Raw genomic sequence first — 72,089 nt, 5'->3', positions numbered from 1 at the left:
AGATTGTTTTACAGTCCGCACATATAGCGGTCTTTACGGAAGTTTACGTCAAATAACAATATGGATCCTAGCACCCATAAGGTCCCTTTTCTCCAGGTGGGTCACATTTTATGTTCAGATTGAATGAAATAAGGTACATACATATTCAATGGGTTCGGCATTAATATTATCTGCTTGATAATAGAACCAGTTTCCGCATTACGAAAAAGGCTGTACGGAATACGTTTCGCATATCATGCTAAACAAATACCAACAGTAAATTAACTGTGAAAGTAAGAAGGCACGAAAGCAAGTTTGTCTTGAGCGTCATGCTTTTTAAAACCTGCAGTAGACCTAAATGCAAAAACATGGGGGATATGTATATATATTTTTTTTTCATACAATGGTTGGGTTTCTCAGGAGGATAACGCATACGGATAAAAACGATATCCGTTGGGGTTATATGCGGATAGATATACAAATACCAATTGTCAAGTAGGTACTAGTTTCACTGTTTAGAAACAAACATGGCGTCGTCCTTGTCATTCGGCGATCAAGTCAAAATTAACCATCGAGAATCTTGAGAAACTATCGTAATCGTTATCAAAAGAATAGTTCCAATACACTGAAAACCAGTGACGTAGCTAAGGCATTTTACAAGTTTGGGCAACTTTGGGGGTATAAATTGCGAAACAACTTTGCGAGGATCACTTTTCATATCAGTGCTTATAGGCCTCTACGGCTTGGACCTTCTTCACAAAATAAAACAGTTTGATTTGGCCGAAATATGTTACCTTGTTTCGTTTTGTCGCTGTCTGTACATCTGATTACATTTCCTAACGTTATGACAGGACAGGCCGTCTGCTAGGGTGAGAGTAGCTTCCCTTTGATAAAGGGCAATTACTCTTTCCGTTAGACCGATGGATTGCCGCGAAAGGCAACTTAAAACAATATGTGTGTCCGACTGACACATCACTTACCCCCTGGCGTAATATATATTAATGCGCACACTCCAGTTGCAACGTTTATGTAATGCTTGTGAGAGATGGAAAGCGATTTTCGAGCACAGCATTGATGAATGACATTGTATGATAAAGAAGTTATCACGCTTGTGTGTTTGGGGATGGTTAATATACTGTATTGGGAATCATTGTATTCATAAATACATAGTGTTTATTTCTAATACAGGATATTTACTCGCGTGATAACCTCTGTATATGTCACTTTGGAAAAAGCAAATGAACTTCCTCTCTGACATGGTCAGTAAATGTGGTTATATTTTTCTGGTCATGCTTTCATCAGAATTGTACAATTTATTTATTTATTATGGTTATCGAAAGACCCATAGATTTCTTATATGAACGTACTGTCGCAAATAATTGAAAATGACGTCATCCATTGTTCGTGACGGATTAATGTGATGTTGTTCAAAAAGAAGAGTACACATGTATCTTAGCTGATGTTTCCGTATGACATCAGAAAACTCACATTTTCACATTTTCTCGATGTACCAATTTTCAATAATCTGTTGGTTAATGCATGTCATCGTGTCCCAAATGCGTCGAACGATGCTCATAATGTCAATCACTGATTGTCTGGTCCATACTCGATTATATACATACCGCCGTCATATAGCTGGAATATTACTGAGCGCCGCGTTAAATAACAAACAAACAAACCAAACCAAATCACATCCAACTGTAAGGATTTTCCCTTAGATGCTGCTGGATGTGTTTGTCGTGATGCGAAGTAGGCAGCCGATTAATGTCATTGTTGGAATCATCAAAACGCAGCAACGACCAAACGCTTTATAGCCGATAATAACAATACAGAAAATGATATCACACGGGTACATCTGCACAACGTCATCGAACGAGTGTCAGGAGAACACCGTAGTCTCTGGATTAAGATATCGCTACAAACAGCGTAGAACGTCACGTAACCGGCCCAGGTCTGATTGACTGTTACAATAGTTGTCCAGGGCAGCTTCAAACGGCACCAGAGGTCTATAACAACAACAATTCTAGGATGGTGAAGGATGTATGACCAGGAACTGCCTTTGTGAATCAGGCCACACAGACGGACAGCCTGCCAGACAACAACATCGTCAACTGCGATAGTCCAATTTCTAATGGAGAAATTAACAATTTCAGCGACCAGTGTGTACCATAACGTAGGAACTTGAAGGGCAAATTTTGCCTTGGCAACATAATGATGTGGGCGGATACACTGGCAGAACAATTTGATGAAAGGCTCGACAGTGATAGATCGCATACAGCAGATGTAACAGCAACATTGCTATTGAACGACAATGTAAGGTCCTCATGTCGCCCTCAAATTCGGCAGTGGTCCATACTCTCATGGGCAGGAAATGTCAGAGAGAAGACACTACCGAGATATGGAGTTCTCAGGACCTTGACCTTAATCATTGCTCGTGTTATGTCTTCATATTGGACCCTTATCCGCTGGTTACAACAGTTCCAACTGATATTTGGAATTCCCTAGAAAGTTCTGATCCTTTCACTCGTCGGTCAGACAAAATTCTTCCGGTTGGGTGTCATCTGAAGGCTTTCTATAACAGCAATGGTTTCCGGTTGGGTGGCTTCTGAAGGCCTGCCTGACCTTGGGTCATCGTCTATGGACTCCCTACCCCTTTTAAACTGTAGAGACCAACGTCAAACTGTGGAATAGGCAGGAGCATCCTCACCCATCACTTTACACATGCGACCGTGGATTTCTTTTGCTTTGCATCCTACCTTGGTAAGGAACTTTATTATAGTGTGTTGTTCATGTTTGAGAGAATCGATGAGTGTGACCACCATTAGGTGAATGAAGCCATCACATCTAACTTAATGTTGTGTCTGGAACTTGCTATGACACGTGTCAACCTGATGTTATGACTAGTGTCACACCTGCCACAAGTTGACATAGTTTGTGTAAACACAAATGCCCAAGTTGCAAAACCTATTGAACGCCCCTCGTATGTTGACCAAATTTTGCGTCCTGTCCTTGATCCTTTCGGTAAAATTATCGGCCAAAATTTTGAAGTGCAAGATGACAATGACAGTCCACATTGTTTCTAGGTCGACAGCGATTATACCCCACGAGAAGGCATTCGGACATTGGACTTGTCAGATACGTCACCTGCCATGACCCTAACAGAACATAAGTGGGAAGTTCTCGGGCGGAGAATTCACACCCGATACCCAGCAACCACCAACATGACACAGCTTGGGTTATCTCTTCAGGTGGAATGACGAGCAATGCCAAAGGCCAAGAGCATTGTATTTGAAAGAAATACCTGAAAGAATAAGAAAACATCAGGTTACCTTATAGTGAAACAATACAGCAGTCATGGTACAAAAGGATTTGATAACAGCAGGCTGGAGAGACCATGTGCAGCTTGCAGAATACTATACTAATTGTAACATTGAACACCCTTTCATCACCTGCCCTGGTGGCTCACTGAGAAAACAGTGGGTTACAATTATACTAGACATGATATTTTAGGTTGCAGGTTAACCAGTCAAAAATCAGTATTAGATCCAAATTAAGAGCCAGTTTGTGACGGGTGTCACCTTAGGCGCAGAATGCGAACACCTAGTATCACAACTATTTGATGGTGATTCATAAACGCATGCTCATGATATAGTTGGAACGTTAGAATCGACTTTTAGCAGAGATTTCGTATGAATGTGGAAAGGATTTATTTATTTATTTATTTATATACAATTCAACAGGGAAACCTCCAAGCAGGTCTTATACTTGAAATATAACACCTCTCAACAGGTCTCGCTTGATAGTAGTACCTCTCACATGAGAGTGAGTGAGTGATTGAGTATGATTTTACGTCGCTCTTAGCAATATTCCAGCAATATCACGGGAGGTGACGCCAAAAACATGCGTGACGAGCGAACGCCTTAAACACTAGGCTACCCAAAACGCTCCCTCTCACGTGATAGATAGCAAGATACATGCAATACTATCAGCAAATGTTGCAATAGATTTATAATGGAACCTACACGTCTTCACACAGGCTGTCAATCGTCTCAAACAACACGCATTCTGACCACAACAGAACCGTCCACAATAGAACATCATGGTCATCACTAAGACATATCTTGAGTATGTAATCTAAAATACTTATTGATTGCTCTGAATAGTTAAATAGGACACATAGCTTAGTTGTTCCAGAGTGCTGGTTTTCTTTGATAGGCCTGGAATACGAACAGTCAGAAATGGGCACGCGTTGATCTCGGCTCTTTGATACGTCAGCAAATGCTTCATTTTACGTAGGAAATTTCAAATGTCTGTAATCGTAATAAAAGTTAGTGACGTGCAGCATTTGAAGTGAGGCACCAATGCCCTAGAAGCATTTACTTTTTGTTGCATTTGTGGCCCACATATTGTTACAGCAGTTGTAATTATATTTGTATAGAAGACTCTTAAAGTAGGCGTTCTGTCATGTTTTATTAGTATAGTTTAAAATTCAGTCTTACCTCCAATGGGAAAACGGTGGTAAGAGTGACAGGCAACACCAAGCAAATTAGTTTGATACTGCAATCACTCCGAAGATTAACATAAGCTTCCACCGACCTGATGTAAAGCATATACGTGAAGTTTTTGCTTCACGGATACACATTGTGCCATTTTGAAGACCACACGCGAAATATGACCCTTAATGCAAGTATATAGGCACTCGTGAAGAGCAACCTCCCCGTGGTGAGTGCTGGATAACGCTAATAGCTCTTCCCCCGTGAGGACCCGGGGTAGAATATGTCCAAAGCACCCCATTGCTGGTCGTAAAAAGCGACCGAATTGGGGAACCTGTTTGTCGTAGGTTGCGGCCCTGTGTGGGTGGAGGACGGAATTCTGGTGGTTGAGGGCACTGGAGCCAGGAACAGTGTTCCTTTGCCCAACACACCACTTTGACCCTTACTTCAACTAGACGGGTGGTAGAATTGGCCCGGTTCAAATCAATCGGCTGGTCATGTCATGACCTGTGTATGGAAAACATTCATGTTAAGTATGTTCTGTATGTTTGAATGCTGTAAATGAATGTTCTCATTAAAAATTATGTGTACAAAATTGCATGTCCCATGCCAGAGGGCGGTGGCTCATGGGCCAATCTGGTAATGTTGACCTCCAAACTCAATATGTATTCAATTTCTTGTCATGGGCAGAACCAGCCTGGCACTTATTTTGATATACAGATTTTGCTGTTTGTGTCATATTTTCTGGAGTATAACAACCCTGTAGCCCTGGTGTTTGCACCTTGGAGATCCGGTGCATTACAACACTGTCTATTATGATACTCCATGGTGGGTGGGGAGCAGGGTTGCTGAATCACTTCAACATAATCATGGCTAACTCACACTCTGGTTCAAAAAGACGTCAGTAAGACTCAAGTTCTTCTGATGAAGCTGATACTCTTCCTCCTGATTCCTGGGCCCGATTGCTTGTGATCGGAGCCACAGATCATGAACCGCTAAAGTTGAATCCCTTTGCTATATCCAAAGCCATTCATGGATATTGTGGAGAAGTAAAAAATGTCACACGATTGCGCACTGGATCTCTTCTGGTGGAATGTTCGAGGAAACAACAATCTCTCAATTTATTATCTATCAAACACTTTGCTAATATTGAGGTTACTGTTTCTAAGCATAGGACGTTGAACTCTTGTCGTGGCATTGTTCGTGACAGGACACGTTCCCTTTCAGACATGACGGAAGATGAAATTGTTTCTGAACTCAAGGAGTACAAGCCGTCAAAAGTTTCACCCGAAAGGATGACAAATCAAATATTGTCCTAACGAACACATATTTGTTCACTTTTGCTCGGCCATCGGTTCCAAACTCAATTAGAGCAGGTTATGTCAACATCGGAGTGGAGGTGTATGTCCCCAATCCACTCCGATGCACTAAATGTCAAAAGTTTGGTCACGGTTCGAAAACCTGTAGACGCCCTGTTGTTTGTCATGGTTGTGGTGACAACCATGAGAGTGCGGATTGTACTCAAGATCTCAAATGTGCCAACTGTGAAGGCCAACACATGGCCTCTTCCAAATCCTGCCCAGTATTTCAAACCGAGACCAAAATACTGAAACTAAAATGTGAAAAAAACATCTCTTTTGCAGACGCTAGGAAGCTTGTTGCCAGTCAATTAACAACTCCTTCAACACTAAATTATTCTGCTGCAGTGACCAAATCTGCTAAAAACTTTTCATCGGTTCTGTGTCAAACCGATATAACATGGGTCAATTCTGACCGACCTGTTGCAAGTGCTTCTGTCATTGATCTTCCAGTCTCTGACAGTAAATCCGCATCACCACCATGTTGTGTTCAGGATGAGACTTCATCTCAGGCATCTCCTGAAGAACCATCTGTTCAGGAACGTAAATTGTCAAAAAGGCAAAGGCATTGGGTTAAATAGGAAACAATCACCTAGCACCATGCAGGTAGCAAAAGTACTGTAAGTCCCCATGGACCCTAGCATGGTGGTCTACCTTCAGCTGCTGGCGATCTATAGCCTGTTTGTATCTTGTATCGTTATGTATAGTGCTATTCTCTGTTATAATTCCGTACTAGTTCTATATATTTTTCTGCGATGAATTTAGTAATTTTACTGTCCTTTGTTGACAGGTTTTTATACAAGTTTCAATATATGTATTATGTTTAACTATTAATAGTCACAATATGGCTGAAATATTGCCGATGTGACTTAAAAATTTAACTCACTCACTCACTAATGCAAGTATACGTATGAATATTTGTAGAATTCACCACTGCATCAATTTAGCTAATTACCAAAGTAATCAGAGCATCTATGCAATTCACACACAATAACCACACACAGTAGCCCAACGGTAGCCATATGAACGTATGAAGCGTTACCAAGAGGACGTTTCAATGGATGTCATAAACAAAACACTTTTTAATAACAGAAAAAAATCATTGGATGGGAATGAAAAATCAAAACAATTGATACGACATTATTAGAATTCATTATAACTGTTCCATTTCGGGCACTTCAACGCGCAGTTGATTATTCATGTTGCATAATGGTATTGTGATGTAGATTCATTTATTTTCAAACTTTTATTATCAATTCTGACCGACCTGTTGCAAGTGCTTCTGTCATTGATCTTCCAATCTCTGACAGTAAATCTGCATCACCACCATGTTGTGTTCAGGCTGAGACTCAGAACTCATCTGAGGCATCTCCTGAACAAGCATCTGTTCAGGAACGTAAATTATCAAAAAAGCAAAGACAAAGGTTAAACAGGAAACAATCACCTAGCACCCCCTCTTCTTCGGAAGTATCTCTTCACAACTCCTTTAGTGCTTTAGACATGGAGGTAACTCTATCGTCAGGCAGTAGCGATAGGAGTTCATCTTACTCATGTTAACGTGAGAGATCACCAATTGAACCACCATGACTCACTCATCAAATTTAATTCAATGGAACTGTAGAGGACTTAGGAATAATTATTATGAGTTACAACTCTTAATTCAGGATTTTAAGACATCTGCCATATGTTTACAGGAAACATATTAAAAGGATACTGACAAATTTGATAATAGAGGTTATACCTCCAACAAAGTCTTTTCACCTCCTGGTGCTAAAGCCACTGGAGGTCCTTCAATTCTAATGAAACACGGCGTCATCCATAGCCCCGTTCAACTTACTACTCCCCTTCAGGCTGTTTCAATCCGTGTTTACTTTGCACATTGTTTTTACATTGTGCTTGCTTTATATCCCACCATCTTCTTCTCTCCGACAGTCTGAACTTCAAGCTCTCTATGATCAACTTCCAAAGACCTGTATCATTATTGGTGATCTAAATGGGCACAATCCGATTTGGGGAAGTGTTCAGACAAATAATAAGGGGAAACTTTAGGAAGATTTCATTTCCAACAATGACTTATGTATCTATAACGATGGCTCAAACACATATCTACATCCCGGCACAGGTACCTACTCTGCTCTGGATTAATCACTCACTCACTCTGATTTATTATACGAATTTGAATGGTCCGTCAATGCTTGCATCCAATAAATTAAAACCTGATCTATTTATTGACGCAACTGATCCTGTACAATTATTTTCAGATGAATTAAACAAAATAGCAGATGAATGTATTCCTAAGACTGCAAACAAGCTAGGAAGGCATGGGAAAAGACTGAACACTATTTCCGTCGCCATCCCATGGTCCATAATTTGAATAAATATAAAATCTTAAATGCTAAAGCCAGGCGTACGTTTAAACAAAATAAACGCCAATCTTGGCAACATTATGTTTCCAAGATAAACTCACGAACGCCCATGTCCAAGGTATGGAACATGATACAGAAAATTAAAGGTAAGGGTTCTAAATGTAGCGTTAACCATCTTAAGAATGGGGATGAACTATTAACTAATAAATTGGTTATTGCAATTAAACTAGGTGAAACGTTAGCTAAACATTCTTCTTCCTCAAATTATGTCCCTGAATTCCCAAAAATTAAAAAACAGCAGGAAAAGAAAACTTTGAATTTAAATCAGATAATGGGGAAGATTATAATGAAATATTTTTGATCCATGAACTTCATGCAGCTCTTGGACAAGCTCATGATACTGCTACATGAGCTGATAATGTACACTATCAACTCCTGAAGCACTTACCAGAACCGTGTTTAGAAACCCTTTTGTTAATTTTTGATGATATATGGACATCAGGTAAGTTTCCTTCTTCCTGGCGTGATGCCATAGTTATACCCATACCGAAACCTGGACGGGATCACAGTGATCCATCAAATTATAGACCAATTTCATTCACCAGTTGCGTTGCAAAACCATGGAACGCATGGTCAACAATTGATTAACATAGTACTTGGAATCAAATAATTTAATTACAAATATTCAGTGTGGCTTTCTAAAGAATCGCAGTACCGTTGACAGTTTAGTACGGTTAGAATCATTTGTGAAAATTGCAATCATTAATAACCAGCTTGCAGTGTCTATCTTTTTCGATTTAGAAAAAGCGTATGACACAACGTGGAAACACGGTATTTTCAAGTATTTACATGGTTTTGGATTGAGAGGCCGTTTTGCCTGAATTTATATCCAAGTGTTTAACAGACAGACAATTTCAGATCCGCATGGTTTCTACCCTGTCTGATCATTATCATCATGATCAGGATGTCCTAAAAAGGCAGTATTTAGTCTGTCACTTTATTTAGTATAAAAATAAATAGTCTTTCAAAGGTTTTAAGTGATTCAGTAGATGGATCACTTTTCGTGGATGATTTTAATGTTTCTTGTCGTGGAAAAAATATGCATACAATAGAGAGGCAGTTACAAATCTGTCTTTGAAAACGGGTTTAAATTTTCGAAATCAAAAACCAACTGTATACATTTCTGCAGAAAATATAAGCCGCATAAGGACCCTGAACTATATTTAGATGGCACCCCTATCAAAATTGTAAAAGAGGCCAAGTTCTTGGGCCTTATTTTTTATAGTCATTTAACTTTCCTTCCGCATATTAATTACCTTAAAGCTTAATGCCTGAAGGCACTCGATTTGTTGAAAGTAGTTTCTAATTCTAAGTGGGAAGGGGATCAAACAACCCTCTTACACTTGAACAGGTCATTGATCCGTTCAAAACTCGATTATGGCTCCATCGTCTATGGTGGAGCCTGCAAAAGTAACTTACAAAAACTGGATACTATCCATCATCAGGGCCTGAGGCTTTGCCATGGAGCCTTTAGGACGTCTCCAATTCACAGTCTGTATGTAGAAGCGGATGAACCTCCTCTTAAACAACGCCGTCTGAAATTATCGTTACAATATGTCACTAAATGATATTCTAATCCGTCAAATCCAGCTTTTAATTGCGTCTTTAATCCTCTTTACCAAGATATTTATAATAAAAAATCGTCGCTTGTTCCACCACTTGGAATCGAAATCCAGTCTGCCATGTCTGCCGCTAATATTAAACTGCAAGATATTTTCATCACCTCCTTGGCAAATGGTAAGGCCAGAGGTCGATCTCGCATTAACCAAATTAAAAAAATCTGAAACAAATCAACTAATTTATCAACAACAATATAATGAATTAAGGAACACTTATGATACTTACAAGTCCATATTCACAGATGGATCCAAGGATGGTGGCGCTGTTGCCAGCACCACTGTCATTGGATCCAGAACCGTTATCATCAAGATTACCGAATGACGGTTCCATTTTTTCAGAAGAATCACAGGCAATATTAACTGCTCTAAAATATATAAATACTCAATCTAAACTGTAATAAATTGATAAGTACTATATTACCCGACGTGCCCTAGAACTATGTACTGTGAGAGTAACGCGTTTGAATACCTCACGTGCCTGTGAAGGTAGTCCGCACGTGCTGTCACTCGGCTATGACGTATGGACCGGCCATGTGGCTGGAAAATAAAAGTCTCTCCCCAACGCCTCTGGTTTTGTCTTTAGTCTGAGGGCTAGGCGACGAGGTATAAACCTGAAGTTTTGCGAAGTTTGGAAGCGCAGTCGAGATAGCATCGTCTGTATACGGGAATCTTGGCGAGTTTAACGAAACAGTCGAAGATTGGAGCCAGTATGCGGAGCGAGCCGAGATCTTTTTCGAGGCGAATTCCATAACTGAACGCAAAAGTCAGACCTCCCAGTTCCGTGGGAGGTAAAACTTATGGATTAATAAGAGACTTACTTCGCCCCGAAAAGCCTGACGTCAAAAAGTTTTGAGGAACTTGTTGAAAGACCATTACAACCCTCAACCTTCGAAGATTGTGCACCGCTACAACTTCAACACGAGAGTACGGAAGCCCAACGAGACCATCAGTGAGTTTGTTGCTGTATTGAGAAAACTGACTGAATTTTGTGATTATGAAGCATTCCTTGACGACATGCTGAGGGACAGATTCGTTTGCGGTATAAACAAACAGAAAATGTTATCCAGGTTACTGTCAGAAGATGATTTGACATTCATCAAAGCCGTTGCCATAGCAACATCAATGGAAGCGGCTGACAAAAATTCTGTTGATCTTCAGAAACAAACTGCAATATCCAGTGACACTGGTATCATCAACTTTATTACGAAGAAACCAACCAGGGGAGGTAACTACAGTTCTTCATGTTTTCGTTGTGGCGGAAGACATGACCCTTCAACATGCCGTTTTAAAGATCAGGAGTGTTACTCTTGTGGACTTGTTGGACATTTATCACAGAATGTCTCAACAGGAGGGGAAATGGTCAGAGGAGAGCTTCACATCGTGGTGGGAGACAGAGTCGAGGTCGCCGAGGTAGACATCACAGACAGTACGGAAATAGAGCGAACTACATTCAAGAACAAGATTCACAGGAGGATTCTGAGGGATTTGTGGATGTGAGTGAAGCATATGAGATGTTCATGGTTTCTGGTTCAGTGAACAAACCAGTTTATGTACCAGTACAAGTCAACGGTCAAGAGTTGAAGATGGAATTTGACACTGGGGCTGCGGTATCCATTGTGAGTGAAAAGACTTTGTCACATCTTCAACAGTGTGTAGAGAACTTGACTGTGACACCTACGACTAAATTATACCTTGGCTACACCGGAAATAAGCTTGATCTTGCGGGACAGGTGATGGTGGAGGTTGGTTTTCAAGGAGTGACTGCGAGTCTGCCCCTATTAGTTGCCTGAGGGAACCGTGCTAGTCTGTTTGGACGTAACTGGATTGATGTGTTTGATGTTCATTGGAATATAATCAAACATGTGACTGCTAAGGATTCGCAAAGCAGTTTGAGAACTGTGTTGGATAAGCATCCTGAAGTGTTCAAGGATGGTTTGGGTACGTTCAAAGGAACGAAAGCAAAGATATATGTTGACAAGAATGCCCAACCGATCTTCCATAAAGCAAGACCAGTCCCATATACATTGAAGTAGAAGATTGAACAGGAGCTTGATCGCCTACAGAGTAATGGTACAATAGAAGCTGTAGAGTTTTCTGAATGGGCAGCACCAATAGTACCTGTGTTGAAGTCCCATTCGAGTATTAGAATCTGTGGTGACTATAAAGTGACTGTGAACAAAGTGTCCAAAGACAGATGACCTGTTCGCAACATTAGGAGGAGAAAAGTTCTATTCTAAGTTGGACCTAAGTCAAGCTTACCAGCAGGTCTTGTTGGAAGAACATTCCAAGCAGTACGTCACAATAAATAAACATAAAGGACTCTTTCGGTATAACCGTCTGCCATTTGGTGTGTCATCAGCTCCTGGTATATTTCAGCGCATCATGGAGAATACCCTACAATGTCTTGAACAAGTTCTGGTCAGGATTGATGATATTCTGATTGGTGGCCGTTCGAGGCATTAACACTTGACACTCTTAGATGAAGTTCTGAGGAGACTAGCGGCAGCAGGTCTGAGAGTTCGTAAGGAAAAAAAGTGCAGCTTCATGGCAAAAGAAGTTGTGTATCTTGGATACCGTCTGGATAGAGAGGGCACCCAACCAGTCACTGAAAAGGTCGAGGTCATCAAGGAAGCGTCACCTCCGCGGAATGTGACAGAACTGAAAAGCTATTTGGGTATGCTGAACTATTATGGAAGGTTCATGCCAAACCTTTCCACTGCTCTGGCACCGTTACACAAACTGTTACAGAAAGAAGTACCAAGGAAGTGGACAAGCCAACAACAGTCAGCTTTTGAGAAATCCAAGTCACTGCTATGTTCTGATAAAGTTCTCGTTCATTATGATGCGAAGAAGGAACTCATTCTCTGTTGTGATGCATCGCCCTACTGAGTTGGTGCGGTACTGTCTCATCGTACTGAAGAGGGAGGCGATCGTCCAATTGGATATTCATCACGCTCCCTAAACTCCGCTGAAAAAAACTATTCACAACTGGAAAAGGAAGGCTTAGCAATGCTGTTTGGTGTGAAGAAATTTCATCAGTACCTGGCAGAAAATCATTTCACTATAGAGACTGATCACAAACCGTTGTTGGGATTATTTGCTGAGACCAAAGCGATACCAATGATGGCATCAGCACGGATTCAGAGGTGGGCACTAACATTGCCTGCTTATGAGTATGAACTTGTCTACAGACCAGGATCACAGATCGCCAATGCGGATTGTCTGAGCCGACTTCCTGCGAAAGAAAAACCAAGTATTCAAGAAACACCTGTACCTCCGGAATACATCATGCTTCTGGAACTGATGGATACTTCACCTGTGACCTCCAAACATATTCGTTCATGGACGCGCCAGGATCCTGTGTTGTCAACAGTGTTGAGATATGTGCAGTGGGGATGGCCTAATTTCTGTGAAAACCCAGAAATGAAGTCATACTACTGTCGCCGTGATGAGCTGACAGTACAGGATGGCTGTGTGTTGTGGGGTAACCGTGTAGTGATTCCCCCGCCAGGTCGGGGTAGAGTTTTCACAACCCATGGATTACCCGAGATGTTAGTGAGTGACAACGGTACCTGTTTCACTAGTGAGGAATTCAAAGCATTCATGGAAAAGAATTGTATTCACCATGTGCAGACAGCTCTATATCAACCATCGTCCAATGGTCTCGCTGAAAGGTCAGTAAGGACATTCAAGGAGGGGATAAAGAAGTTACAAGGTCCGGATATTCAGACTCGTCTCGACAGATTCTTGTTCCTCTATAGAACAACACCCCAGACAACTACTGGACAAACACCAGCCGAACTTCTGGTGAACTGGAGACTACGAACACATCTAGACTTGACTCATCCTTCTGTACAGCAGACAGTAAAGAAGAGTCAATGGAGACAGAATATTCAACATGACCTACATGTGAAGGACAGAAGTATGAAGGAACAAGACACTGTGTATGTTAAGAACTTTGGAAATTGACTGAAATGGTTACCTGGTTCAGTCTCGAACAGGACAGGTCAAGTATCGTTTGAGGTAGAACTGTCTGATGGTCGAAATGTGAGGCGCCATCAGGATCATGTGCGTACTCGAGAAACGCAAGTACCCGGAGGCAATACTGACTCTCATTCAGATCAACAGGTAGAATCTGCTCTACCAGAGACGCGCGATGTCGAGATACCTGCTATCAATGACTATCCAGAGAAGGATCACGTGTCAGAGAGGATACAAGATCCTGCTTCAGAGATTGTACTATCAACAGACAATAGCAATGTTAAATCTCCCGTTCTGAGTAGATCTTCTAAGAGGACTCGACGTGAACCAAGATATTTTGAGGACTTTGTTAGGAAGTAATTGGTTAATGAGATTGAAGTGAACTCATATGTTATTTTGGGTTAAGGTAAAGTTTACTTGAACAGTAGATGTTAACATATTTCTCTTATGGCAGATACCTACTAAATCTAGAGAATGATTTTTGTAGATAGCTTTCTTTGTGTACAAATGTTGAGAAGCACCTTGGCACCTTTAATGTAGATATGTTTTGTTTAGAACTGTTTCCATCTAAAGAGGGAGGAATGTAATATCTTGATAAGTACTATATTACCTGACGTAGCCTAGAACTATGTACTGTGAGAGTAACGCGTATGAATACCTCACGTGCCTATGAAGGTAATCCGCACGTGCTGTCACTCGGCTATGACGTATGGACCGGCCATGTGGCTGGAAAATAAAAGTCTGTCCCCAACGCCTCTGGTTTTGTCTCTAGTCTGAGGGCTAGGTTATAACATTAACATAAATGGTTCATTAACTTTTCTGATTCACTTTCCTGTCTTCAGGCAATTAAAAATATATTTTGTAAACATTCACTTTTACGTGAAATAATAGAACTACATAATGATCTTGCCTCTGGCCAGTATGATATCGTCTTTTGTTGGTTACCAAGCCATGTCGGTATCACTGGTAACGCAATGGCCGATGCTGCTGCTAAGGCAGCTCTCACCAAATCTGTGACACCACTTCTTATCCCATACAGTGATTATAAAACTATAATTTGATCTTTCATCCGTGATGTGATTCAAAAGAAGTGGGACACCCAAGTAGATATCAATAAATTACATGAAATTAAACCAAATATTAGTTACACCTACTTGGGCTGTCAGTCCAGATTTGAAGAGGTCATTTTACAACGATGTCGTTATTGGCCATAGTCGATATAATCACGAATATTTGTTGAAAGGTGAAGATCCTCCATTTTGTATCCCTTGTGATGAAAGAATCACCGTCAAGCATGTCCTGCTTGATTGTGTTGATTTTTCCATCACAAGGGATAAATATTTCAAAGTTTCATCCTTAAAGGATCTTTTTTAATATCAGTGCTCATTTAATTATTGACTTTTTAAAAGAAATTGAATTGTTACTTAAATTTTGATTGATATGTTTTGTATATAATATAGTTTTTTATAATTGGTAAAATAAATTTGATAACTGAGATTGTTAGTGGCTGTATCCTCGAAGGGGGTTGAAGTAGTGTAAAATTATTGCCCCCCTGAGAGGGTATGTAAGACCACGTCTTTCAAAGTATATTTATTTTGGCCACGTTTTTAATAGTAGTATATATGGCTAAATGTGTCATAATCGCCAATAGCTGAAGGGTGATGTACATCCGGCTGGGGTCCATGCAGGTAGCAAAAGTACTGTAAGTCCCCTAGGATGGTGGTCTACCTTCAGCTGCTGGCGATCTATAGCCTGTTTGTATCTTGTATCATTATGTATAGTGCTATTCTCTGTTATAATTCCGTACTAGTTCTATATATTTTTCTCCGATGAATCTAGTAATTTTACTGTCCTTCGTTGACAGGTTTTTATACAAGTTTCAATATATGTATTATGTTTAACTATTGATAGTCACGATATGGCTGAAACATTGCCGATGTGACTTAAAAATTTAACTCACTCACCCACTTATGCAAGTATATGTATGTATATTTGTAGAATTCACCACTGCATCGATTTATCTAATTACCAAAGTAATCAGAGCATCTATGCAATTCACACACAATAACCACACACAGTAGCTCGACGGTAGCCATATGAACGTATGAAGCGTTACCAAGAGGACGTTTCAATGGATGTCATAAACAAAACACTTTTTATTAACAGAAAAAAATCATTGGATGGGAATGAAAAAACAAAACAATTGATACGACATTATTAGAATTCATTATAACTGTTCCATTTTTTGGCACCTGAACACGCAGTTGATTATTCATGTTACATAACGGTACTTTTATTACCAAATATCATTGATATTGCATGTTTGTTTGCAAGAAATATCCAATACCTGCTTGTATAGTCCGGCGACGTCTAAGTATCAACAGCATCCGTAAATGATGTGACCCTCATTAAACATCTTTCGAGCAAGATTTGTATGACACTCTTTCAAAAGAGCATGATTGATTATACCTCAACTGTTGTGACATTTAGACACCAAAGACTGGTGCTCCTGTAACAGTGTTCGACACAAAGAGGAGACAAGTCATCCCTCTAGTCATAGATACTTGGGGTTACTATTTGTCAGTTAGAATCTTGTTATGCATAGGTCAAAATATCCTGTTTGTTTCTCGGCTCTATGACGTCGGTGATGAGGAAACTGGTTCTAGTATAAGTGGGTAAATCTTTGAAAGGGAAATGCCTATTTGGCCATTACTGAACCAAATCAGGTCATCAAAATGCCCGAATTTAATATTCTCGTGTTTTGATTTTTCCAACCCGACGCCAAGTCAGATTCATATGCAAACCGAAACTGATCACCAAAGTGGGGAACAGAAATGTTACCCATGGGAGCGTCTAAAATTTTCACATTGATGTTATGATGGAGGATGTCCAGCGTTTCACATATTGAGTTTCCTAACAGAATCTTTTTCAGATTTGCTTTCAAATTGACCTGAACATTTGAAGACGGATACAAGTATATCTGCTGTTTTCACAACGTGTCATGACAAATGCCCAATCGACCAAGGAATGAAGTCGTAGTGCGATAGTGGTGTACAAAATTGAAAAATTAAATGTTTCGTCAGAATTGAACTGGATTCCTTTATAAGACTGCATAAATGCAAGCAAATCCTTGTTTGAGAATCCACCCTGTATTAATTACACTTTAATTTGGTGGTACATTTGGTGGTAACAGCGTATGTATGTGTGTGTATACATTTTGTATGATTTCTCAACAATACATTTTCGATTATTTACAGACTACAGATATATAGTTGAAATATTGCTGAGAGCAGCTTTAAACAACAAAACAAAGAAAACTGGGGCAACGTACAGACGAACGTTAGGTCAAAACCAACAGCACAATGTGTTCATAATGTTTATGAAAGATACAGGCAGCCGTCATATACCAGTAGCTGGATTGTTGCTGATTGTGGCGTTAAACGATGAACAAACTGAGGAGAACTTGCAACAGAATTCGATTATACACAGGTCCTGGCGTGTGGCTTTAGGCAACAAACTAACAAACCAAACTTTCGCAATCTTGGAAAAAGGTTCTTGTTCTCTTGATTCTTGATTTATGCCTAAAATCAGCACAAACATTTCGGCTGCAAATAGTTATAATTAAGATGCAGCAAAACATATCAGAAATTGATCCGTAAATGTACATATACAACTTGCAATAAGGCATGTTCCCGGCACACAGAATGACAAGTACATAGCGACTTTAAAGCTTATTCTCGAATTCCTTTCAGATTATCGGTTTTTGGAGTATTCTTACTCAACACTGTGTATGAAAAGTGTTAATTAAAGCTTAACAGGGTGTACAATCCGGTAAATGATGCATTCATTTCAATTAATAAGGTTGGTTTAACACTGTATTAATTATAGGAAAACTGTAACATTCGCCCAAGGACGCACGATTCTACCTACAATCTCCAAGGATTCATTAAAATACAGTTCTTGCAATGTAAGTTCCAGAATTTGAATTTAGGATAAAATGATAATGTAGAGTAATGCATCCATAATTAGCTCTGGTGAGCTTATGTTGTCGCCTGCTTGTGATCCGAAAAGAACTAACTTCTCCTGAGAAAACGCAGGACCATTGAAACATGTACTTCACATGCTTGCTCTCTGATGTCCAAAATGGCCGCCATTTTAAGTTCTCTTAAAATGCATCCCTTTGCTCTGTAAATGTTCACCTTTGAAGATGATACACAAATGAAGCTGCAATTCTGCATGAGTGTTAATATTGAACGATGCCATGATTCAAATGTAGCTTGTTCATCTGACATTGTGATTCTATTGACATTCAACAAAAAAACTCAACTTTCATTCATATTCCTCTTTTCCACAAAAGCATCTCACCTTAGTAAACAGGTTTGTTTGTTTGTTTGATGTTTAACGCCGCACTCAGCAATGTTCCAGTTATAGGACGGCGGTATGTAAATAATCGAGTCTGGACCAGACACTCAAGTGATTGATACCATGCGCATCGATCCCGCAATTTGGATACGATGACAGAAACATTGTGCGTATGAATGACAATTAGGAGATTCAAGATGGTGCAGCAACAACCCGTATGGATCCGATCTCTCCGTTACAGAATCACTTGAATTAATATTTAAATTAAAACAATGAATTTGATTTTTTTAATGCATCATTCGTTTCAGACGAAAAAATAGAAACCAAGATAAATAGTTTCATGTGACTTCTTAACTTAGATTTATATGGTTCAATCTAATCAAAATAACATCCTTTGCTCCAATTCGATACATCTCTGTCAAAATCTAACACACTCTCCATGTGGGATGTGGTTTCTCATATATCACATTTCTAAATTATCTGTAGACCGTCCGAAGCATTCGGAGCATCGTATCTGATTTCTGTGTCTCGAGAACAAATTACCCAACATGTCCTGAGCCCCGTTCCACAAAGCGATCTTAGTGCTAAGTTGGTCGTAACTCCCATACTTTATCATTGGCTTACGATCAACGTAGCACTAAGATCGCTTTGTGGAACGGGGCCCTGAAGTTCACCAGAAAAAAATGAAGGTCTGCTGATCTTGTCACATCTTCCATTACCATTCAGCATTTGTCTTCTAGTTCTTCTACCTACATTTTCGAATCCATGTTCAAAACTGGTAGGGGCGGTGGGGTAGCCTAGTAGTTTAATCGTTCGCTTTTCACGCCGAAGACCAAACAACAATCGTTTATTAACCACATGTTGTGAGACAATAAATTCGTACAAAATATATGTGGTACAGGGTTGAATGGATAAAGGTCATCCCGCTAGGGATATCCACGAAATAAGTTTTACCATGTATATAAAACAACGAGAATTCATTTTGATTTTATAAACCAAACTAAAACCTCACATACGTAAAGAAAGGATGGATAATCATTTTACAATTACAAAAATGATTACAGAATCCTCCATTATAATTGGCCCTCAAGCGAGACCAAGCTTTATGTTCCTGGTCCAATCCTCCGTCTCACCTGGTGATATTTTCTCTGTAACCAAATTATTGACATTTCTGTTTTCATAATAGATATATATGCCTTGACCACATTCCCTTTGTGGAACATTCCGCGATATATTTGAGGACGATTGAACTGTAGACAAACCTAACCCTCAAAACAAATAATGTTATGTTAAGCAAGGGTTGGTGGGGTAGCCTATTGCTTTAGCGTTCGTGAGTCATGCCGAAGACCCGGGTTCGATTCTCCACATGTGTACAATTCGTGAAGCCCATTTCTGGCGGCCCCTGCCATAATATTGCTGGAATACTGCTAGAAGCGGCGGAAAAGCATACAATTGTTCACCTGAAAAAAAACACGGGTTAAAAAAGGGAATTGCATCGGACATAATTTTTGTCAAAATTAGAAATGTCATCCACATGTCTTCCATTAAACGTTTTGAAAGCTTTACCGAGGCCTTGACTGTTGTAACCTTGATCAAACAACTTTTGAGGAAGAGTCGTGTGACGCCTTATGAACACAGGACATATACATGTAACTGAGGACTATGATTAATGTTCTAAACATATTCAACATATTTATTTAAATAGAAAACGTGTAAGATAATGTATAAAGCAATCATTTCTATAAGCTGAAACACGAGTACAGCTAGGAAAGACCTGCATAGAACAAACGGAAATGTACATTGTCGTTGTTAATTATAAATTAATTTTGTTTCTCAGCAGAATGAACATAATTACGCTCTAATGATTCCATTAACCATATCCATTGTATCATTACTCATGCAATGATATTCCCGAACATTGCTTATTGTTTTATGCTCCGGCTGTCAGTGTATTATTCCCATTTGAGGGGCATCAAGAGCATTACATGACAACATGTTGCAATATAATGGTGCTGTATTTCCTATAGCATATTGTGATATCCCAACAATGATGTGCCAGTTATCGTTTTCAACTAATTAATACGTCCTACAACGTCCATTGGAGATATTGATTCTTGAAGTTTGGCGACTGGGGCTATGATTCTATAACAGACAAAGTGACATTTTACAACTGTCTCGGGAACTTATGTCCAGGTAAAATATGTATACGTAGAAATATCTTATATTGCAACTGGAAGTGAAGCGCAAGCAGATAGAACTATGATATGGTTGTATGCTAGCCTATTTGCCTTGGGTTTTAAGCGCAACAAGGTAAGATTTGTTTTGTGCATATTTTCTTTGTTGTTATGTGGAGTCGAGAAATCTTATCTGTTAGCAAGGGATCTAGCTGAAATTTTACGCTGTAACTTTCAATAACCGTATCCCTATGCATGATTTATGTCAGGTTTGCTGTGTTGAAAACCCGGGTACTCTCCCATTGTCAGTCAACAGATTGGGAGGAACCAAACCTAAGGAACCGAAAACAATGGGCCGTCGGACAACTGGGTATTTGGAATGCAAGCGTGACATTTCGAAAACGATGTCTGCATATTTGCCATGTTTTTTCCTGAATCTTGTCAATCACATTAGTGTCAAACGGGACAGAAACTTCAATGGTACAAATGATTTCATTGGATTTATTAAAAAAAGGACAAGATCAGGTTTGTAGGCCTGGATAGGTCTGATGCTCTGTGCGGGACTATTCCAAAGACGTTTGTATTTATTGTTGTAATTGTTATTATTATTATTATTATTATTATATCAATACTGAGCATATGATAATACGAGGCTGTTCGCGGTTATGTCCGTACCAATTCTGTGAACCACAGAATGTTTCCAGTGTCTCTGCTGAATGTTGTAAGCATGTCTGACCTTTATTGATTCGAGGTTTAAACGTTGAGCTGAGACAACTCCTTGCATAACTGAAAACATTTAAACACGCTGTTGTTACATGGACATCGCCACATCCGACACAGAACATCAAGGATCAGGGTTTAAGCATCGCCTGTAACCCGGGTTGAAATTCCATGTCCAAATTAATTGGTGCAATGCCCATTCCGGGTTTGAAGTCTGTAAAGAGTGGCCTAAAACCTACTCATTGCCTCGACGATTATGACAACGGCTACGGCCTGCCTGTAGCAAGAGTATCAATAAAGAACATAAATTTGAGTCCTCAGCTATATTCCCTGATTATACATTATTTTAAACACAAAACATCAATCATTATTTTCTATCAAATTCATTCTAAAGCTTTTTATTTTGTAACGAATGCCACAAACTCCGAGTGATACAATCTACCAATCTTTTGGAACGTTTAATACCAAACAATACATTTTGTTGCCATTCAGATACGAACAATTACAAATCTAGGAGAGTAACTGGAGACGAGCCATGGAAGTGACAGGCTCCACCAAATCAGATGGACAAGCTCTTTTGCCAAAAGGGGATGCGATGGAGAGTATCAAGAAGAAGTTTATTATCTCCGCGATGGTCATATCAAACTTTATTGCATGGACAAGTTTATCGTTGATGGACCCATTTTTTCCAATCGAGGTATGTATAGAACTGAACAGGCGAGTCAGATGAGCTTACACTGCAGCCCACTATTTCGTCAAATTCCCTCTTGGGCATCGTAGAACTCCATAGTTATTTTTGTGTGGCATATTTGCGTCCCAAACAACCCCGAATGAGGGTAATAAAACATTACATTAAGTTATGCAGGAATACGCGGGTTATTCGCACCCAGTCGTATTCGTACTTTAAAGGCAAACCACGATAATCTTCTGCGTTGTAGTGAGACATGGTGATTACATACGAATAATCTGAGATTTGAGCGTACCACGCGGCTTACTGGCACGTCAAAGATATGTTTCTCTCCACTAATGCACCTGTATATTACTGACCACGTGGGTATTCCGGATCAGTGAATGCACAAATCAACCCATGCATGTTATGGGAGGTCAGAGGGGGCACAGGTGGCCCAGTCGTCTAAGGCGCCGCGATTCGCTGTGCAGAGTTGCGTCCCTTGGACACGCCAGAAACCTATGATTGTGGGTTCGAATCCCGGTTCACCCCGATTATGTTTCTAGGTTTGTCAGCACCATACCCGTGCTCGGGGGTTTCACCGAAGTGGTAAACGTCTGAGACCTGTATCACTTCGGGCTTTCCTCCCACATTAAGCTGACACGCCGTGATATAACTGGAATAATGTTAAAAGCGGCGTTAAACCCAACTCACTCACTCACTCACTCACTCACTATGGGAGGTCACTTGACGATCAGAGGGTCAGCCACGGTGACTTTGTCAGTAGCGTGTCATCGTAGAGCGGGGGTCGATGCTCATAATGTCAATCACTGGATTACCTGGTCCCGACTGGATTATTTACATGCCAAACTCAGCTAAAATATTTTTGAGTGCGGCGTTTAATATAAAAGAAAACCTCATATAGCTTGACTATTGCTGAGTGCGGCGTTAAACAACAAACAAACGTAGAAACAAACAAAAAATAGAACAATGACATATCATGAATAAGCACATACATGCAATTATCCGTCGGATAATGACGATTAGTCTTTTAGGAGCTGTATTTATATATATATATCATGTCATCGTTTTTTCATAACATTTATGAAGTCTGACTTTTAGCTTCTCAAGCTGGTTCTGAAACCTGTGCAAAATCTGTAACATGGAGAATAACACCATTGCCATCTCTCCAAGACATCGGTAGTATTTATACACAGCAAAAGTTAATAAAGTAAATAAACTTTTAAGCTTATCTCGCATGTTTTATATTCGGAGTATCAACTTCTTCCTTCTGGCCGCCGAATACGAATGCCGATGTTGACAACAAACAGGGCCCGGAATTCATTCATACCAGCTGGTATCAGGTTTCATAATGGGTTTTGTGATAAATCATTGTTTAGCATTTGTTTGCTTGTGCCAGATTTAATGTTGATTACGTTTGTGTGCTCTTATTTATTTGTATACTGAACAACAAAAGTTCCTGTGACATTGAATAAGATTAAATGTTTTTTACCAAATCTGAAACAGTTTCGGTTTGCAACAGATAAAAGACTTCTGTAAGTCTTCAAATGGTTTAATTTGCCATACTGACTTCAGAAAATGAGTGATTTCATATAAAAAAACATGAACATGCCAAAATGTCAATTTGCAAATCAATCGCGTGTGTGTCCACCTCTGGTTGCGATGCAAGCAACCCATCTTCGTCTCATGGAATGGACCAGGCGTCCCATAAAGTCCTGTGGGATATCTGTCCATATCTGCTGGAGCATGTTTCGAAGTTCCTGGAGTGTCTGTGGATCACGTGGTTGACGTCAAAGGCGCCGATCCATCTTCTCCCACATGTGCTCGATTGGTGTGGGTTCAGGGGAGCGAGCCGGCCAGGCCTAGGGGATGACATTCACGTTTTTGAAGAGAAGCCCGACAAGTCGAGCAATATGAGGCCGGGCGTTGTCATGTTGAAAGGTAATGCCTGGGCCAGGAGGACACAAAAACGGAAGAAAAACAGGGCTGATGATCTCGTCGCGGTAGCACTGTCCATTGAGATTTCCCTCTAACACTTTCAAAAGTCCTCTGTCTTGCTGTAATCCCACCCCATGCCATAACGCTGCCGCCCCTGAACCGATCTTCTTCCATGACACAATGATTGACGTAACGTTCACCTTGACGTCAGTACACTCGAACCGGTCCATCGCTGTGGCTGAGGTGAGTGAATAGAACTTGTCCCCATTGCATGGCCGACCAGCGTAGAGGCTGTCTGCACCACTGTAGACGTGCTTGACGGTAGTTGACGGTAAAATGGGACGTCTGGCGGGTCTTCTGGCGACAATCCCTGCACATCTGAGGCGACGACGTACGATTTGTGAAGATATTCTTCGAAGGCCATGGAGGCTTCTTGCAGTCACTGTTGCTGGCTGGAATCGATTTCGTAGGTGTGTTGTTGGAATCCAGTTGTCTTGTCGATTATTGGTTAAGCGTGGCCTGCCACTCAGAGGATGGTCTCCGACTGCATTCGTCTGTTGCCAACGTTGCCATAAACACCAACTGGTGTTTCTGTGGACGTTATATTGTCTTGCAACATCACGTTGACCCGATCCTGCTTCAAGCATACCAATGGCTCGCAGACGCTCATTTTCGGACAGGCGTGGCTTTTCATAATGTTGAATAACTGCGTAATTTTGTTGTTTTTCTGAGTGGTTGTTGTCAGCACGATGCTAAACAATGCATAGGGAATCCCGTTAACGCACATGTTTTTATACCCATTCTTGGGTAGTGAAATGCATGGGGCTTGCATAAAAGTCAACTTTTGTATGGAATGCATGCTGTTCTGTAGCAGGTGCGTTGTTGTGACTTGATTCCATACATGTACTACAATATTGAAAACCAAACTTTACTTGTTTGAAAAGTACACTAAAATATTGGTGTCACAGGAACTGTTGTTGTTGAGTATATGTGTGCTCATTAATAAGCTGAGATCTTGTAACCCAAATTTCCCTCGGGATAATAACTTGTCATCTTGTCTTATGGTAAACTACCTGTTTCTTTCCAGGCAAAAAAGAAAGGATTGGGGGAAACCCTCATTGGGTTAATCTACAGTAGCTCAGAATTAGTGATCTTCTTGGTGTCCCCGCTATTTGGAATTTTGGTAAGTCAAATGTCTTACAGTTTAGTAACTATCTAGATTAGGCTGCTCAATAACGATGATAGATCGACTTTAATAACCTTCTGCTACTGGATTTTTGTGCGTCTGATGACCCTCTCCGAAATTTTCTTTTTACAACAAACATTCACCTCGGCACGTAAGACCTTATTCTCGTAATGCTACAAACAGAAGATTCTTCAGATAGATCGGGTTCATCCTCTTTGACATGGTTGCCCTATGAATATTAAACCACGCATAAAAAAGCATTACAGACTGCCTACATTATATTGGCAGAGTATAAAATACTCTCTATTCGTCTTTGCTCAAGGATCTAATTGGAATAAAAAGACAATAATGAGATGAAGGGGGCTTTCTGCAAGTGTCATTCAATTCGTTCATGAACCACTTTGGTTATCTGCTAGCTCACACTTATATTGTATACCAATCTAACATTGAATGGTATGCTGCCTTGAAATGTGTTCACATTAAATGCACAAATAGGAGCAGACCCATCCACATTTGACCTTGCCACATCAGGTGACTCTTCGCTATATGGCCGAAATAATGCCGATACGACCCCACATAGCCCCAAATGCAGAACATCTTTGAAAGAAAAAGCCCATGCTTCTAGATAATTTGATGACCACTTCCGGCTTACACACCACACTGACGGTTTGGGTAAGAACATGCTATAGTACATACATTGTCATATGGCTAAAATATGTATCACTGTTTATCGCCCGCCAGCACAGGTAGTTCGATTAGTAGTAAGCAATTCCTGAAGTCAAATTGATGTGGCACCGCTGTTACTGATAACAGTAGTGAGTAGGTGGGTAAGGTTATATGCCACTTTTATCAATATTCCAGCAATATCACGGCGGGAGACACCAGCAATTTGCTTCACACATTGTACTCTTGTGGGGAATCGAACCCGGGTATTCGGCGTGAGGAGCGAACGCTGTAACCACTAGGCTACTCCACCGTCCCGTAACTGATATGATCTGCCTGACAAAAAATATAAACGTTATCAAAACGTTACAAGACTGAAAACGTTACGCTTAAAGTCCAAAACAGAACCAGTTAGTTTGGAAGATGCAAGTGCAGCTGCGAAAACTCACCAAATTCCTTTTTCCGGTACCCTTAAAACTGTACGTGCAGAAATGGTACAAAATGCAATAGTTCACTGCCAAACCATCACAGGTTATATAAATGCACAAACAATATGTCACCTAAAGCTGCACAACACAGAGAGAGGGCGTGTTTGAAATGAGCAAAAATGAGCAGAATGGTGCCAAGCACCACCAATTGCACGAAACTCTAATTGTTCATGTGTAGCCTTGTTCCATCGTCATAATAACACACAGACGGTTACACCACACATGACGACGTCACATGATGCCAGGTACCTCAACACATTGCGCAACAGTTTCGTCACAAAAGCAGAAACGGCAGCAACAGCGTTAGAACACCGCATCAGACGACGCTCTGTGCTAAGACATCTCCGAGTCGCAGAAACTGGAGTCTACCGCCTCATACGTGGAATATGGCCTTGACCACTGAACATTGACGTCGAAAAGGGTCGGCATTCGGTGAGGTTAGAACAACGCCGGCAGATCCGTGACTAACAGAGAGTGTTATTACTGACAAAAGAAGCTTCTGCTTATTCAATAATGATGGCCGTATTCGGGCTTTTCGGCGCAAGGGGAATGCCAGGATGCATTCAGGAAGTGCATGTACATGTAGCAGAGGGGTGATGGTTTGGGTAGAAAATATGTGGTAACCAACGGACGGTACTTATTGTCCGTGGCAACATCAACGACCAGATATGTAGGAATGTCGTTCTTCAACCCTTGGTGTTACCATTGAGAACGCTCTGTCTCTCGGTAATCTTGCCTTAAAATAGAATATATGAATGGATAAATGATGACATCAGAGTTCCAAGATTGATTCAGATGCAATGTGCTAAACAATCAATAACCAAGAAACATTTTAATGTAATTAATTACATAAACATATGAATACTCATAAATTACATTATTGCAGATGATTTGGTTTCAAGACATTACTATATTTTTGATGAGCTGAATAGAATAATGTTTTGAACATTATATATTTATACAGAAATAATTTCAAACTGGAACTTGTTTTAACCTTAAAACGATACAAAAACAAAATAATTTCAAATTCACAATGACCCGTCAGCTTGAAATGATGCAACATTTATGATGGACATATTTAAAGACGAATTACGGTAGTACAGGTTTGCGGATTATCGTAGTTTTCTAAAACAAGTTACCAACTTTTGTCTACCTATAAGCGGATTAGGGTACTTAAAAAACAAAGGCTGACGTTTAGTAGCGCCAACAGCATATCAGTTTGACCTCCGACGGTCAACTTGGCAATCTGGAAATGACATGCAGCCGGTGACTGCAACGCAAACAGGCATCTATTGTCTAATTCATGTCTGGTGACATGTCGTTACAGCCTAAATGTCAGATATGTCAGATATCCGAGAATTCACTGCAAAGATGCATGTGTGAACTTTATAAACTGTGATTTTTATGTTCATATTTGACATGAAGTTTTAAGCAAATGTTAGCACTATCACACCATGATTCATTCTCAAACATGTACATCAACCGGGACCAGTTCTTCAGTGGCCAGCTCGTACCCCATAGTTAACCGACTTGTGGGATCATCTTGATGGTCTGATCAGAAGAAGTCCTAGCTAATCCACCACAGTACAGCCAACAGCTGACAGCCGCACCGAGGGGCGAATGTCTGCGGATTTCCAATGACGTCAACAGGCAGCTGACGACATCGATGGGACGACAAGCGTGCATTGGTGCTTGTGCTCGTCATATTCGCGATTGAGAATGTCTGGTATCTGTGACCAACCTCAAACTGATCATGACAAAACCTGCTTTACTCTGCACATATTGTGCCCATGTCCAATTCGGCGTTATGTGCACGTCACCTGTTGTGAGATACCAGCTGATGTAATCTTCACATCATCATTGAATATCCATTTCTTGTTTGTTTCATGTTTAGCCACGGGAGTCTTTTGCCAGGTAGTATATTACTTGACTTTTGCGCATTTGCATCATCTCAGACATGTATAAGTAACGGTGGAAGTTCTAAACATTGTTTGTTATTTCAGATATCTACAGCCAGTCCACGTTTCTTCTACATTACCGGAATATTGATAATTGGTTCGACAACGATTCTCTTTGGGTGAGACGCCTTAACGCCTTAATCAATAGGCTACCCCTTTTATCCGGCTATGGAGGCCAATAATATACAAGAGGGCATTGATGTAGTGTAGTGTTGAAAAGCTCTTACATTGACTATATGCGGGGCTAGAGACATTCCTGCTGAATTCCAGCGTTTTTTATGTGATACATGGAAAATTCTACCTTACTGTATATATGAAATATGAAGGCATAAAACAGTAATCAACCGCACTAACAAGTAATAAAAATGTACACATTAACGTCAAACTGATATAGTTGTAAGAATTACACGGCATAACATATTATGCAACTGTGGAATGCGTTTTCACTGTCAACGTTTCAGGCTTTTCGTTGATTCATATCATGATGTCAGGGGCTGTGGGGTAGTCTAGTGGTTAAAGCGTTCTCTCGTTTAGCCGAAGGACGGGTTTAATTCCCCACATAGGTACGATATGTGAAGCCCATTTCTGGTGTCCCCCGCCGTGATATTGGTGGAATATTGCTAAATTCGGCGTAAAACCATACTCACTCACGTACTCATAACATAAAGTCGTAACAGTGAACGTGCAGTTTCTAACTTCGACGTCACAAACTAAACTGTATTTCGACTGATAGTTACGTAGTGTACTGTATGTAGTGGTCGTAAAAGTAATGATTGTCACAAAACTATTGGGATCAACATTATACATGCTGATTAGGTTCTAATGAGATAATATACGTAAAACGCCAGAGAATAACCACCCACGATTATCTGCCAAAACATATCCCACAGGGTGTAAAAGGCAAATTAAAGTTGAAAATTGTATGAATGGATCACTAAAAATCAGTGATGACATCAGGTGTTTGCGAAAAGAGTATAGTTCTAGTTAAGACTCCATGTGGAGCATATTTATGTACTGTTGCCTTTTTGAACTTCAGGACTTTGGACATGTCTTCGCCTGGCCTTCCCTTCATCGTTACCTGCTTTGCTGTCAGGATGATCGAAGCAACGGGAGTATCTTCATTGATATCTTCATCCTTCCTGATCGCCAGCCAAAACTATCCAGATAACATAGGGTCGATATATGTAAGACTTCCTAAATAGTATCAGAGACAAATCTTTTGATTTACTGTGAAACTGTTGATATGGTGAATATGTACGACAAGTTTAGTACATGTATGACGTATGCTTTATTATTACCGCTGAAATAAAATTTGTGCATACATTTCGTATATTTGCAGGGTTAGCGCATATCACTTCTCTGTCATGCTTGGCATTCGATTGTGAACCTTGACCTTTATGAGACCGCTTTCCTTACAGTCATTTCAGGATATTTCGATCTGCGTTTTTCACGCTGGAAATGAAAACTGAAACGACCATAGTACCTTCGGTGTTTTGTTACGGGCCGACCATTAAAAAAAATAAATTGTCCCAGAACATTCTTGAAGAAATAGTTATGCTTCATATTGTTGGAATAAAATATACGGTTTTGCAGCTGTAGCTGACCATATATCTTTTCTAATACCAATTCCCTGCCCTCAATAACAGACTCCACATTTTCAACAAACTCTCTCGGTGACCTCCAAATAAAGTTGAGTTGAGTATCAATATTTCAATGAACCATGCCATCAACGACTTCCGTTGTGGTTATGTCCAGGAACATTTTAGCTTTGACCTACAACTATAATTAGACTTTAAAGACAGAAACAAATATTTCACTTGGGGCATGAATATAATTTGATATTGATATTTGTGTATCGTCTAGCAACTACCTCTGTTTCAGGGTATTTTTGAGACGGCGGTTGGCTTGGGCTTTATGGCAGGGCCTGCGATAGGCGGTGGATTGTATCAGGTAATAAATAATATAACGAAGTATATGCATTATCAGTTCCATGCATCAGGACGCAAATGCATGGCAAACACAATATCCACTTTTAATGACGAGGTATTATGTTATATACGGGACCCTAAAGGTCCAGTAGTTTAGCCAGATTTATAATTATGGACTTGAGAAAGCCGTGTTTACCTGTAACAATTATCAAGTGTAAAGTGAATATCAAATATATGTCGATAGATTTGAGAGTTTAAGGATGTGCCTTCTAACATGTGAATGTGAGCCTTTTACCGAAGCTAAAATATCATTTCATACACAGTACAAGCAGTGTCAACAGTTCATTTTAGATCAAAGACTATCCCAAAGTAAAGCATTTTCAGGCATTATAGTACTCAACGGGTACTTGACAATGTTATCAGATGACAAGTTAGACTATAGCCGGTTAACTAGAATATAAGGTCAGTTATCTGTCAAACGATCCCACATACGCTCTAAGCATCATGATTAATCTAGAGCGAGATATTATTTTCACAAACTTGCACTGCAAAAAAAATCCATCTATACAAGCTTGTATATGCTTTGGAATGATGATATTTCCAAAGCATATACAAGATTGGAATGATGATATATACAAAAATATACAAGTTTGTATATATGACATATACAAAAATATAAAATTGTGTATATATAATGTATCCAAATCTGTTTTCTTTGTATATATTGGTAAAGGGAGATAATTGTTACGTATTCGTGTATAATTGTTATATATGTGCAAAATGAAGTGTTTCTTTGTGTATGTTGGTAAAGGGGGGACAATTGCTATGTATTGTTCTATAATTGCTTTGTATGTGTAAACTAGTATGAGCAAGTTCCAAAAAAATGATATAGTGGCGTGTAACATTACTGGAATGTTTAATTAGTACTCCACACTCTTAGCGGGAGTACATACTCTCCCTGCAATGATATTGATGGGTAAGCGATTGAGGCGTCTGCTACTTTTCCTGGCGCGGTGCTTGGTATGTGAGTAGACGTTATGATCAAATGCACTGAGAGGATTAGCTGTTGGGGGTGATTGCATTGGCGGTGACTTCTATGTTGAAAGTGTTGAAATCGATTTGTGCTGAGCTTGGATTCGTTTGTACGGGGAGGCCGCGATGTGATTTGTAACATGCTCTCGTGCACATAGCAGATTAGCCAACAGAGTGGATTACAAAGAGGATGAAAACTATTTCATTTTATCATTACTTAAAAGTGTTGAATTTAGTTTGTTTTTAACTGTCGGTTTAATTGTAGGGTATACATTGTTATAATGTCAAATGTCGGCGGAACGCGGAAAATCACGTTTTTAAAAAAGGGCAGTCCTTGGAAAGTTCCTCCAGTCTTCAAAATATAATCAAAGATTTTTTTAAAGATACTCCGAAAATAGCGTGTTGCCGGACAACCGTGGCGGATTGTCCTCTTTTCGATCAGAGCCCGCTATCAGTGCTACCCAAACTCTAACTGGACAAGTCCACTTTAGTGGAATAATGCCGATAGGCGACAAAAGACAGAAAATTGTATGAAGTCACTTTTTATTTCACATTGCCATAACACTAACAGTAATAATTTATGATTTCTGCATCATTGCATTAGTTCTTATAGTATACACCAGCAGATATTTGATGATTTCAAGGAAATCATATATTGGAGGAGTTCATTCCTAGCATGGGTATGTTTTTTTCATTGTGTAGGCATTATTCCACACTGCTTTATTTTTTTTGTAGGCAATAGTGACTGTAGGCAAAAGTGGACGTAGGCATTAGTGTCTGGAACCCATGTGGCCGGGTGCGCGGAAGCTGTCCCCGATTTTTTAAAAGTACTAATTTAACTCTCACATTTTAATGCATCCGCCATCTTTGTTTATTTGACTTTTGCCACTGTTAGATTTGTTGTTATGAATATTGTCCAAACGGTACGAAATTGCTTAAAATGCAATCAAATGTTTAAAACATTTCTGGGGTCTCAGCCTAATATCGTTAGCAAAGTCAGAAACAAACTACGACAGTAAATGTAATGTACAACAGGCGCAAGAAAATTAAAAAAATTCTTACTAATACAAATGAATACTTATACCTGTACTTTTTAGAACAAGAAATTGACGCAATCTCGTATTCAGATTAAATTGATATTTTCTTTACTTATGTCAATGTAAATGGTAAAAAAATATTCAACAGTGAGATACTTTGGCTATTGCGCTCAGAATCCAGTCCCAATGAAAGTGAACAGCATGCCGATGTTTTACAAAGCAATCATATATATAGCAGCTCATAGTTCTTCACAATCAGGCAATCAACATAATGACGGTATCAGTGGGCACATCGTGGTATTTGAAGATAAAAAATGATAACACATGTCAGCAGTCTAGGAGGTTATACACGGCATCTTGACAATGAACAAAAAGAAGAAGAAAAGTTTTTTAAAGTGTCACTATTTAAACATCCAACCATTTTGGCTTACGAGACAAAATACACATCACACCCGCATAGAAGTACCACGAACACCCACATCCGCAAATTCAGTCACTAACCGGTATCTTCCCAAAACGTAGACCTGCCAAAACGCAGACCCGTTAAAACAACACTCGTTATGGCTGGTTGCATCAGTATTTAGTACCCTGTAACCTTAAGTAAAATGGTATCACCCATGTAACAAGAAAGAAAGCTGGGTAGAGTTCACAATTTTTTATTCAAATGTTATTTCATTGTCATTTATGATTATCAGTCATTTTCACTTGTTTATCATCAGTGGACCAACTGCATCCAGGTACTGAAGGGGTGTCTTTTCACGGCGATGAAGCTGTTCCTTGAGTTAGACAAGGCGATGTTCTTTTTCTCTGTAGACAACCTTCCTGGGTGGCGGTGCTGCTCCAAATTGAATCTGCGCTAGTTTCGCTCTCTTCGAAATTTCTACCTTCTGGATCAGTTCGATAAATCTGAAGATGTTTGGATGCTTGTGCTGGAGGGCTTGCCGATTCTGGAGTGGAAACCTTCTAGGTTGTTGTTTGTATGGGGCCCTTGTTCGCTGCATAGGTGTTTGTCTCTTCCCTGGCCCTCTTCCTTATGGCGTTGACAAATCTCACTGCTCCCTCATCACTAGGTGGATGGTTGTGTTCTGACGTGTCGCAAACGTAGTCTCTCATTAATTAGGTGTGACCAGCATGGCCCAATTAATTAGTGAGCTAATTTTAACTGCTTTTTGGGAGGTCTGCATTTTGGAGATCTACGTTATGGGAGGGAACCTCCCACCCACATATAAATTACCTACCTACCATCTCACCTGGCCAATTGCTGTGAAAACATTGTCATCTAATTAAGTTTACATAAATGCCTATTCAGTAAACATCTAATTAGTTTTAAAACATGCATATCCTGTTATTAAAATTGAGAAGACAAAGGTTTGACACCAGATCATGTAACCGGATCCTTCAATGAATGTGCCTTTGAGATGATATGACTTTAAAGCGCTATTTGGTACATTACAAAGAGTTGTGAAATGCTTTCAAAAGCTCACAAAATGGAGTAGAAGGGAACATGGCAAACTTCATAGAGAGCTTCCCGCAAGACAGGTCGCTATCAGTTAAAATAGGGAATAATCGATCTGATCCTATGGCACTGGATAATGGCACGCGACAAGGCAGTATTATAAGCCCAACCCTGTTCAATATCATGATCAACGATCTTTTTGACCATGTCAACTCTCCTACCCAAACTTCTAAATTCGCTGATGACGGAGCAATATGGGTAAAGCACAGAGATATTTCTCAAATCAGAAAAAAACTCCAGTCAGCCCGGGACGGAGTAGATCAATGGTGCAATAAATGGGGATTCACCCTTTCAAGTGAAAAAACTGTTGAAGTTCTATTCAAACGCCGGGGGAAAGATGCTATGATACCCCATGTCTCCATAAAAGGCGAACCTATCAAATTCGAAAAATCTACAATATTTCTTGGGGTGATCCTTGATCAACACCTCACTTGGCGCAAACATATAGAATATGTGGAAAACAGATGTCATAAAGACCTGAACGTATTACGGGCAATTTCAGGCACATCTTGGGGCACATCAAGGGACACTCATTTGGACCTCTACAAATCTCTTATCAGATCAAAAATTGACTATGGTTGTGAGGCCTTTCATTCAGCATCAAATACTGTCTTGAGGCGCCTAGATAGAATACAATACAAAGCCCTAATGCTAGCCACAGGCGCAGCAACAGGCACCTCACTAGAAGCACTACAAGTAGAAACGGGATAACTCCCATTGAAACTAAGAAGAGAGCAGGCAATATTATCGTTCTGGGGACGAACATCAAACCCTTTGGTTAAAAAGATATGGCAAGACAAAAACACTCGAGATGAAGCCCTAGCTCGAAAAAATCCCTCACTAAAGCCATCTGGGATATTAGTACGTGAACTCATTCGAAGTCACAATTGTGATGACATTCAGCCTCCAGAAAGTCACTACAAAGGGTTACACCCTCCCTGGACTTTAAAAACTCCCAAAGTTGACACTGCTTTAACATCAGAAGTCACTAAAAAAGAAAACCCAACCCTACTACGATCAGTAGCTATCACTAAAATTCAAACTACCTGGGACAGCTGGGCCTATATATACACTGATGGGTCCAAGAATCCTATCAACAACAGTGCTGGTTATGGGATCCATATCCACAGCTCCAAACCCCAAGCACATTCAGTTCGCTGGTCTGATGGTCAGTCAGTATTCACGGCTGAATTGGAGGCAATTCATCATGTACTCGAACTCATTCCGGAACTTCCGGAAGCAAAGGCAGTCGTCCTATCAGACTCGCTAAGAGCACTTCAGGCCATCAGTGGCAGAAACTCAAACTCCAGACCAAACACAGTCAACAATATTCTATACGAATATACAAAACTATCGGACCAAGGGCAACAGGTGGAGCTGTGATGGATCCCCTCTCACATAGATATTCATGGAAATGAAAAAGCAGATTCACTGGCGAAGCTAGCTCTAGACAAAGCGGATAAACAGCCTATTCCCTTTAGTAAACTAGAGATAAAAGCAAAATCAAGGCCTCCAAAGCAGAAAGATGGCAAGCCCAATGGGACGCAAGTAAGATCGGCAGATGGCTATACAAAATTCAACCCAAGATCCAACAAAAGCCAAACTCATACTCAAATGAAAGGAAAATTGAAATTGCTATCTCACGCCTCAGACTCGGTCACAAAAAGCATCATGACAAGGTTTGTTCATCTTGCAATCAGGCTGAAACCATTGATCACGCGTTACTAGAATGTCAAGACCATGCCCCAGCCCGGGCTAGGTTAAAACAAGAATTGCAGTTAGATCCGCTATCTGTCATAAATCTCCTAAAGCCAAGAGATGCAATAGCGAAGGCCAAACTAACTCTATTTCTGAGAGATGGACCGCTACTCGAACGTATATAAACAGAGCAGCCAAGGATAGAAATGAAATCATATCAATATAAGAAAATAGAAATCATATCAATACAAAAACAGAAATTATGTGAACACCAAACTCACAATAGATAGGTGTACCCTACTCACACACAGGAGTCCCAAAGAGGGACAGGTCAGCCGAAATTGCCTAGGCAGAAGGCGACCTCCTAAACACTTAACGCAACAACAACATTCAAAAGCGACTGTCGTCAACTACACGGAGACATGCCACGCCGACAGCAACCGATCCACGGCAACAGCGTCTAGACTCACACTGATATTAGATTTTTGTGAACGAGCCTTTATATGTTGAATGAGGTTTTTGTATTTTCTATGCGTCCTTACAGTCTCAGTCTCCTCTTATATTAAATCTCAGTAGGTATCTGTTTCCCCGATATTTCAAGGACACGGGAACGTTGTCACTTGTTGTTCCAAGACATGATATATATGTAATGGAGCGTAGGAAGAATGGTCTTATACTTTGGTAAGTTAAGCAAGAACTTTAGACATGGCAATTAACACATAATCTATGTGTCATAATCTCTAGGCTCCAACTAAAACAAAACACATATAGCTCATAGGAGCTGAATACATTTTCCCCATTCAACTACTGCAGTGTCTGTCTTGATACAGAGCTCAGTGTCTTAGTGAATCACGATAGACTCACAATGGGAATTTTGCCTTGTGAAAACCACCCTGACTAGATCTGTGCATGATAGCGTACGTGACATACTACTGGGGAATTACGGGGAAATAATTCATTCATTAAGACCTCATCTTAATGACGAATACATACACATCCACTCGATAATTAATTCGTGTCAATGTATGTGACATAATTATATTCTCAGTTAGTACTGACCGTTATTCATTATCAAACAAATATAGGTTGTGATATTTAAAGTTTAAATTTGTCATTCAAAGTAGGCATGGAGCATTATTTGTACAGGTGCGTTGGTTATTCAAACTCAGTATGGAGCATTAGTCATTACCAACATATCATAAGGTGTGTTATATTCGTTCTAAAAACCTATTGGGTGTAATTTTCCAAGTTTCTGCCCATGAATTTACATTGCCTATACTTGTTATGCTGCATCATAAGAACATGTGGCCCTGTGCGTCTGCCGCCTAATACATTGATATATGCCACATACGTTAAAACCTTAAAGTGCTTAATTATTGATTATATTCCGTATAGTCATAGTGTTACATAAGGAGAAAACATTTCCCGCGCGTCGGTCACGATATTTGTCCCACACAGGAGACACCGTCCCTAAACGGTACCTTATGCAGTAGCCTTACATAACAGTCATGCCTTTGCACTGGTAGAGCGGTATGCTAATACATGTAACCTAACGCCACTATTTAACGAATTGTTCTTACTTCTTACTTACATTGGAGATTTTCTCGACTTCTAGCGTATTTCACACACGGGCCAGGCCGGGTCATCTAGTGTATTTCTCCTTTTGCTGGCTAACAGTGGAGACTGCGCTGGTTTGGGAGGCTTTTGCTGGGTGAGAGTGGCTTGATGGCTGGAGCGCTTGGATGGCTTGGTAGGCTGGAGAGGTGTTGCTAGCTTGGAGTACAAACTGCAGATGACGAATTGTTCTGCTATATTATACTTTCAGACTTTATACCGGGCACAAGAAACGGTTCTCATGAACGGCACATATGGACATGTTAGTTCAGGTTCGAGCGGGAAGACTCGCTATTAAGATAATTACAATGCCAAGACAAACTGCGGAGGTCCAAGAAACGGTTCTCACGACCTGCATGTATGATCTTGTTATTTCTGGTTCAAGTATAATGTGACTGGATAAATGTTTCATGTTATAATGCGACTGTAAAGTCAGTAGGACTACCGTTAAGATTTGTATATTTTTTGCCTTTACAAGTGGGCAGAGATGAAAAGCAGGGTGTGGTTTGGAAATGGCAATTCATTTAACAAGATCTTCTTTAAAAGACATTTTTTCTGGACAAAGTGACGTCTTTATATTAGTCATGGGCATGTAACAGTCCCAAAAGAAAATCAAATTCGTTTGTATCTAAAGCTTTGACACCAGATCATGTAACCGGATGCTTCAGCGAATGTGCCTTTGATATCATATGACTTTAAAGTGCTATTTGGTACATTACAAAGAGTTATGAAATGCTTTCAAAAGCTTTCAACTACACGGAGACATGCCACGCCGACACCAACCGATCCACGGCAACAGCGCCTAGACTCACACTGATATTAGATTTTTGTGAATGAGCCTTTATATGTTGAAAGAGGTTTTTGTTTTTGCTACCAAACATAGTTATAACGAAAACTAAATAAAATGAAGACACTAATACAAATATCGAAGGTTTTATAATTAGACCAAAAGACAATGGACTGAAAATTGGAGAAACCAACTAAATATATTTTTGCCATTGAGAGAAAAACGTTTTTTAACAAAGCACTGTTGATACTTGAAACCAAAAACGGAACAACTGTATCAAAAACAAATTAAATTCATCAACCAAGTACAAATGTATTAAGGTATTACCAATATCAGGAGGATTTCGAACATTTGGTACACCTAATATAAGCCTAATACAGATTAACATAATAGCATAGAGGGAGAACTAACCCATAATGAAGTACCAAACGCCCTCAAACATAAAGGAAATGAAAATGTCCCGCACCATCGGGTTATACTGTCGAATTTTAAATATTCTCTTGGAAAGACGTTAAAATTTACTTTAGCATAACAAAAACAGGGACATATTACATCTTTGCCTCAAAGCGTTGAACTAAAACACTTTCTCAAAAATTGGTAATCATTCACAATTCAGGGTTGTAGTCAACAAACAAATTCTTACTATTTCATGCAAATTGAGTGAGTGTTGGGTGCTACCGGGGAACAGTACATGCTCATCCTTTTCCGCCAACTCTTAGTGCCATTCATATATATTTCACATATAATTCACCGCTTTATTGCTTTTTACGCCAAATAATTTCTTTGTTTGTTTGTTGTTTAACGCCGCACTCAGCAATATCCCAGCTATATGACGGTCTGTAAATAATCAAGTCTGGACCAGACAATCCAGTGATTGATATCAAGCGCATCAATCCAAGCAGTTGGGACTGATGACATGCATCAACCAAGTCAGCGAGCCTGACCACCTGATCCCCTTGGTCGCATCTAACGACAAGCATAGTCGCCTTTTACGACAAAAATGGCTTGCTGAAGACCTATTCTAACTCTTTACGACAATGGAATCTGTTTCGGCGGATAAGCGAGACGGGTTATTCTCCGGCGTTGACCTTTGTATAACCATGAATAATTAACTTCGATCTTCGACATCCTGTTGGAGGTCTCACTTTTGAGATCATAACAACGCCAATACATGCCGGTGTAAGGTGCCAAAATCTACCCCCCTTCAGAGTATACCCGGGTAAATTCTAGGAGGTCCAAGAATCTACCCCGGGTTATAACTATAATCTAGGAGCTCCAAGATTGTTTGATTTAATCATTTTTATTTCATGAATGTACATGAAGTTTTCTTTTGGGGGATGCACCTAACTCAGTCTTGATCTATTTATCTTTATTTATTTATTTCTTTAAAAATTACCTACCTATATTACGTTACACCACACCGCACCGCACCGCTCCACACCGCATCTAAGAGATTCCATACTCGGTATTCACCCAGGACAGATCCTTCTTCATGTCAGGGAATGTTTTTTGGATGGTGGTCAGCGGACACGTCTTGCCTTAGGGAAAGCTGCTGTACTGTCCAGCTTCTTCATGTATGTCTCATCTGCGAGCCTCTTCGCCATCTGCAGTTCCGTCGACTCGCAGTTCTTTGGTCGTACTGTAAAAAAATCTTTATGCCGTCTTCGTCATAGTTACTTTCCTCGGAGGACATCAACTGAGCTATCTTTAATGCGTCCTCGTACCTCTGTTTCTTCTGGACGGGAAGGCCGCGATGGCGTATCCCGAGGACTCGGCCACGACTCTTCTGAAGAAAAAACAACAATTGCATTTCAAATTTATAATGCATATGCATGTATATCCATGTATATGCTCACGAGCAAAGGAGGAAAATATGTGAAAATCAAATTCAAATTTATTCCAATAACCCTTAAGCAACGTGTCAGTATTATAGCTTGATGTATTAGAACAACACTATACGTGAATGGCAGGTGCTACCGGTAGTGTTGGGTATGCTTACCCTTTTTGAAGATTCACTCTTTGTAATTCGACATCAAACAGATTACATCACACTCTAAGTAAACAATCTCATTTAACCCAAGATAGACACAATTTTTATGTATAATAACTTCTTTAATACTATGAATACTGTAAAAAAGCGACGTTGCGATATAGATCCTTAGTCTTGCTTGACAACGGTATAAGGATCTATACCGAAACGTCGCTTCTTCACAGTATTAAAGAAGTTGTTATCTATAAAAATTGTGTCTATCTTGTTATCCGTCAACTTCTAAGTAATGCCTATCAAACAACTCATTTAACCCTTAATTAGTTAATTAATCTAGTTAACTTGCAGTATACTGTATCACTTTGTACTGCCTAAACGAGGACTAATCCCTTGTCAGTTGTTGATGAGTGATCAATTAATGTCTGGAGAAAAGGATTAGCCTTAGTCACAATAAATTAACATTCCACACTGCAACACAAGAGATTATTGATCATTATGCCTTTATAAGAAAGTGAGAAAGATAAAGATTGAATGATATATAACGGGCCGTGCCTGCATTTTATAGCCTGCAAGAATCGTCACTGTAAACTAATAGAGGATTAATTTCAATTATACAGAATATTCAACTGCTAAGTACATGTATATGATAAAGTGTTGAAGTAGCATTAGATATGTTTGAGATTACAGTTTTCAGTCAACTGTATAATGTACCTTGCTTTCTTTGAGAGAGTCAGTGTCTGTAGAGCTGGCTTGGTTTATTTGGTATTCACTCCCTGGGACACAAATATTGGTTACTAGCATTGTATTGTGAGCAGCCGGATGCGTAAATAATATGTAATATATTTCCGTATTATACTTTATAGTACTTGTTTTAATATTGTCAACAGAGAGAACGAAGATTTTTTTGAAAAACCACAACAGCATGCATATGTTCTAGCAAAAGGAAACTTGATAAATATTCATTTAGTTTAGTTTCTACTTTGGAAAACTTAGTTGACGCTCTGAAAGCTTGACGCTGTATTATTTAGCACGCGCATGGTTGGATGCAAACCAAATCTTTAATTCTCGCAAATTAAGACACCAGCGGCGGTATAGGAGCATATATCTAATGTCATTCAATTAAGAATTGACCTTCACTTTGTGTGAGTTCATTGGAGTATGAACCTTCATAAAGTGAGGGAAGTCAATTCAAAAAGTTTAAGTAAATTCTTATAATTTTTTCATCACAATTTCTTACCTCAAAGGATGTAGGCCAACATCTAAACACAATTTCATTTAGTACGTGTGACTTCATTTTTACACTGACAGCCATACAACAACCAGCTATATCGCGGAGTAAAATAGTTCCTCAAAAAGAGAGGTGACATAGGCGTATGGATGCACAGCTTGCTCTTCAGAAACATCTTAAGCAGCACATGTGTTCAAATTATATCCTCATTATATGAGAAGGGTCTGTAAAGAACTACCTCAGTAAGTCAGTCACAATGACAGCGCGTCGTAATACATTTACATCAAGTACAAGACGTCAAAATGGCCGACACGATAATATCGCCAAGCACCAATACCCAGTATGCTCATGAAGTAAGTATCAGAAACCCGAATAATATCCTGTCTACATGGTCACACCCGGTGATTGTTAAGACATTCAGACAATATGGCAGTCTGTATTCATTTCTTATATCCTAAAAGTCCCCACCAAGCTTCCTATATACAAATTGTATTAAATAGTACATATAAAAATTAAAACAGAACACAAACGATTGGTCAATAGTTTGGTGCGGTCGATGGACAGGTGTTCAATTACTAAGAAAAGCTATTTAACTGTTTAATACTTAATACGTGTCTTAAAATATGAATTAAGTTATAACATTAGTGCAAATTCACCCGAACGTAGGATGTACATGGACTGATTTCAAAATGGCTAAATTGACAAATTGTTTCCCATAAACCACTGAATATAAACTCACTTAACCTTTAGAATAGAAAGGCGAATCGTTTCTTAATATATTGTCTTTTAAGCCGATGGAAGTTTAAATCACTACAACCGAGTCCGAGGCGATAAAGTTTATGTGACAAAATCTGGTATCATGGCTTAACTGTATACAAGTAACACTGTCCAAGTTTAATAATCCTCTATATCAGATGATCATTTCAATTATTAATGGCATCAGGTAGGAATGACTTGGCATAGCATTCTGTTCTACAACATATAGCCTGTATATTGGTTCGATTTCTATAAATGTAATTTACTATCAGCAAAGATGTTTTCCATCTTGTAAAAAGGTGTAATGGCTTTCTCTATAAATTCTCTCGTGGCCTGTACCCCTTATCGCCCTATCCGTATCCGTATAGACCGTATTGAGTGAGTGAGTTAAAATTTAACGTCTCACCGGCATTATTTCAGCGTCCGAAATGAAACTTAGTGTAAACATTCTAGGATTAATTCTTGTTCTTGGTACAATAATCCAAAAGATGGGCATTATATGCTTGAACATAACTTATGATGTGAAAGGGGTTATTTAACTGAGTGAGTGAGTATGGTTCACGGCGGTGGACACCAGAAAGGTATCTAAGACTTCTAAGGCAATTAATCATAGGGCTTTCCTTTTTAACTCTATCGTCAATATAAGAATCTGACTGAAATATTATTCCCAAAGCCATAAATATTAATTCCTTTCATTTTAAGATTAGGTGTTGCACTTGTTGCACTTGCTGTAAGGAATCCTGCACGGCTTCGTTCACGTTCACCCTCAAATGTACGATAGAAATATCTGCGATTGTGCGTGTTCAATGTTCGAATGCATTTTTGCGACAGGCGTCTGTTTATTTATTAAAATTCCACTAATTCATAAATCACATTGAGTTGCTTGCCTCTTCTCCAGTTGCTCACACTCTCCACTGATGTAGCTGCCTTGATTAACTGGAGTCAAGATGTAACTAATTACAAACTCTGTTCTAATTATGCTAATCGAGGAAGTGCATTATACTGGATGACAAACTTAGTAATCCTTTCACACTAATGATCCTTGTTTACAAAGAACACATGTCAATTGACTAAACAAACATCCTTAAGTAGAAGCATCACAATGGACGGTGTATACAACTGTTTGTCAAACAATATCAACCAATATTTTATATTTAGAATCACCATTACATGAAATCACAGAAACACTTATATTAAATTTTACTTTGAAAACTCCAGAACTAATGTCGTGAACGTAATATAATAGGAATTTATTCCAACAAAGTGTTTCCTATATATATGTTTCCTTGTACAATTTTAAATTCATGGATTTTTTATCTATTATTTTGCAATGATCGTGACAATCGCGAAAAGGCTACTCTCTTGCTATTCCGTTTATTGGTTATTCTACTTTAGGCAGCGACAGCCTCTCGTTATACAAACAGTGTTTTTTCTAACCCCGATTTAGGTAAGACAGCGACATCCTATACAAACAGTGATTTTTCTAACCCCGACCTAGTTAAAACAACGGCAGCCTTTGTTATGCAAACAGTGCTTTTTCTAACCGCGATCTAGTTAAGACAGCTGTATTATTTATGTTATTGATCTGTTACTAAAATCTGCACAAATGTTCTATTTCTTATGTAAAACGATGTCAACATAAAGAAATACAAATTATTTCATAACACTCCAAATATAGTTGCCATAATGAAAATAGTATTAACGAATTATTGTCACGTGCAATAATACTGTTCGGTAACATTGCTAATATTTTCATCCTGAATCTGTAAAAACTATAAGGATAATTATTATCATAAATGTTTATCAAATGTTTATCAAACTTTAGTCACAAATACTAAAATTCAGGCTCAAACTGTTTGGTAACTGATTTTAGAAGACTTGGAAACATTGGCGATATAATTTACGAAACAGATTAACGAGGTAAATTGCGTGTAGACCTCTGCGGTTTCCCCCAACCTAAAACAGTTGCATTTAGCCGAAATGTGTCTGAACGTTTCATTTCGTCGCTGTGTGTACATCTGACACTGCACTTTGTAACGTTATTACATGACATAAATTAAACAAACGTGGCGTCTCATGGACTAGGCTTGGAGTAGCTTCCCTTTTATAAAGGGCAGTTGCCGTAGATGGTTTGCCGCGAAAGACAAGTAGAACAGGAATGTGTGGGCAATTGTTATTTTGCCTATATGAAGTTACGCCACTGTCCAAGAAACATTTTTTAGTTGGAACTATATTGACGGTTGTCACTGCCCGACTGAAAAATCACTGAACTTCTGACGTATTAAATTTCAACGCACACATGTCAGGGAAACTTGCAATGTTTAGTTAAAAATAAAAAAAATGTTTGTGAGAGATGGGAACATGCTTTTCGACAAATGAACATAAGAACATGTTATATGATAAAGAGGTTAGCACGCTTGTGTGTTTTGTGATGGTCAATATCCAGTATTAGGAATATACAGTGTGGATATTTGCTATCATTGCTAGCGTCATAACCTCTATTCAATTTGTTCTATTACCGAAGTTAAGATGTATACAAAAATGAAATTTTACATGATATTTATGATGTTATAATTATAACGAACAACGATTTTGTCGCTTTTATTCAGTTAGGAGGATTCGGTCTTCCTTTCTGGGTTCTTGGTGGCTGCACATTTGCTTGCGGTGTAGTATCGTGGATTCTGCTGCCATCAAAACACTGTAAGTACATGAACATACGTGTGCAAAAATATTTGTTTTTTGCATCATGATGACACATCTTTATGCTTACATAGGTTGGTCTCATAGTTTGTTTCTCTTCTTTAACGCCGTACTCAGCAGTATCTCGGAAGCCTGTAAACAACTGAGTACAGCCCAGACAAGCCAATGGCTGATAACATGAGCAACGATCGACGCTGTCGATGTATGATTACACGCATTAAACTAAGCCACCAAATCCATTCTTAGCCTTCCATACATTTATATTGCTCGGATTTGTTTTAACCTGGCATCCTCATGGTGTGGTTGATTATATAAGTACCAATGATTTCGATCATGATAACGTTTTGGAGGTGTGACATTGATTTTATTCAGCAACATCTTTGGAAGAGGTAGATTAAGAAAATGAGAATGTGCAGGGGTTTAAAGACCAGGAGACAGAACTGTGGATCACGATTTTTGATCGGCTAGTGTTAAACCATTTTGAGACTGTAGGTCCAAACACTACGTACAAAGTCTAAGATTGGAATTCCAAGGGTTGTAATGCAGGCCAGTCGCATCTGTGTAATCTTTTATAACTTAGATGTATCAGTATTTAAAAGATGTACTTAAATGGCATAAGGTGTACAGGTCATCAAACCTGACCACCCGATCCATTTAGTCGCCTCATACAAACATAGATTGCGAGGGTCTTATTGTGACAAGCGTGTTGACCATTCCGTATGACCAATGCACAATACACTAATCATTGGATAAAACATATGAAAGTATGAAATGAAATAGTGGAACGTCTATAGACGTAAGCATGTGTTGGACATGACTTTGCGCCTGTCATGTATTGAACTCACTGGACACTGATGTGTAATTACGTTCTTTGCGTGAATGCTTGAATTCCATTGTCACGATAAGGTGACAATTGTGCATGCAATTGATTTCTACTGAACATTTTGGTCCTCCGGGTAATTATGGAAGTTAATCTTCTGTATATTTTAGATGGGCAGGAATGCAGTGACTCTGAATGCCCATCTAGATGGACCATCTTTAGAAGTCCATGGGTCTTGTTTGGAAGCTTTGTCACCATATGTGCTTATACTGCGGCCTTAATGTGGATGCCTGTGCTATCGTTGCACTTAAAGGAGGTATTTTTCTTCTAAAACGGTTCACATATAAAGATTTTAAGAATGTACTCAAGTAACAGTGACAGTCCCCAGACATAGACATCCTCCAGCACAGTATGAAAACCACATGGAACATCTCTGACACAATACATAGCCACCTATCCAGTAAGGTATACAGTCACCATAGGCAGAACTCCAGGACACTATAAATTTGTGATCCAAATTTGATATCCAAATTGGAACCCAAAGGTTACCCCAGAAATCTGTACGAGCAGAACTAAATTGTGAAATCAATAAATGACCCCACAAGAACATTGAACATCAGACCAGTGCAGTACACGACATTACACTAACTCTGAGATACACACACAACAATCTCTACTTCCATATAAAAGTTGACACATTCTAATTGCTGACATATACACTTCTTCCCCACAGTATATAGTCAACATTGACACCACTCCATATAGTATAAAGCCGACATTGACACATCTCGAGTACATTGTAAAAGGAATCAGCAAATGTTAAACCATATTCCACATGGTGGAAACGTATATAGTTATCCTGTTTTAATAACAGTGCTAGGAACATATAATACTGTACATACCCTTGATGTCCAAAGTGATGAGGCATGTAAACATTTGAAATTTACAAATTTGCAAATATTTCCCAGCCCAGGGAAATGCTAATATTTGAAACCCTCGTCAATATGGAACATATTTAAACATTCTAAAACCTAGGATAAGCCATAGAAATACATTTGAAATACACTAGAGATTTTAGAATGTGTAGCAGTGTGGAACTGCAGCAGCATGACACGTTGTCAAACAAGAACCGTGGTTGCCCGTCAGCGACGTAAGCTGAACCGTCGTTGGTTTTAGCATTGGCTTCTCTCTTCCCTCTCGCGGCAACCATGACTTTGCTTGTTGAGTTTTTTGTCGAATCTGTTTCGACGGATAAACAAGACTGCATTGACAATTTGTTTTATACTGATACATTGGTATAAAATAGTGACTACATCGCATATATTTACGGATGATGATATTTACGAACGCAGTGTATACAAACCTCTCTCAACCAAAACTCCCAGCCCTCAAATCCACCATGGCACACTTAAGACAATGTCATATTTCTGTTACAGTTTGATCTAAGCCAGGTTGTAATCGGCCTACTGTACACAATCACTCCAGGAATGTACGCAATCACAACGCCCCTGTGGGGGTATCTTATTGACTGGAAGGTATGTCAAACCACAGTAGTGAGTTTGTTGTAATGCTGCTTTACACACCTTTTCATCCATTTTATGGGATGTCAGTTTGTGAATGGAAAGCCCCAAATGATGCAGATCGTTTATACCTTTGGAGAAACCTATGAGCACGGTTTTGTTTCTTTAGTTTGGAATAGTAAGTACCCGTATCACCCACGTTGTGTACCAGATTTTACAAACTGAATGGTATTTTACATCTTCAAACCATAGGTGTATAACATACTTCTGAGCCAAGTGACAGGCCCAGTAGTTTTGTAAATGGAGAAGCTTCTAGGGTATCGCTGCGTCACTTTAAACACTGTTTGTTTGTTTGTTGTTTAATATTACAGCTATATGACGGCGGTCTGTAAATAATCGAGTCTGTACCAGACAATCTATTGATTAAACACTGATTCTGTTCCTTTGAAAAAGCAACAAAACCCTTTCAATATTCACAAGAAATATCTGCACAAAGCAGAGTCGACTGTACGATTTCGACTATATCAAGAGCATGTGTTTATGATTCACTATCACCCGTCACAAACACATGCAAGTCAAATGTTCACCTGAAAAAATAGAGGAACATATAGTACGAATCAAAATAGGGAACTGCATCAGACGTCATTCTGGTCACTGATGCGTCAAATTGGGAAATGTCCTCTGCCATATAACGTTTTGAAAGCTTTACTGAGGCCTTGAATGTTGTAATATTGATTGGACAACTTCTGAGCAAGAGTTGTATGACGCTCTTGAAATCTTGGCTGAAGTCTTTGTGGTAAAGTCCGCGTCTCTCTAGAGGCATTGGTTTCATATACTTGAAGTACTTGAGTATTTATCCGATATTTTTTTCATAATGTTGACATATCTTTGGTAAAGTAATACTACTTGATTTGATGAGATCATTATCAGCACGTACTTGTGGGTTTATTGGTCTAATCATGCCTTTAGCGTTTCTCGGTGAAAGAAGTTGTTACAAAGCAACAATTACACATCATTTTCGCTGTATGAACTTATGATTACCCTCTTCTTTTGTCAGGTGCCACCCACATTCTTGATAATAGTAGGTCTTATTCTTACTTCGATCTGTTCCCTGCTTTTTGGACCAGCCCCGTTTCTGCCATTTTTGCCGCAGTAAGTATTTAATAGATAATATCTTTGCTCACGCAAATAATCAACAGATATCACACATTCATAGTTTGAGGAAAAGGTCCATGATTTGGAAGGAATTGCTTCAGATGTAATACACTCGATCACTTATACTTTTTGCATTTGATTTTCCCACCAGCCAATGAAATAATGTAATTCGACAACCAAAAAGTGCGAGTTACATAGGGGACATTATTGTTCATCTTTAGGAAGATCTATTATTTTCAATAAGCGGGTAGTAAGTGTTTACACATTTAGAAGTAAAACAATACTCGAAATGAAAATACTGCCGTGTTGCGGTCTTGTCTTGTTTTGTTGTTAACAGTATATCCACTGTGTAAAAAGTGGATATGTAACTAAAATCCACTGTGTAACAACTGGGAGACAACCTTTTTATTCATGTAAATATTTTATTAATATATGAGTCATTTTTAAAAATGGTATATTGTATTTCGTAGTGGCATGGTGACAATCATTGTGGCGTTAGTGTTGATGGGCTTGTGCCTCGCTCCAGTAATCGTCAGCTCTATCAAGTGCCTGGTTGAAGGAGCAGGGTAAGGTTCATAGTCATAGTTCAATTGTTGTGATCAAAATAATGCGGTCAGTGATTGTTTTCGTAATTTTGAAACAAAACAAATTTTAATACAATAGTACAATAGTATGTCAGCCGATCACGAGGTGGATATGGCCAGGTGTGACCTGTGTGAGCCTATGTACACCACTTCTTTAATGCTGGAGTGCAATAATAAACATTGTCAGCCGATACGTGTGAGCCTATGAGTGAGTGAGTGAGTATGGTTTTACGCCGCTTTTAGCAATATTCCAGCAATATCACGGCGGGGGACACCAGAAATGGGCTTCACACATTGTACCCATGTCGGGAATCGAACCCTGGTCTTTGGCGTGACGAGCGAACGCTTTAACCACTAGGCTACCCTAGTGAGCCTATGAACTCTTACCGCAAGATAAATAGGCTGTTAAACATGGTACATAACATCTTATCATATATCTATGTCATAAAGATGAGATTTGATTGGTCAATGAGACCTTGATAAAATACGACAAATCCCGCGTCAGAGGGGAATAAATTTCTCAGGGGGCAAATAAATCCCTCATACCCCGCCACGAGCAAGGCAGTCTATACGTGGATTTTTGGGAGGTGGAATAAATCCCTTATATCCCGTTTCCAAGCAAAAGGTGGCATGCTTCAATGGAAATCACGTGATACAACATCAGCTAACCTCGCTCAATCGAACAGATGTTTCCTGTCAATTTGGATTTAAAAAAATTCTTTTTACAGTATCATATTAAATCATGTCAGTAAGATAAATTCGTTACTCGTTACTCGGGGTACATAGGGTTTTACGTTTCCCTAGTTAGTTTTTTTGCGGGACGCTTAAAACCCCATATACCCAGAGTGTTCCTGCTACAACATATAATATGCCTCGACGGATAGGTTTACAACAAATGTACGTCACCGACATTCAATCATACAGATCCATGCAGGTAGCAAAGGTACTGTAAGTCTCCATGGACCCTAGCATGGTGACTTACCTTCAGCTGCTGGCGATCTATAGCCCTTTTTTAAATTTGTATTGTAACATATAGTGATATCTTTTTAAGGTTGTATGCTAGTAATCTGTGATATTCTAGTTATTTTACTGTCCATCGATGATAGGTTTTTATTTAGTCCTAATGTATGTATTGATAATATATAACTTCTCGTCATGATAAGGCTGATGCCGATGTGACGTTAGATATTAACTCACCCACTCACTCACTCACTCAATCATACAGGTCCGGAACATATGTCCGAAGTTTCACTGACTTAGCTAAACTCGTAACAGACAAGGCAATCGAACCGAGTTACTTGCTTTTACCCAATGTCTTCGGAAAAAAAACATCTGTCAGTTACAGAAATTCAACGATACATTTGCGAGAAAAGCAAGTTCCGATCGATTCCTGTGTACCCTGTGTGCGATCAAGCTGCTTAACTAAACAAGCTAGTTAGCAAGTTAGTATTTTAATGTGAGTTAAAATAATAGCTGTAGTTCTTTTAGAGTATAGCCATGTTCATACCGTAGTCGTTAAGGCTATAGTCTGTTAATACCCTTATACGCTTATTAATAATATTTCATATTCATGTTTCTGACAGGACAGCAGCGATTATTAAATACATACTTGATAATAGTTTGTTTGTCTGCATTCCATATAGAATGCAGAATATATTCGTTAACGTCAATAGTCAGCTACATTATAACGGTCGGTGAATAATCGAGTCTGGACCAGACAAACCAGTGTTTTATACTATGAGCAACGTCCCAGGCCATCTTGGTAGTATGACATACAATCAATCAAGTCACCAACCCTGACCACCCGATCCCCATAGCTCCTCCGACAAGCATTGCTGGGGACCTACAATTCTAACCCGGAATCCCCACAGTGTCATGTTGGTGGGTCAACATAGAGTTGATGAACGAGACATATCACAATTGCCTGTAAGTATTCGAGTCCGTACCAGACACCCCAGGGGATGAAATTATACGCAGCGATACACGCCATCGCAACGTGCACATTCAGCAAAGTCACTGCGCATGGTCTACAGATTCTACTCGTATAAGCATTGATTCTACCCTGAATTCTACACTGAATTCCCACAGGGACAGCACCAATATAAACATGTAGCGACAATTTGGTACGAACAGAGTCTTACCATGGCCGCCCGATCCAATCTAGTAGCCCCTTATGATGACCAATTCCAACCCGGATAATCATGTGTTTCAGGAGCCTTGGTTTCGATGTGAAAGGAGCTAACTTTGGAATTGTAGGAGGAGTCGTACAATCCTCGGTTTGCTTAGGGTAAGTGTTTTTCATGTCGTCAACTTGATAACACTGGAACCTGTTAAGTGATTAGTGGACAAGGACAATCAATATTGACAAATCAGTGGCTTAATGATAAGGACTTTACTCACTGACAGTGTGTGCAGTTTGTACGACAGCTTGCTCTACATGTGGTCAGTTCAGAAGCGCATTAAAATGGTGTGCGTAAAAGTATTGTCATAATTTTGTGAAACCACACAGTTCTATGAATCTTAGGGTATCATATCAAGTGTATATCATGTACAGCCCTCGATTATCCTCAAGGACAAAGCTTGAAAACAGCGACAGCATACATAATTACCTGAATTGAGAAGAAATATCTTTAAGTCAGTGAAACTGCAACTTCAAATGTCAGTGATCCCAGGGTGGGGCGCCATCGCTTTTGAGTGTCCAACATGCATATGATCATATTCATTTGCCATTTTTCTCTTAAATGCCTTCTCCTTCAGGAATGGAAATAGTGCCTTTAAACAAGTACTTTGAATACTTATGTATGGCAACAAGAGGACATGTGACAAGGCTGCATTCAATGAGTAGCATACATGTATGCTCTATGTCGTTTGTTACATTGAATTACAAATAACTACACAATATTTGTTTGTATTATTATACTTTATAATCATTAAGAGAATTCTTAATCTTGATAACTGAGGGTCAAATTCACCCGTAAGGTAAGAAATGTATTATGGTCCTGATAACAAAAGAAAAGAATCAACACTAGAGAAAAATCATTCTCGCATATCTGCCGAAACAGATTCCATTGGGCGTACAATTCAATAATGAACATTATCTGAAAATCAGTGATGACACCAGGTGCCTTTGCTTAAAACTGATAATTTTTCTTTTGCATATACATAAAGGTGTGTCTACAAGTATCACAACGCATAATTCAACTCCTTTTAACTTAATTGGCCTAATTTATAGCATTATTAACATATTTCACCATGGGCGAGCATACATTTCTATACCATGTACCCAATCAAATATAAAAGCTCTCACATTTTTAATTTGAGAATAAACCTATATATTGGACCTAATACATTTAGTTCTGGGTAAACCTTTTTGTCTGTCCATGTACGACTTGAACTTACTTAAGTAATTTTTTTTATGTTTATGCTTCTAGCACGCTACTTGGTCCACTGTTTGGAGGTTTGCTCACCGAACGTTTTGGCTTTGCCTGGATGATGGTAGCAGCAGCTATCATTGCCTTGTTTCCGGTAACATGATCATTTCCTGCTTGGCATTCTCGATCTTGTATCAGCCAATATCGTTGGTTTCAGTAAACAACAACATTAATTCTTTCACTTTTACTTGTCACCCTAAGTGAACTTGTGCGTTGAGTTGAAAAGAGCAAAGAGAAACAGAGGAACGAAGTAAATGGTTCTTAAAAATACTATTTTTGAATCAATATAACTGATATGTATTAGTGTCTGTGTAAGAATATAATAATATGACTTTTGTGCACTTTTTTACCATATATATATATATTTGTCTTTTTGCAGTTAATATTTGGTGGTCCTTTCCTGTTGTACGCTGCGTCTGACAGGTGTAAATCGACGGATGACAAAAAGAAGTATGATAAATTGAATGGAGTGATTAACAACAACATTGCTATGACAACTTATCAATGACCACAGAATTATCTTCTGCCACAATATTGCATGACAGCGAGATCTGTACATAATGGTCAATCGAATTTACCTTTGGATTCGCCAAGATTATGAACTGTGAACATTGGTGTGTCAGCGCCAAATGACAAGGGCATTGGTTTTACGAAAGCAGGACACGTTTGCAAGCTGCGTTCGTTTGGACCTTCCTCACAGATACTGTTTCATGTTGTGTACTTCGCAGTACATGAATCACCATTGATGTCATTGTATGAGATGATGTTCATCCAGACGTAAGGTGACCGGATCTACATAATCTACCATTTATCCCGCCATATGCCAAGGAGAGGCACGGGCCACCGAGCCGTGGATACCCATGCCTATAATAAAAACAGAAGATGAGATTGGGTTAAATGGCTGAGGGTGTGCAGGTACTAGTGGGCTACTAAGCTGCTAATTTTGTATACCAAAATGCTACCGTTGCCATGGCCACTAGCGTGGCCAACAGCGATTCGCAGCTGGCGCTGCTGGCCTGACACTGCTACCGCTGTCAGGCCCCCACGGTAGCATATTTAAACGCTACCATTGCTTGGCAACTACCACGCTGCCAAAAGCAGCTCCCGCTGCTGGCCTAAGTCAGACTACCGCTGCCCGGCCCCAGGTAGGCGGCCAAAGCAGATCCAACTGCCGGGCCCCATTAGCAAAACCATTGTGCGACTACCGCCGCGGACCCAACTGTCAGCTATCGCTTGATAAGACGACTTCCGCCGCCGGGCCCATATACGTGGCAATTGTTTGCCCCAACGTATGTTATTTTACGATTCCCCGGCTGAAAAGTCGGGAAAGACAAGGTTCCCACTGAGAAGCAGGTAACCCCGGAAAGGTTCCAGCTGAAAAGCAGGTAGTCTTAAGCACGAGTATTAATTTGGAAGCAAGTTAATTTGTTACTAGCAGTGTAGCCCACAAGAACCCTGCACACCTCGACGTGGTTTATTGTTGAGACAGGTATCCGCATATATACATATATACAGCTATTTAGAAGTCATGTTTATTTACACCTATCAGAATCGTTTAAAAGGTGTGTACATATATACAAGCGCCCTGAAAATCTATTTTACATATGTACAGGTTTATTTACATATATACAATCTGCTCTGCTGGTATTTGTAATAGAATAAACGCTGAAGAAAAGAAGTGATTAGCATTCCAGGTGAAGAGGACACATCCGGCTGAAAAGGAAAACAAAGGGGTGGGAAAGCGATTAGATACAGTGAAACACGTGTGTACTTGAAGTGGGACTGTGCGCGAATGATGGACTGTAACAAAAGGCGGGATGATGCTTGCGCGGGATTTTTCCCTGGGCACGGTGCAGAGTGGTGACCCGGGGGTGATAGAGTTACGAGGGGTGATTGGGTTACGGACGTAATTAGCCAATGGTTTGGATACGCGCGATAAAGTCATTCAGTAGTTAGTACTAAATGTGAATAACGACACACTATTAATCGTCTTAGCGCCTTGGTCAAGGACGATATTATGCAACTTTACACGATAAAAAAAGATAACCTGTGTCACTCCATACGATGGAATTACAATCAATTAGCCCGTAGCTATAGGGTTGAAAAGCAAAGAATACCCCTTGCATTGTGCACAAAGCCATCACAGGCTCATGTGTACTTCACCTCCGTATTTGCAGTAATCGTTTGCAAGTAACTTAACTAAGGAACAATTCAGTGTAATCGAGAGTAAAACAATAGTTGCTTTTTTCTTTCTCTTGTGGTGTTTCGTTATCAAAATCATGTGGTAACACCATGTAAGAAAGGTCATACATGGTACACCTCATATGTATGTCAATCAATCCAAAGTGGTCATTTATGGTATATTATTGCCAAATCCTGGGATAGGTGTAAATAAAGTTTACTTTAATGACAACCTGTGTCTTTATCTTGAGATTTCGGTCACTGCATTCGAGTGTATGCTTTGCTGACTTTTAGGTCAGTGTCACAGAATGTGGCCGCATAGACATGATATTGTTGGTGCTTATACAGATACATCAAGTGGAGGAACACATGGGGCAGACATCATTGGCTCTCTTACAAGGTGATTGAGACTCGAATACGAAAACATGTAGCTGTTGAAGATGGATTGTCATAGTTGTGATCATGAGGATTGAATCTGATCTCTGATAGTCTCAGACAACACTGTTCGTGTTTGTTTGTTGTTTAACACCGCACTCAGCAATATTCCAGCTATATGATGTACATTATCGAGTCTGGACCAGACAATCCAGTGATTGACATCATGAGCATCAATCCACGCAAATCGGACAATTAATGACACGCTTAGACAACACTTATTTCTTTCGCTGCTAGTTACATTGACATAACAGTCCACAGTTATTTATACCGGACAAAGGCTGTTTTCCTGTTACATACTGATTAACCTCACACTTGTTTTCCCGTAATGTCGTGGACGAATTGTCGACGAGTTTTCATGAAAACTGATTAATCGGCCACAAAAGGTATTAAACTGAAAGAAAGGAAACCAAATAAATAAATAAAAACATGCCCACCTCTATTACAGATTGGTCATCGGAGACGAGAAATATTTCCGTAGAATGGATTACTATTCCGGTTTCTGAGTGTGCCGACCTTCTCCGTGCATTCTAGGCCGATAAGCGGTTGCACGTGAGGAAGGACACGGCACATAAATGAAGCTAACAACAGGTCACACAGTAGGTCCATCTCAGGTGACAAGAAACACCAGGAAGCAAAGTATTACAACACACATGACAAATCCCAAACTCCAAACATAAGTCACCCTATCGTTTAAACACAAAACACACACGTTTCAGAGCAATCCGTTCATTCACCACCAGTCAAATCCACATCGTTCGTATTGGTTTGCGATTTTCCAAACACAAGCAATACCTTCATAAATATGTCGTATTCACAACCTGCTAGTTCCATGGGAAGGTTCATGCATGGGGGTATTTTCCACAACTGTTCCATAAACTCAACTTTGAACAGCAGTAAGTATAAATTTCATCCTCATGCTCCCGTTCAACTCGAAATACGACTGACCCGTGAAGATCTGGGGTAGAATAGGTCTTCAGCAATCCATGTTTGCCGTAAAAGTCGACTATGCTTGTCGCAAGAGGCAACTAACGGGATCGAGTGGTCAGGCTCGCTGACTTGGTTGATGCATGTCATCGATCCTTATTGCGTGGATCAATGCTCATGATATCAATCACTGGATTGTCTGGCCCAGACCCGATTATTTACAGACAGTCGTCATATCGCTGGAATATTGCGTTGATATTGCGTTAAACAACAAACCAACCAACCAACGAACTACACCTCTTTACAAACGTCTGTGACATTATATATAAATCCGCACTTGAAGGTTTACCTTGCCTCAATGCATCGAGTCATGTTTATATCTTTGTTTGCTTTCCTGTTACCAATGTAGAAGATTAGATGAATCTCAAAACCTATTTGTCAGTTTGTCTAGAGAATAAAATTATGTTGATATTGATATATTTTCAGCTTATGTTGCATATATTCAAAGAACTATTTTTCTTTGCGTAACTAAGTATGAGTAGGGAAGGGTATGTGATCGAGAGCCGTAATATAGCGACAAAGTAACATTGTTGCAATGTTGTTTGGCGAACCCAGAGAACTTCAATGTAAGCAATTATTGTTAAGATATAATACTGATATACCAGAACTTTATTTTGGATTAGTTCATTGAAGTGTGTGAACGATTTAAAAGCGCTGGTGAAGCTCCGATGTTCTCACAGTGTTTACCAGCGTTTTTAAATCGTTCATACGTCAATGACCCCATCCACAACTGACGTTCAACTATATCTACAATAATTTGTTTGTGAATTCGAGTAATACTTGCCTCCTCAGTTCTCAGCTTCCTAATGCTTCACACAGGTAATATATTTGAATTTGTGGTGCGTATATAGGAATTCATGGGGTCCGGACAGACCACATGGACATTTCTCCACAGGACATTTCTCCACAGGACATTTGCTACATGGACATTTGCCCACAGGACAATTCCCAACTTAAAGTAGGACACTTACCCACACCCAACTTTTTTATTTTGGAAAGAATTAATAAGGTAGCACCAGTATGGGACAACTGACCTAAATGCTTCTCATTTACAAAGGTATGACTACATATAAATTGAGTGAAAGACTGAATGACTGAATAATGCAAAATGTAATCACCAGATTCTCATATTTTCATCGCTTAAGAAAAACATTTTGGGTCAATTTGGGGCCTCCGGGGTAGAAGGGATCATTAGTGTCTCATTCTTGTCATACGACGTCCGAAATAGGGATCGGGGGATCAGGCTCTGTGACCTGTTAACTTGTGTGGCTTCGTACTCGGACGGCATGTGACGGTGATCAAGCCTTCAGTCACATTCGTACGCAAACAAACAAAAAAGGACTTCAATATTGAATATACGCTTTAAGAAGCTGCTGATGCCTCCCTGGGGGCACGGCTGGCTCAGACGTCTAAGGCGTCGTAATTCGCTGTGCAGTTCCATCCCTTGGGCACGCAAGAAACCTCTGATTGTGGCTTCGAATCCTGGTTTGCCTCGATTATATTCTAGGTTTGTCAGAGCCATACACCTGCTCATGGGTTTCACCGAGGTTGTAAACGTCTGCGACCTGCATCACTTCTATATTTCCTCACACATTTAGCTGACATGCAGTGATAAAACTGGAATACTTTTCAGAACTTTCAATTCTGATATCCGGTAACCTTGCGAATGATGAAAAGACAAAGTTACAATGCACATTTGTATTAACTCGTTTGATCTATCATAGCTATTTCTTAACTCATCCAACATTTGGGCCCTTATCATACCCGATCCTTTCTGGGGATATTGAAGAGCAAATTCAATACACATGCCTTAGCAAGACTTTAGCAAAGATAATCAACCTACGTTTAAATCAGTATCAATGGCAGCGGGTCTAACAGATTTGTTTGTCGGGACTTTACATGCATGTGCATCAAGGTATAAGAGATGCAAGACCAAGAAAGAGCAACACCATCCAAGTGATTGCTGGCTTCTGGGACCTCCACTGGTTGGATAAATAGAGGGACTTGTGTCAGCTGGACACTCAAATGAGCGCATTGCAGCCAGGAACTTGACATCCGCGAGGGATGCGAATGTGCCAATGGATGATGTCGTGAAACTCCTGAGTTTGTCGTGGAAACATGGATGTGTCCTGACTGCAGTTAGAGCTTGAGGACACGGACTGCAGTTGTCAATCACCTGGAACAGTGAGTGAGTGTATGGAGAATGTCGATAACTTTCCCCAGGCTTCAAATACTCATAAACAACCTCAGGATGTCTGAAATAGGATAATGTTTATCCCCTAACGGAAACAATGCTGTATCATAATAACATCTTATTTCTAAATAGATACCTTCGTGTCTCATGATAACATAGTATTTCGGATTAGATACCTTGGAGAATAATCCGACTCAAACGGGATGCGTTTTGTTGAAGAGCATTCCAAAGTCACAACTGTACAGCTATGATCCATCAAACTGACACATTTCCACATCATCCCAAGTTATGCAGAGAGGTCTCATGTTCTCGACCACATAAACCTTTTGAATACAATACATCTCTAAAACAAGAAGGCACGTGCCTTAAAGGGTCGGTAGGTCAGGCTGACGACTTGGTTGATTGTATATCATCGCACTCCGACGGTATGGATTGTTGCTCATAACATCGATCACTGGTTTGTGTTGACAAGACTCGATTATTTACAGGCCGCGGTCATTTAGCTATATTCATTGCTGAGTGCGGCAATACACAAACGCACAAACAGTACACTTACTCGTTACATCACAGCCAGCAATGGTCGTATGATGCATCACATTAGCGTTGTCTTTGAAAGGTTGTGTTGCTATCGTATGGCACTCAACATCAGGTTCTAACATGGACAACTCAAATATAAAACACATGTAGGTGGTTTCCTTGGCAGGGAATGAAGTCGGGGGAAACCTCAGTGTAATATTAAACACTTCTGAAACAATATTAATTAAAAACAATTTTGTGAGTGAATGAGTTAGTATCGCTTTACGCCGCTTTCAGCAATATCCCAGCAATATCACGGCAGGGGACACCAGACATGAGCTTCACACATTGTACTCATGTAGGGAATCGAGCCCAGGTCTTCGGCGTGATGAGTGAACGCTTTAATCACCAGGCTACACCACATTGCTTAGGTGTCATGGATATAAATAATATCATTGAACAGCCAAGAGATAATGATGAACATACGCCATGAAAACACCACATGGAATACGAGGAATAATCGGAATGCTTCTGGCGTTATACATCGATTGTCTGAGTGAGGTTTGAACATTTGTATGAAGAATATTACTCTTGGATTACAAAAGACGGAGGTGATATAAACATATTTATTTTCATAAAGTGGAGGAATTGGCAAACAAGCAAATTTTGCTTATCTGAATGTTACTCCCAAACATGATACATATACAAATTAGAATGTATTGAAAGAAAAAAGAAAAAAACATACAGTATATAATTGACATTAAAGATAAGTATTGTTCTGTAAGTGTTTAATTACTGGATTATATTTCGTAACTACAGCTACGTTATTATTTACATCCAGCACAACCTCGCAGTATCATATAGCAAAGCCAACATGTCAGACAAAATCTCGAAGTCGGCAAGAAGAAGAATAAAAGTGTGCACTGATTTCAAGGTACTTACTGATAACTGCATCTGTTTATGAGAAGTCAACTAGAGAGTAACCACAACAATGGAAAAACTAAGAAAACAACTGCGAAAAAGTACCCGCATAAACAAGGCACGTCACCAGAGAAAATACACGAATATTTGAGAAGCACACTTCGGGAAGACTGTCCTTCATATTCAACTTTAAAGAAATGGTGTCAGAAGTGGCAGTGACTGCAGCGGCAAAATGTGGATTACTTCCCTATGCACCATGCTTTCCTGACCTGGTACCATCTGATTAGTATCTCTCACCGCATTATGGGTGGTACATGTCATGAAAGGGAGGTAATTACAATCTGGAGCTTATATATATTACATATAGATATGTATATCAACTTTCTGTCATTGTGTATATCAACTTACCTTCACCGTTGATGCCCTCATATTTAAACTCTCCCATGGAACAGCTTATGTCTTTGTTTGCTTCCTGACATTTTGCATCGCGCCACGGATCATACACCTGAAGAAACACCCAGACAGTTAAAGAGTGGGTGAGTTGGGTTTAATGACACTTTAAACATTTTTCAGTTTTATCACGACGTGTCAGCGTTGTTGCAGGGCTTAGATGGTTTGACATTCTTACGGTGCTAACAAGCTAATGACCATTATCAAACCTAATGTAGGATTGAGTGACGCAACTCTGCAAGCTTATTGTAGCGTTTGGAGCGACTGGGCATCCATGAAAAACTAAATGAATACGTGTGCATGAGCATATATATTTGATTACATGTTGTTTAACCCTGCCGTCGGGGTACGATTGAGACGCAATCAACCATCCAGTTCATTTAGTCGCCTCGTTCTACAAGCATGGGTTGCTGGGGATCAAATTAATAAAACGTTACTCGACACTACAATGTTATGCTTGGCAGTAGTTTGAAGTGCGTGAGTGGCTGACATTCCAGCCTCAGCATGCCAACACATAGGTCTGGACCTGGCAAATTACTGTTGAAATCACGATCCACAACATCAAACAATTCACCAGGCCTGCTTACTCGATCCATTCCTGATGAGTAACTGTTCTAAGGTACCTGTTTGGTAGATATACTGCATCTCACCAGGGGATGTGATGCCTGTAGTCCTGGGCGGTAGATTACCCGGAGTCCGCACACAGTCCGGATCTCCAAGTTCCTGTCCATTGGTCAATCCGTCATTCTGATGTCCACTGCAGAAAACATCCATAACATTTCAAATGCTTTATTATGCAGGCCGCGATGAAGTAATCGTGAGCCCTGAATTTCGATCACCTTGTGAAATGTAAATGACCTTAACCTCTGTATTGCTGAGTGTTAAATGGCACTGATGGATAACCCCTACGTGACCTTATAAAAGAATGAGTGTCGTTTAACGCCATAGTCAATGATATCAAGAACTACTATCACGGACAGAACAGTCACTACAAGCACGAGCAGCGATCCATGACATTGGGTTCGAATACACCCAATCAGCGAACTCAGAAAAGCGACCACTCATCTTTTTCAGTGTCTCTAGGAATCCCCCAGTTAGAGTCTGACAGAGAACAAAATTATTTTATTTCGTTTCATAGTTGCTAATACATTAACTGTGTGCCCCTGGTTTGCAGGCATCTGACTCGCCTGTTTACAGGTCACCGCCCTATATCTAGAGTATTGCTTTCTCAGGTGTAAACCAACGTTCAACAATATGGCATGACAGGGATGACAGGGATGACAGCTGAAAATTAACAAGATTGGCTACTACACTGTCATCAAATATCTCTAACTGAAGGAACTCCAACAGCCATCCATGCGGACATTGTGTAAACTTTAGAGGATGGTGCTCTATCCTTTGCATCACTACTAGTACCACTACTACTAAATTATAGATTATTGATTAATACAACGCATCTCATACAGACAGTCCCTTCTCAAGAGCACTCAGGCATATGCTCATTTGAAGTGGATAGTCTTGAGGGTTGACCGGAAGCTGCTGATATCCTTGACTCTTCTGACATCCACTGGGAACTCATTCTATGAACAGCGCCAGCTCTGCTACAGGTCATGTTCCCATGTGTCGTTGTCCGGGCTGAAGGCACCACCATCTGCAGATCGTAACGCCCGTTTAGGCTGGTACTTTTAGTGACTTCTTGTAGGTACACTGGGGCAAGAACATTGACTGATTTGTAGACAAATACTAGCAGCTTGAACACACATCTATCTCACTGGTTACCAATGCGGTTCTTTGAGGACTGGTGTTATATAGTCGCGCATTCTACATCGTGTGACGAGTCTGGCAACTGAATATTGTACATGCTGTAGCTTGTCCATTTGTCTTTTAAGAGGTGTGCCGAGGAGTTTAAGAGGGGAATATCCAAGATCAGGAAGACCTTCAACTGCCATGACTAAGGAAAATGTAGATAAAATATATGATATGGCCATAGACGATCGACGACTTATCACACGTCACATAGCCAATACCGTAGGCATCTTGTTTCGTTTGTTTGTTGTTTAACGCCGCACTCAGCAGTATTCCAGCTACGTGACGCCAGTCTCGTGAGTGAGCTGAGAACATTCTGAGGAATGATTTTGACAAGACAAGAGTTTTAGTTGGGTTCCAATGCTTCTGCTGATCGTAAACGCTCCAGATTCATCATTTATGGTAAGAATTTACGCCGTCCTGAAGCACACCAAGCCGATTTTGTTGGGCAATTGGTTCATAAATGAGACTTAGGTTCATTACTATCAACCAGAAACTAAACAACAGGCAAAGCAGTGAAAACATCTAATGTCTGCAGAAGGGAAAGTCTGTTATATCCGATGGCGAAGTAATGGCGTCGGTTTCCTGGGTATCCACAGACTAACATAAAGCCTACGTCCATCCTCCGGGCTTTTGTGACATTGCCTTAAAACATAAAGGCTATGTCCAAGTTTCGGGCGTTGGTGTTATCTGTGTTCCCTGGTAATCTAGAGTGACCTTCCTTAGTTGTTTACAATGTAAGCACAACCCTACCGCTCGATACCTTCGTTATGCTTCCAGTAAATCTCCGCTGTGAGGGGCTTATTTACAGACGTTGATTCACTTCCTGGACATACTATCTGGGTAAAGGCTTTCCCGATGTACGTTTTTAGAACAAGACGAGGGGATTCAACTTTTTGACTAGTGACTATAAACGTGCCAAGAGCGGGAGGGATGACTATCTGAAAGCGTGACTGCTTCCTGTTTCCTTTGAGAACGTAGCGCGTAAAAACTTAACCCTATGTATTTCAAAATAACATTACTATTTATTGAATTTGTGTGGTTATGTCCGTCTGGGATATGTGTCGTAAAATCAATAACAATAACAATATAAGGTTAAGACATTTGTTTTTCATGTGAGGAGAAAATTAGGGTTTTGGAGAAATCAGAATGGTTAGTTGTAGCTAACGGTTATAGTCTTGATGCCACGCCTTCAATAAAAATAGAGTGAAACTATTTCTGGAATATTTTGTTGAGTAGGAACGTATGGGCGGCTGAGCTTTGACGTTGTTGATTGAGGAAGAGTCAGATATTTTAAAGACAGAATTATAATTTCAGAATGAAAAAGAAAAAGAGGAGAGTGGAAACATTCAGAGGGGTAAGAGAGAAGAGAATTGGAGGAGAGAGATTTCAAAATAAGGAAATTGGAATTGAAAAACAAATTTGAAAATAAATGTGATCACAGTTACTTTGATGTGACAAGAAATATCTGTTTGGTGCCTCATTTTCAAGAAAAGGAAGTTCACAACGTTTTCTTGTACTTTGAGAAGGTTGCAAAATGTGATGTCCACAATATGATGAAGTGACAAGGGCTATTTTAAAGGCTAATGATTTGGTCCCTGAGGCATATATTCATAGTTCAGGCAGTCGAAAGAATTACCTTGGAAGATGATTACTCGGTTACTCACAAGGATAATGTCAGGCAGTGTGGTTACTCTCTCAGAAATGGTCTGGGTACTTTCACAACAGGTAAGTCGGGGAATTCAGGTCAGGAAATGTCGACCACTTCTGTTCAGACGGGTTCAAATCCTATTAAGTCGGGTAGATTATTCCCTAAGAAATCAGATACCCCATGTGGTTCGAAAAAGAATTCGGGTTGGTCGTCGAGAGAAAGCTGTAGATGTTATCACATTCCATGCTATGTTATTTCATAGTGTTGAATACTGAGGGCCAGAACTGTCCCCATGCTATTGTAAATGTCAAGCTTATATCTGATGTCATTAAAACTGAGTATGAGTATGAGGTGGCGTTCAGTTACGAAAGTTTGCTGCTGTTACAGCCAATACAAGGACTTATTATTCATTTTAGCGAACACAATTCACCCCAAAGCAATTGGCATATTGAACAACATATTACCAATTGATCAAAATGATATGAAATTATATAAAATTGGTGCAAGTGTAGTTGTTAGCGGTTTTGAAGACATATGTTCAATTGTGTCCCCCATTTGACCATTGCATTTTGCCCCTGTTATTAGATTCTCACAAAATATATTTTTGAATCTGATGTATCTCCAACATATTTGTCCCAAAAATATATTTGGTTTTGGTGTATTATGTGGAACCTTTGCCACTGTCAGATGTGGAATTTTAAAGTGCCTTGTTGGAGGTGGAAGACCTATGTTTGCTGTTTTGTGCGGAGTTTGCATTCCATAGCTGGTCCCAACCAGGCACAAGATCAGCAAACACATAACAGAAACAGCCATCAAAGGTGGACCTGCACCTGCTGCAAGACCCTTAGAAACATTAAAGGTACCCACGCAGTGTGCCTAAAACTATAGGGAGAATGTGTAGGAGATCAGATGAAACCTGTCCATATTGACATGCATAAATTGCCAACTGACTCCTCAGGGAATCATCGTTGCAAATTACCAGAAATACAAGACCAAATAATGAACATTACTGTTAATATGAGAGCATATTCGTTTTGTACATGCCAATAAAATGTTAATCTATAACCATTACTTTCACTGAGTAAATATTATATAATTGATTATAGTCACGATGAGATGGGTACCGTGTCACATGCATTGTTTAATGCGCGCATTAATGTCGTTTTAATCTAAATGGTAAAGGGTATAGTGGATGATTGGAAATATATATCATCACACATTTTATGGTAATCTTGGTAATATATCTATGAAGTAAGGTCAGTGCATTGTATATTTCGTGAACCTAAACCGTTTTCAGCAATATCGAATATCTGCCAAAACCGACCCCAAAAGCTGAAACGTTGTGGATTGGGCGGTTAGTTAGTGTCAAGTATATTGACATATAGATACCTGTAGTGCTGCCGCTGGTGGTATCCTATTGAAACCATTAGTGCCGATGAAGTGGCTTGTTTAACACAACTGACCTCCTTATTATTCAGGTAATACGCATGCTCTCCTCGCAAAGCTTAATCATTTATTTTATATTCCATATTGTTATGGCTTTGTTACGTTTGCAATGATGACTCATAGATTGCTTGTGATGCCTTTGAACATTTGGAATGTAAGTGTGATGACTTTTTCCATGAAACACATGATCATTCCCTTAGTTAACGGTCACAAAGTAAATCGAACTGCAGATGTTGTATTCCTTACAATGTGTTACGTAACAGTAGAGACGGCAGTGCATGTATGTGTTTGCAATACTTGTCAGTGACAATGGTTGAAGTACTTTGAAATTGTAGAGTGCTGTGGTCGGCAACGAGTGGAATTAGAATTATCCGCCCCTTGTTTTTTACGAACATGGCAGTCTTAATCTCATTCGTCACCAGTCGCCCCTTTCCGTAACCTGCAAGAAGACTCTTCCCCCTTATCGATGAATGTTATGTGCGAAAATACGACAAACCAATCAAAATGCTCGTATAATCTCAAGTTCTTCGTCAAAGAACCCTTCAGAAATAAGTTTTGATTTTACATATGTCTTGCATCTAAAACTGTACCCAAGACACAGTTAGATGTGTTCAATCATACTGTATAATTCCGCACTTCCCGATGTGGTTTAAATTGCATCTGAAATGTATATAATGTATGGGGAAATATATGTGAACCATTACGCAACGAGTTGACAATTGTTTTAGGTATGCCCGTTTGCGCTAAGACGGAACACGGTCGAGAAAATGGCCAGGAGAGGGGCACGAGTCGCTCCCGGAATAACACGAGTTGGTCACGAATGTCTTAATCTTAATAGGACAGTGTCTGTATGATACTATTACGTCCCATAATTGTTAGGAATGTAGGGCCATAGTTATACAAAACGTTGTTTTACTGGCTTACCTCGTATGTTAATGAGCCCCATTCTTTTTTTAATAGGTTGTTATCCTGTACGATGTGTTAATGATAAGGATGCACCTGTCACTGTGCAGCGAGTGAGTATTTCGGTTATATCCCAGCGTCTCAGCTTGATTTGAGAGGAACGTCCGAGGTTTTGCAAACCTCCGGCGTTTACCACTTTGATTTAACCCAATTGTCCGTGGTGATTCAAACACAGCGGTATAGCTGTCAGGATAATTGGGTCTTCTAACTGGTAGGGGTTCAATCTCGCTTTGCCTACAGTACAGTTTGCCTTCAGTTTAATTAGTTTTAAGTGCAATAGAGTGTACACTTGAACCAATTCAATCAAATCCGTGATGACAATGGTTAAGATATGAAATGTACATAAAGAATGTACGGGTTATAGATATCTCAACACACATAAATGGGTTAGTTTGAGTTTATATTTTACTCAAGATTTGCCTATTAATAATTGCCAGTAATGGTGCAGATTGTGCAGATATCAAAATAATGATTAAATCCTAGTGTCCTCAATGCATATGTCTAATTATATTTGAAGTTCATGCAGAGAATGCATGCTCTTATCACTACTACAGAATGTATATGTTGGAAGAGTAGGTGTATTTTATAGTTATCGCCTTGGATGATTTGAACAAACATGGTAGATTTGGTCGTCCGCGAAGTGTCGGTTTGAGACAGTTTCTAGATGGCTGGCTCTATCTATATAAAAATCCATGTTACACCCTCATTTTAATTTAATCTACTTGCCTTGTGCGGATTGGATACCGACCTGAAAATACCGAATTCCTGCCAGATTGAAACAGTATTCAGGCGAGTTTTATAGATATTCGACAGTGACGCATGATCATGAGTAGTGGCCCCAGTAAAGATGTTGAAAGGTTATAAGGTAGATACGTGGAGGAAATTACGAAATTTGCCGCATCAAAATATGTCCAATGCAATTTTTATTTTGACTTCCACCATATATTCCCTTGTTTGTTCAAGCGAACATGTAGTAGGACTGTGTCCAACCCACACAGACAACAGAAGCTACTGTGTTCTTCGATGGCTAATAATTGTATTCCACATGGTATTGGAAGTAAAGACCCTGAAACAATCGGGTATACAATATAACATTTCAAACAAATACACCCAATTCATACGCGTACTAACACATTAGGTAGCATTGTGGTGAATGCACTGGCTATGGTGGTCAGTGTTTATATACTTTTAGATAAATACATACTAGCTATAAACATGTAGATACACATATACATATACATTTCAAAAGTAACCAAATGCAAAACCACATACATACAGTAGACAGACAATATACACAGTCGCAAAATGACAAGTGTGTCGGCTTGGGGTCACACTTGGGGGGACCCGTGAAGATCCGGGGTAGAATAGGTCTTCAGCAACCCATGATTGCCGTATAAGGCGACTGTGTTTGTCGTAAGATGGGGCCGGGATCGGGTGGTCAGGCTCGCTGGCTTGGTTGATGCATGTCACTGTATCCCAAAAGCGCGGACTATCACTGGATTGTCTGGTCCAGAGTCGATTTTTTATTTTATTGTAATAAAATATTATTCATTTGCTGCTAAACATTAAATTTTTAATGTTTTTATTTACCCCACACATAATTCGAGTTCCAGTGTTTGATCTTAACATGATCGATTCCAACTTCCAGCATATAAAATGATATATGAAAGCGATTTTGTTTCAATTTCTATCATTTCTATTGAGAGGCAGGTACGACAAATTGTAACACACTGCGGCAAATTGTGAATGTAATACCAACACAGACAGGAAATATGTAAACTCTGAAATAACATTACAACTCGAACATTACAGCTTGAACTGGTGATGACACCAGTGCGTTTTCATAGACATGTAATTATTCGTATTGGTTTATACACGCAATGAAAAGCAATTTAGTTCCGTTTTACATTGTAAGCGAAATGGCATTAATATTAGTAACATAAATTCTGTGTTAAAAAAATAAATAAATTCCACACAAATTATAAATCATTTTAGTATACTGCCTGATGTTGCACGTTTGCCATTTATTCGCAGCTAACAACGTGGCACTTCATAGGATTTGGCCAGTGACTGATATCCAGCAATGGCAGAGCCAATCACAACAGAGGATCAGTCCATCAGTAACGGAAAAACAAAGAAAAGGCCTAGGCTTCTTTTGGGAGTGATCGCGACATCAAACTTCTTCGTACTGTGCTGTGTCTCTCTCATTGCACGCAATAGAGGTACTAAATATAGTAAATGTTTAATCACTTGACACATTCTTATATTTATTCAAAGGGAATACATTTATATACCTGATCCGCGTTGATACGGTCATTATGGCAGCTGTGTCAGTGAGAGATATTGTCATTGTCAACCCTTTCACTGCTCAACCAGAATTATTTGCAGAGTCACAGTAGGATTATAATATACAATAATACTGATAATATTCCGAAATGTATAAAACAATCTTCTGACATCATGAGGGTATCTGGAAGAAATATATAATAGGACGTGTCTGACGAACAGTTTGTTTGTAACAGCTCTCAAACCACGAGACTGCCTCCGTGGTCAAGTGGTAGGACGTCCGCCTGGAGAGCGGACCGCGTCATACCAAAAGACGTTAAAAGATGGAACTTGTTACCCTGCCTGGCTCTCGGCATCAGGACTGGTCGGCCCGGAGTCATCCTACTGTGTTTGAGTGGGGTATTCATGTTAAATTGTGGCATGGTACCTAAGTAGGCTAGTACTATAAATCGGCAGTAGTCCGGAGTGGGACATGTGTATGTGCAATAGTCATGAACGCGATGTAAAACCCCATTTCACCTCACCTCAGCTCAAACCCCGATAAGTCAGAGAATATTACCGTGGAGATATAATGTTGTTTTAGGCGTCAGACACTGTACTCCAGCTGTATCACGACGGCGTATAAATAGTCCAGTAGTGACCATGCGCAACCTATGTTGATATAGTATTAGGAACATTCGAATCGGTCGGATACGATGATTAACATGCATACAGGTCAGACAGCTTTAATATCCGATATCCTCATTCAAGTCTGCTGTTGTGACAAGAATATGGTGCAGGATGCCTTCCCTGGCCCGGAACACAAAACTTGATTGGATGCTCTACATAAATCATCTATTTTTCCAGGCTGCAAAAAAGGGCGTGGGTGACACTGTCACAGGAATCATCTATGGTTGCTCTGAATTTGTCATTTTTCTGACATCGCCTATTATTGGACACTTGGTAGGTTTTTTTTTATATAAGTATAACTTTTAAAAGAAGAAAATGAAGTTAATAAACATTGTCATCGTTCGTTTTTTAATGACACTAGTATTATATTAACATTTACAATAATATCAATAACATGATGCTAATTCATAATCTCTTTAAAGCACAAAATCAACTGGTTACTTTTCAATATAAAGATGTGTTGACAACGGCATCTGTCTAATAGCCATTAACATTATTTTCTTCAGCTGTCCAAGTTTAGTCCACGCTCTTTCTATATTGCTGGGCTGTGGATGTTTGGCACCTGTGAAGTACTGTTCGGGTAAAATTAGTGCTGGTTTTTATTTTGTGTTGCTTCCATATGATTATTATTGTATGACATGCGCCTCAGCATGAGACTGAAGACAAACTATAATATGGCGACACCTTATATATCCCTGAATGTGAGAATTGGACCTCTTGCCTTTCAAAAGAAGCCACTTAACAGACAGGTAATCAGACTAGGTCACACGGTGTGGATCATTGAACATGATATTGGTCACTTGATCATCTGGACCATTGCCGGAATATTGCTGTGTGCGGTGTAAAACAACTAACTTAAAGGATGGATTGTTGACCTGGGAACAGGTCTGGTCGCCCATAGGTGTGTGTGTGTGTGTTTGTGTGTGCGGGGGGTGGGGGGATGTTACATCGTCTTCACGCTCGATTTACGTTAAGCGTGGCATATGTAGCTATTTAGTTCAACAATCAGAAATATCTTCCTGAGGGCAACACAAACTTGCGTCTGTAACGGGGTCGTGTCATTGTAGCGTATCCGGCGGCAACGTTTTCATGTTACTCTGAATCAAGGAAAATAGTTTCATAGTTATTACGAACATGACACTGCGTTTTGAACAGATGGTGGCTACATTTATGATATAGCCCTTGTAAATGAGGATGCTTGAAGGTTTTGTCTGAATTTGACAGCCGCCGTACATACACCGCCGCACTGTTTTTGAAATCATGCAGCACAATGACTACACTAACATATTGTGTTGAAAACTATCATGACTATTTTCTGCAACCGTTATTTTATATGGGGTGTGCATTGTTTTTAAAAGGCAGGAGTTATCGCCCTTTAAAAAACTAGTATTTTTGTCTGTCGCACGCTGCGCTCTCCAATGTCATTCTTTATGAAAGTTTGTTTGCGGAGAATTCACTTTTCAGGTACGATAGTTATAAGTTGAATATTTCCCACTAATAATGTGTGAGAATTACCATGAATTTGGTTGGTGTAATTTCTGGTAATATGGTCATAGGGATTTTCTTCATGTTTTCGTGGACGGGGCAATTATCAACTCATGTTTAGCACAATATACAGGAGCACTTTAGGGGGTATTATGCTGTAAAAGACATATAATGTGTTGAGTATGATTATAAAACCGGTAACGAGACATATCAGTGTTTCAAACCATATTTTCTCCATATTTGTGAACTTTGGAAGAGTCCATTTTTATGGAGGGAAAAATAATGCGCTTGTCATTTGGTATATTTGGGGTGCATTTTCATGGTTAAACAAAGGATATGTATTATTATTATTATTTGAAATTGAAGTGTTTGGAGGCCAGCCAAATAATAATGAAAGGAAATGTTTTTGGAGTATATAATCTTCCATTTGGTGGAGTCTATTTTAAAGGGGTATTTTGTAAGTCCATGTGCCTTTAATACCTGAGGTAATGTGGAATGCAGTTAACAAATGTATGTCTGAAGCATCATTTATTATTTCTGAGTTTTGTTTATTTACAGAATATTCCCTTTGTAAAGCTAGCACCACTAGGTTCACTTGCCAACTTACATCCAATTACATCAATGTGTTCATGCAAAACACATGTTCATTCAAAACACATAAAGTGCGTGAAATATTTTATTACACAATACATTTCTCTCCTCTGAATGAAAACAAATAATTTTCCTGATTGTGTGATTTGTGAGCTGGCTAGAGCTGGCTTGTAGATATATATTCCACATTTATTCCATGACTGTAGAATATATATATTATGTGAAAAAAAAAAAAAATTATAAATATCTCCTTTACAACCCTGTGAGTATATTTTACACATTGTGCAGTTAAGTCAAGGATCAAGGTCATCCTCGAGGTGATCACAGCCTGGAGAAAACTTAACATATGACAGAGAGACAGACATACATACATGTTTTCAGTATAAAGACCAAATGGCCCAAAGTACAAATCACAATGCAATTACTTTAGCTTCCAGTTGTGAACAGTACACAGATAAATCTATGAAGCGTACAACAAATGTTCTTATATGGGACACAACTCGACATAACTGTAATGCTACCTGTTAAACACCTTAAATGTTACTTTAATTTGCTGCTTTGACTGTCACAAACGTGACTATTTCTGCACACAATAAAATGTATGAAGTGGGTCTATTGTTGGAATACTTTTGAGTGACAAGTGATGAAAATCTAATGACACTAGTAGTACATGTTATTTGTTCATGATGATCAACTTTCAGTGAGAAGCATATGTTTGTGTATTATGCTTAAGATGGGGCATATAATAGAAAAGGTTTTTCCGCAACCATTTTGAAGTACGTGCTCACTTAAATGATTATTCAGGAGGTAGTTATGCTTCTTTGTCTACTTAACTTACCCTCTGTGTTTATGATATGCTAGCGACCATGTTTGCAATGGAAACACTCAAGCATGTGCATGAATTTTAATGTCCTGGTTAAACCTGAAATACAACTTTCGCGTTTGGTAAGCAACCAGGGAGCAAAATTACACTGAGAAACAAAATCAGTCATAGCTGAAACCTTGACTGATCAGGCCAGACTAGACCATGCATAATGCCAAAGAGGCGAGGAAGCTCTATACAGCTTTGTACATGCAATTAGTAAGGTATGAATCGAACGAACTGACGACTGCACCACATCAATAGTCCCATAAGGTAAATAAAAACATTTTATTCAATGCCGAACATATATATACTCAGTAGATATGTTTGGAACTGAACAATGGACTAGGGTTTCAGCAGATAGGTTTTATGATTACAGAAAGGGTTCAGTGACATTTATTTACCACACACACCTCACCAACACACACACACACACACACACACACACACACACACAGACACATTCGAGATTTGGATCTGTGTTGATGCGTAATCACGTCTGTCGAGATGTCGAGTCTGACTATGAAACTAATCCTTACATGCATAACACCAGTTTTTACCCATGTACCATTCTGTATTTCCAGATGGATGAATTGCCTTCCTGCAGGTCCGCTGTTTGTCGTTCCATGTCTTATTCTCAGAATAGTAGAAGCCTTGGGAACAGCAGCAGTACTGACCTCTAGTTTTGCTATTGTTGGACAAACGTTTCCCCAAACCGTTGTTACCGTATATGTAAGCCATGTTTTACTGACCATTAATAGAGACAACCCATCGGATATTTCAGTCATTCGTAAATGATGCTAAACATACTGATTCCACT

At 39.5% G+C, this 72,089-nt stretch overlaps 2 protein-coding genes across 2 annotated transcripts; both read left to right on the top strand.

Annotated features, from left to right (window-relative positions):
• The first annotated feature begins 12,884 nt into the window (after nt 1-12,884).
• LOC139454652 (uncharacterized) lies at nt 12,885-13,844 on the top strand. The gene has a single exon (XM_071236421.1). It carries the CDS (start codon nt 12,885-12,887, stop codon nt 13,842-13,844), a length of 960 nt encoding a protein of 319 aa, XP_071092522.1.
• A 6,487-nt stretch (nt 13,845-20,331) lies between these two features.
• Nucleotides 20,332-52,334, top strand: LOC139461875 (MFS-type transporter SLC18B1-like). The gene is made up of 14 exons (XM_071243360.1): nt 20,332-20,411; nt 21,605-21,809; nt 24,826-24,921; nt 28,079-28,152; nt 29,070-29,217; nt 29,915-29,983; nt 44,226-44,316; nt 45,307-45,452; nt 46,573-46,671; nt 47,714-47,808; nt 48,282-48,377; nt 50,608-50,682; nt 51,827-51,920; nt 52,206-52,334. Exons 2-14 carry the CDS (start codon nt 21,648-21,650, stop codon nt 52,332-52,334), a joined length of 1,374 nt encoding a protein of 457 aa, XP_071099461.1. The 5' UTR covers nt 20,332-20,411; nt 21,605-21,647.
• The last annotated feature ends 19,755 nt before the right edge of the window (nt 52,335-72,089 follow it).

The sequence above is a fragment of the Haliotis cracherodii genome, unplaced genomic scaffold (assembly GCF_022045235.1).
Source record: "Haliotis cracherodii isolate W230 unplaced genomic scaffold, xgHalCrac1.p SCAF_1, whole genome shotgun sequence".
Lineage (NCBI taxonomy): Eukaryota > Metazoa > Mollusca > Gastropoda > Lepetellida > Haliotidae > Haliotis > Haliotis cracherodii.
The sequence above is the reverse complement of the archived record's forward strand: the minus strand, read 5'-3'. Positions and strand labels throughout refer to the sequence as shown.

Excerpts from the sequence above, each read along its gene's own strand:
- LOC139454652 (XM_071236421.1), top strand. The coding sequence starts at position 12,885 with ATGCTGTTTGGTGTGAAGAAATTTCATCAGTACCTGGCAGAAAATCAT.
- LOC139461875 (XM_071243360.1), top strand. The coding sequence starts at position 21,648 with ATGGAAGTGACAGGCTCCACCAAATCAGATGGACAAGCTCTTTTGCCA. Across the intron at positions 24,922-28,078 it reads CCCCGCTATTTGGAATTTTG|ATATCTACAGCCAGTCCACG; the intron begins GTAAGTCAAATG and ends TTGTTATTTCAG. Across the intron at positions 28,153-29,069 it reads TCGACAACGATTCTCTTTGG|GACTTTGGACATGTCTTCGC; the intron begins GTGAGACGCCTT and ends TTTGAACTTCAG.